The 72,089-nt window shown below is 34.1% G+C and overlaps 2 protein-coding genes across 6 annotated transcripts; both read left to right on the top strand.

The window, feature by feature from the left end:
* The first annotated feature begins 22,767 nt into the window (after window positions 1-22,767).
* LOC111045105 (glycogen-binding subunit 76A) lies at window positions 22,768-47,574 on the top strand. 5 transcript variants are annotated; one of them, XM_039428404.1, is made up of 3 exons: window positions 22,785-22,948; window positions 43,253-43,334; window positions 44,463-47,574. In XM_039428404.1, the coding sequence occupies exon 3, from the start codon at window positions 44,483-44,485 to the stop codon at window positions 46,337-46,339; it is 1,857 nt and encodes a 618-aa protein (XP_039284338.1). In that variant the 5' UTR covers window positions 22,785-22,948; window positions 43,253-43,334; window positions 44,463-44,482; the 3' UTR covers window positions 46,340-47,574. The 5 variants fall into 5 exon arrangements, with proteins under 5 accessions (XP_022186120.1, XP_022186106.1, XP_039284338.1 ...); XM_039428406.1 differs by lacking the exon at window positions 43,253-43,334 and adding an exon at window positions 42,339-42,430; XM_022330428.2 differs by lacking the exon at window positions 43,253-43,334 and having other exon boundaries at window positions 22,768-23,037.
* Window positions 47,575-55,568: 7,994 nt separating this feature from the next.
* LOC120351378 (WD repeat-containing and planar cell polarity effector protein fritz-like) lies at window positions 55,569-67,152 on the top strand. Its single transcript, XM_039428403.1, has 4 exons — window positions 55,569-55,732; window positions 55,774-55,909; window positions 65,053-65,188; window positions 66,946-67,152. Exons 2-4 carry the CDS (start codon window positions 55,827-55,829, stop codon window positions 67,135-67,137), a joined length of 411 nt encoding a protein of 136 aa, XP_039284337.1. The 5' UTR covers window positions 55,569-55,732; window positions 55,774-55,826; the 3' UTR covers window positions 67,138-67,152.
* Window positions 67,153-72,089: the final 4,937 nt, after the last annotated feature.

The raw sequence follows: 72,089 nt of genomic DNA, 5'->3' as shown, positions 1-72,089 counted from the left end.
CATGTGATGATGTCATAGTTTATTAGAGCTTCAGTTGTGAGGGGCCTGAAGCAATACCTATTATTACTTCAGGCCCCACAACCAATACCTACTTTTACTATGTAGTAGTAGGTATTGCCACAACTGATCCAATACCTACTACTACATGAAGTAATAGCTAGTAGGTATTGACTGATCTCTAATAACTGTGACGTCATCACATGTAGATCCATGATCTACTGGCGGTAAGCAAGCAAAATAAGAGCGCTGATGCTTGTTATCACATCTGATATGGTAATCAACAAAATTGGAATTACAAATTCAATTTTTACGGTCTCCATTTCAATGAATATGGTTTGTTTATCATTCTTCTAATATTCGTTTGTGAAAAGTAATAATGAATTTGGGGTTTTAAATCATGAGATACAGATTGTTGTGTACCTAATTGTCGCGGGAATTATAACAAGACTCCAAAAGTTTCGTACGGTATTTTCTTTTTTGAAAGATGAAACTTTGAAACGAAAATGGATACGAGCGAGAAGAAGGAAGAACTTTAATTCTACAAAACAACGGTTTACATGAAGTGTAGAAGAACAGTGTAAATAAAGTGTGAGTGGAAAATTTAATTGAAGTGTAAAAGAACAGTGTAAATAAAATGTGAAATAACAGTGTAATTAGAGTGTGGAAGAACAGTGTAAATAAAGTGTGTGAAAGAATTGGCTAAGCTCTAGCCGGCCTGCTCCCCCTGCTATCTCAGTTATTATTGAAGATATCGACTCAATTTTTTTTTTAAATGAAAGAGGAAGACAAAATAAAGCGCGCTAGCATATTTTTATACCATTTGATTTAATTTTAATATTAGAAATAGCTGTTTCAAAACTAACCTTATTCTATAGAATGGACGATTCTAAATTATAATGATTTGTATCAACTATTATTAAAGATATTATGGGACTAAATTTTTTTAATGAAAGAAGAAGAAAAAATACGTGTCGGTAACTGAATAACAATTCTAATCAATGAAATATAATGTTATTAATATTAACAGCAAATTTTGAATTTTGTCCAACCTATAATACTATCATGTTTTTACTAGCACCATAGAGTTGTAGAGTTATAGAGTTGCTGCTCTATTCTCTACAGGTCACAAATTTGAAGCATGCTAAATAGAGTTGTCATCGGTTTTTGAAATTGCTCGATAAGAAAGATTCCGATTTCAACTTGTTCGATTAATGATTCAAGAGTTCAATATTTATTTTATTGTTTTTTTATTGTTATTGTTTTACAAACTTCAATTTGATATATTTAAATTATAATTTGTTCTACATTTTTTCCCATTATTGGAATACTTAATACATAATCGGGGAGTCCGATCTCACTAGGCATCAAACCTGCATCCTTGTAGAAACCAATCTGAAAAAACAACCAATTCAAACTTTTTTTTGAAAAAATTGGAAACCCCAATGGGTACTAAATTTGTAAAGTCTCATTTAGGTATTAATAATTAAAGTTTATTTATTCAATCATTCAGAATTATACAACTTACAGAAGAGTACCACAGGCTAACTTATGCTTAAAACGGTTCCAGTTATAATTTTCACTACCTATCTTCAATTTTTTCAAAAAAAAAAATCCAATTTTGGGAAAAAAAAATAATTTTGAATTAGAACTCAAATGTATCAAATTTGAATAAAAATTCTAATTCCATCAAAGAGCTAACCATTACTGCTGACCACATTTTCTTCTGTATTTAATGCTATTGATGAAGTTGATAGGAAATCTGGAAAATATCAAAAATGTGCCAGTTGTTTGCCTGAAAAATGTTGAGAATATTTTTAAATGGAGCTAACCATAATTACTGCTGACCACATTTTCTCCTGTATCTAACGATATTGATGAAACCCTACCTACCAAAGTTTGATGTGACTATCAAACCTTAAGTGATGAAGACTGAGCAAGTCTGAGGGTTGCTCAGTCTTTATCTGGTAAGGCTTTGTTATATTAGGTTGGAAAATGCTTGGTTAGAGGGGAGCTCAATGGTTGGGCTGGACTGCATTTGTTAGTTCGAGTTAGGCTTTGTTGGGTTGGGGATAATAAAAACTCAGGTTACAAAGGTTTGGGTTGAAAAAGGTTAGGTTAGGGGAGGTTAGGTTGGAAAGATTTTGCATAGAAAGGATTTGGTTAGGAGGCATTAGCTTAGAAACACTTGGGTTGAGAAAATCTTAGGTTAGGAGATACTTAGGCTAGGAAACTGTTGGGTTGGGAAAAATTAGGTTAGAAAAAGCTTTGGTTTGTGAAAGCTTAGGTTATGAAAAGCTTTGGTTGGGGGAAGCTTCGATTGGGAAATGCTTAGGTTAAAAAAAGCACAAGTTAGGGAAAGCTTAGGTTGGGGAAAAATTGGTGAGGAAAAGCTAAGGTTGGAAAAATCTAAGGTTAGGGAAAGCCTATGTTAGGAAAAGATAAGGTTAGGAGAAGCTAAGGTAAGGAAAAGCTTTGGTTGGGGAAAGCTTAGGTTAAGAAAACCTTGGGTGAGGAATAAGCTTAAGTTGGGAAAAGCTCTGGTTAGGAAAGCTTAGGTTAGGAGAAGCTAAGGTTGGGAGAATCTAAGGTTGAGTGAAGCTTAGGTTAGGAAAGCTTTGGTTAGTGAAAGCTTAGGTGAGGAAAAGCTTTAAGTTAGGAGAAACTTAGGTTAGGTTGAGTTAGGTTAGGTTAGGTTAGGAAAAGCTTAGGTTAGGTTAGGTTAGGTTAGGTTGGGTTAGGTTAGGTTAGGTTGGAAAAGCTTAGGTTAGGTTAGGTTAGGTTAGGTTAGGTTAGGTTAGGTTAGGTTAGGTTAGGTTAGGTTAGGTTAGGAAAAGCTTAGGTTAGGTAAGGTTAGGTTAGGAAAAGCTTAGGTAGGTTAGGTTAGGTAGGTTAGGTTAGGTTAGGTTAGGTTAGGAAAAGCTTAGGTTAGGTTAGGTTAGGTTAGGTTAGGTAGGTTGGGTTAGGTTAGGTTAGGTAGGTTAGGAAAAGCTTAGGTAGGTTAGGTTAGGTTAGGAAAAGCTTAGGTTAGGTTAGGTTAGGTTAGGTTGGGTTAGGTTAGGTTGGGTTAGGTTAGTTAGGAAAGCTTAGGTAGGTTAGGTTAGGTTAGGTTAGGTTAGTTAGGTTGGGTTAGGTTAGGTTAGGAAAAGCTTAGGTTAGGTTAGGTTAGTTAGGTTAGGTTGGTTAGGTTAGGTTAGGTTAGGTTAGGAAAAGCTTGAGTTAGGTTAGGTTAGGTTAGGTTAGGAAAAGCTTAGGTTAGGTTAGGTTAGGTTAGGTGGGTTAGGTTAGAAAAGCTTAGGTTAGGTTAGGTTAGGTGGGTTAGGTTAGGTAGGTTAGGTTAGGTTAGGTAGGTTAGGTTGGTTAGGAAAAGCTTAGGTTAGGTAGGTTAGGTAAGGTTAGGTTAGGAAAAGCTTAGGTTAGGTTAGTTAGGTTGGGTTAGGTTAGGTTAGGTTAGGTTAGGAAAAGCTTAGGTTAGGTTGGGTTAGGTTAGGTTAGGTTAGGATAGCAACACTATTGCAAATCACTCACTGCCATTATAACGTGGACCTTTTATAGAATGTAATAGAGCTGCCTTCCCGTAGAGTGGAGCGTGCTCGACCCCCCCAACTCCCTATAGTGCAGTCCACGTTATAATGACAGTATTTGATCAACTTCGGTTTTGCTATCCTTGTCTATCATTCGACAAAGCCGGTGGTACTATCCTTTTCTAGGTCCACAACGATGACAATTATGTTTTTGACGGTGTAGAAATATAATTAATTAATGCATTGAATTGGCATCGCTATTCTTATATCTTTATCCACTGCCATTATAACGTGGACCACACTATAGTTGGGTACCTCGCCATATAGCCGTCTCAAGGCTTTATATGGCAAGCATTACGGAAATCGTCTTTATCTTCAGTTCTAATAAGAATATCGCAGCAAAATTAAATTCCATGTCTTCCTTACATAATCCCCTACAATTGTGTCATTCCTTTTTTTTTAGCTGCAACTGTTTGGTAGTTATCAATGTGCAAGCTAAAATATGGTTTGATATTCAACATTTGCATACGTTTCTAATCTCTTCAATAGGCTATTATGCAATCTTTAAACAACAAAATGTTGCTAATAAAGTTTTAGAACACAGGAATACCTTCAGATTGATATGTGATCATACGTACTTAATGATCACAGAACAACAGATTATGCGTTCAAACTAAACTAATAGTCAGTGATGGATCACTGTGACTGCTCTAAAACTACATTTGACCAATATTGCAATTATATTATAGAATATAGAACTATGAAAATATAATGTAAGCTTAGTTACATTTGATATTCCAGTTGTATTCAGTTCCTGAAATATGATGTATTCTGGCCATGTCACACTCATTAATTTGATGATTTTTCTTACAAGCTTTATCTACATATGAATTTTCACATTCATTTCACACTTAGCACATCATTCAAACTTTACAATACACATTATATAGATTCTGCATATAGTTGAGTGAATAGTCCGGCAATATTTTATTTCTCTTTAAAATGAATAAGTTTTTTTAGTTTCTGCCTGATTTTCTGTTCTTGGATCTGTTGATTTTTGTCACGTACATATTTCTTCCTCTCAAAATCGTTTGGGAAACGGTGATAAGAATTTTTTCCTCTATTGTCAGTCTTTCTACTTTGAATGATACAACCATATGCAACACAAGTAACAACCATTGGGGAAACCTCAGGTTAGGAGAAGCTTAGGTTAGGAGAATCTAAGGTTAGGTAAAGCTTAGGTTAGGAAAAGCTTTGGTTAGGGGAAGCTTTGGTTAGTGAAAGCTCAGGTTAGGAAAAGCTTAGGTTAGGAAAAGCTTAGGTTAGGAAAAGCTTTGGTTAGTGAAAGCTTAGGTTAGGAAAAGCTTTGAGTTAGGAGAAACTTAGGTTAGGAGAAGCTTGGGTTAGGAGAAACTTAGGTTATGAAACTGTTGGGTTAGGAAAGATTAGGTTAGAGGAAGCTCAGGTTAGGAAAAGCTTTAGTTAGCAAAAGCTTTGGTTTGTGAAAGCTTAGGTTGGAAAAGCTTTGGTTGGGGAAAGCTTTGGTTAGTGAAGGCTTAGTTGAGGAAATCCTTTGAGTTAGGAGAAACTTAGGTAAGGAGAAGCTAAGGTTAGGAAAAGCTTAGGTTGGGAAAAAGCTCAGGTTAGGAAAAGCTTAGGTTGGGAAAAGCTTTGGTTGGGAAAAGTTAAGGTTAGGTAAAGCTTGGGTTAGGTAAAGCTTAGGTTAGGAAAAGCTAGGGTTGGGGAAAGCTTTGGTTAGTGAAAGCTTAGGTTAGGAAAAGCTTCAGGTTAGGGAAAGCTTTGAGTTGGGAAAAACTTAGGTTAGGAGAAGCAAAGGTTAGGATAAGCTTAGGTCAGGAAAAAGTCAAGTGTTAGGGAAAGCTTAGGTTAGAAGAAGCTAAGGTTAGGAGAAGCTAAGGTTAGGTAAAGCTTATGTTAGGAAAAGCTTTGGTTAGTTAAAGCTTAGGTTAGGAAAAGCTTAGGTTGGGAAAAACTCTAGTTAGGTGAAGCTAATTTTAGGAAAATCTCAGATTAGAAAAAGTTTAGTTTAGGAGAGATCTGTTCTTGGCCCAGGCTCAGTAAGCTTTGGTCATACTTGTTCAGGTTAGTAATTATTTGACTTGATTCAAGAGTTCTGTTGTGTATTTTTGAAAGAATAAGAACTCTCAGTAGAATTATTTCAATGATCTTTATTGAACACTTTATATTATTGTTAAGTCGAATACGATACAGAATAGAAAATACTAGAACAGGTGAACAGCGCCTTATGAATGTGTCTGTCTTTGTGTTTCAAATTCAATGCCTGTCTGATCTTTTTGAATGTTGTAGTGTAGAAATGTACAATGGATAATAATTTAGATTATAATGCAAATGTTTGTAATATTCATATCATATTCATGTAAAATAAATGTTGTTGGTAATAAATTGAATCAATGTTTGCTCTCTAACTTTTGGTATTGTATCGATTTTTTATTGGATGGAATACTATCTAAATTCCAGATTAAAGACTTTTGTATTTTATTAAATAGAAATTTTATTGAAATAAAAACACTTTATTCCACAAATGAAATAATTTATCCATACTTTCAGCTTGATAGACATAGGCCTACTCGATTCAGTGATAGAGCTATTAATAAATTAATCTCAACCAAAAATACTTAATAATAGCCTATATCAGAATCGAAGGAGAGGTAAATCAAAGATAAACCAAATTAGATATAACTCTTTTTTAGGAAAGAGGCTCCCACAAACTCGATCACAATAAATCTGTGGTACAAAGAAACTCATCAGGAGAATGTTTTTTAGTTAGGTAAAACCTTTAATATTATGATGTTATGAACAGTTCCAACACTTTGCATTTATTTTTTTATTCATTAGTACAAATGTTTTTTTACACACTTTATTTACACTGTTCTTCCCTACTCCAATTACACTGTTATTTCACATTTTATTTACACTGTTCTTTCACATTTTATTTACACTGTTCTTTCACATTTTATTTACACTGTTCTTTAACACTTTGATTCAATTTTCCACTCACACTTCATTTACACTGTACTTCTACACTTCTCGTAAACCGTTGTTTTGTAGAATTGAAGTTCTTTCTTTTTATCGCTTGTATCCATTTTCGTTTCAAAGTTTCGTCTTTCGAAAAAGAAAATACCTTACGGAAACTTTTGGAGTCTTGTTATAATTCCCGCAACAATTGGGTACACAACAGTATCTCATGATTCAAAACCCCAAATTCATCTTTACTTTTCACAAACGAATATTAGAAAAATGATAAACAAACCATATTCATTGAAATGGAAGACCGTGAAAATTGAATTTATGATTCCAATTTTGTTGATTACCATATCAGATGTGATAACAATCATCAGCGCTCTTATTTCGCTTGCTTACCGCCAGTAGATCATCGATCTACATGTGATGACGTCATAGTTTATTAGAGCTTCAGTTGTGAGGCCTGAAGTAATAGTAGGTATTGTCTATACTCTAGAGTTCAGTGTTCATAACATGGTCGCCATCTTTGATTTTTCTCGACCGGTCACAGAGAAGATGTGACAACCCAAAGTTAGTAGACAGACTGTCTACTAACGTTGGTGACAACCTACTTTGTGGGCCGGGTCAGCAATCGTGACCCGACCAAATAGTACGGGCTACGAAGTTCTTGCCCGAGTTACCCGAAATAATGACAAATAGTTGACAATATTATTAGTTTAATAAAGAAAATATTATAAAACTCATTTTATTAAATAAGGAAATTTTATTTTTTGGCAAAATTAAATCCAGAGGGCTGTGTGATTTTTGAAGAAAAAATATCACATATGGAATATTTCACTTTGGGGGTACCTATAGGACCCCCTCAATTTTTTCAACTTTTCAATGGTTAATTTTATAGCAAAGTCAAGAGTATTAATCTTACTCAGCACATTTAAATGAGGCTTTTCATCATATAAATATCGGGGCACCGAGCTTCGCTCATTATTTTCATTTATTGATAAACAGAACACAATTACTCTCTAAAATGATTATGCTTATATTTTACAGCTGGCTATCCAACAGCTTATGAATTTCGGCGATGAAATATTTTGATTCTCCACAGACCGAGTGCTTCTCACTCATTTTTTTATCATCCACAGAAGATGAAAGTCTCAGCTGTTTTTCCAAGGATGATATTATCGTTTTAATGTCGTTCAGCAAGTTTTCCCAGAGATGAGACCTAGTGGAATCGAATTTTTGTATCATTAACCTACTATATGTTCCAAATTTTATGAAAATCGTTAGAGCTGTTTTTGACATCCGTTGGACATAAATAACCATAAATATAAATAATCAAATATAAAAAAAATATATAAAATCAAATATAAAAAATAAATTTAAATAACCAAATATAAAAATATATATACATAAATTGCTTGCTTAATATAATTGGGATAACTGGATGGAATGATATATGAGGGATGTAAGCGCAGTTAATTTATTTTTTACAATTCTGGCCCAGGAAATTTTTGGCCCTCACAATTTGGCAGCCAAGAATCGGATTTTAGACTCCACCTGACGTACAACTGAATTTCAACCCCTCATAAGAGGGTGACTTAGGGTTTGTAATTCGGATATTTTAAGATGTGAACACCCATTGTGTGGTACATCATTTTAAAGGCCATCTTGGAACAAGAAAGATGGCATCGACAAAAATGTTCTATGATACTTGTATCCAAAATGGTGGCTGATTGAAGTTTTAGTTTTTAAAGAAATGAGTGGTTGTAACTCAAACTTTTGAATGTAAACACCCATTGTGTGATACATAATTTTAAAGGCCTTATCAAAACTAGAATGATGACATCAACTATTTTTATGTGATACTGTTGGATACTCTTGAAGATTTACATAACTTCTGTGGCACGTGTCAGCGTTAGATACTCATTTAGAATTGAATAAGAGGTTGGATTCTTCGTTTCTTAGGAAGAAAGAGCTTTTTCGTATTACAAGTGAGTTCCTCAACATGCGTTTAACACCAAATTAATCTAGCTCTGGAAAAGTGGCCCTCGTATTGTAAGGAGTGCAGATATCCATTAATTCATTTTCATTCCCTAAATAAAGCTATCAGTGTTATTGAATGAATACGATATGAGTATCAATGATTGCTAAACTTAGCTCAGGATGAAATTTTAGGATAGAATCTTCGAGGAATTCCCGAGGATATCCCGAGAGGTTTGTGACTTAACTATGAAGATGACAAATTTTAGGAACAAAATTTATGTATCTTTCTAGTCACAACCTGACTTCAATTATTTGAAAGACTGTTACTTGAATAACACAAGTCCAAAATTGCTGAAATTCCAATGAGTAACTGTTCAAATATTACTGATGAAATTTTAGGATAGAATCTTCGAGGATATCCCGAGAGGTTTGTGACTTAACTATGAAGATGACAAATTTTAGGAACAAAATTTATGTATCTTTCTAGTCACAACCTGACTTCAATTATTTGAAAGACTGTTACTTGAATAACACAAGTCCAAAATTGCTGAAATTCCAATGAGTAACTGTTCAAATATTGGAACAACAGCTCCAAATAGAATTGTAGTCACTTTGGAAGCTCTTTTTGTACTTTTAAGTATTTAGAAATTCATGAAAAATATATACCAATAACTCAATCAACTTCCAAAATAATTGAGTTCTAATATTTACCAAAGTAATAAATTAAAACTCTATAAGCTTATCAATAGAAGTGATATGGGTTCAATAGAATTGATTTCACCCTTTTTTATCATATAAGAGTAAGGGTGAAATATCATATACTGTACATATATCATTTTCACTGTATTAATATTAATACTAATAAAAATCTATTCATCCATTGTTTCTGACATATCTTTTGAGTATTTATTCATTCAAAATTATTTAATCATTTTATCATCCATTCAATAAAAAAAGTAATATTATTAGTTCAACTTCATTCTCTTTACAAAATTTGGACAAAAGAATACCGTCGTAATTTGTTTTTTATCAAACAAATATTCAAATCTATGAAACAATTAGTTTAGAATATTGAATTTCCTTTTTCAAATTCGATTAAATATCAATCTCCTTCGCTAAACGTCAAGTCTGATCACCTACAACTACAAACAATTTATAGCCTTTCAGTTTGGCTGCTGCCAATCAGTAATATTTCTTTATTGTTAACTACTTTTTAAAAGTTCTGTCCCTTATGTACTTGAAAAAGGAAATTTATTTTCACTATCTGAGTCACTCCAAGGATATAATAGCACAGTGATAATACCGTAGTCTTCTTAGTATCATCCGTAAAAACTCACTTATCGACGTTAAGGTGGAAAAACATCAATGTTTTGTCTTTCGATACATTGATTTTTAAAAACGTAAAAACATTGATTGTACTATAATATTATTTCTTTCACAATCCTTCATCTTGTCTGTGTACTGTATATTATGTAGAATCAATAGAACATCTTGCCTAATCCCTTAGGAGGATCTCTTTTTCCAGGAAAATTATGGCTTTCACATACTTGATCAGGATATAGTTTTCTGGTTGTATCTCTCTAATTGGAAACTACAACAAAATATAAGGGTGAATATATATTAAAGCATGCATGCCGCATGGGGAATTCTCAATAATTGAGAATTATAATTGACATTATATTGAATACTTGCTCTGGTATTGTGGAACACATATTTCTCATTTATTATTTGTAAGAGGAACTCTCAGATGATACTTGTTATTTTATTGTAAAACTCTCATTCTTCATTTATTTGTGAAAGGGAAAATCAACACTTCATGATCCAATAATAATGCATATTTAATGAATAGGAATCAATCATACATTGAAAAGTAAACATATGAATAAAAATTTATACTATAAGTATCCTAAAATATATTCCTTCTAATAAACTCGATAATTCTATAAGACAAGTGATCGGTTGAATGCCTGTTTCAAAGACTACGAAAGGATGACAATCTCTTCAACCAACTCGGAGGGCATTTCTATTCTAGAAATTGAACTCTCATGCATTTAAAACAGGATAATGTGTGGTGAGTTCCAATTCTTTTCAATCTCCACATTATTTTCCTATAACCGGAGAGATAACAGTTGGGCAAATTTTGAGATATTTTTTCGAATTGCAATTTATTCAGTTTATAATGCAATTATGATATGAGTGTTATACTATCACCCCATACTCTCTTTTGTTCCATATTGGGGATTTTCTACCACATTGAGTGTGAGTGATGTATATATGATAAAAATTATGTTTCTAGATTGTGCTTTGGTCACTGAGTAGAAATAATTTTGAATCCAAAGTTCTTTATCAAGAATTCAATTGAAATTTAATTGTAGATCAATTGATTGTTTATAACAAGCAAAATCATCAAATATCATAATATACTATCATAAGGAAGAAAAGTGGTGCGCTTACCATCTTCATCCATTAATCATCCTCATTATCCTTTCAAATCACTAATGGTTGGGTATATTTAAAGATATTTTACACCAACAACCTTTATTCTCAGCAAACGCTCTTGATTTCACTTTTATCAAATTAATATTAGCTTTTCCTTCATATGTCTTCTGCATTGAGATTGGTATTAGAATCAATTTTCAAAGATAGATAGATATTATTGGTTGAGTTTGCAGAAGAATATCACAATGAACAAAGGAAACAGCTCCGTAATAAATAACGAGAAAGCTCAAGATAAAAAGTATTTAAGCCAAGCCTAATTATTATGATGATAAAACAGTGATTGAAAAAATATAGGACTATATTATCATTCAAAGTATTACTAGGAGAAATAGGCTACATTCAGTACCTTTTTTCAACTTTATAATTGTTGGATATTAAAACTTTGAATGAAAATCTCCAGTAGGAAACCTTTGAAGGCATTCATCTTTTCAAATGTTGCCAAATTAAATCTATTCATTCCTTCTACGAGTAGGCCTATCCCTTCTCGTAGTATCAAATGAGAGTTCTCTATCTCCAAACCGGTATTCCCTTACATTATAGAGCATTCTGGAAGACCTAGGAGTTCAAAAGTGATGAATTTCTAAAAACAAATGAAGATAAATGTTGTATAAATCGTAGATGTCGATGGGACTTGAAAGTTATGTACGTTTTGAGAAAAAGACTTACAAAGTTGCTCGAGAAAAATAAAGATAAATGTTGTATATGACCGTAACACACAACTATCACCTGGTTAAAGTATGTGAATATGTGTATATCATTTTTTTTCCTGAATTAAGAGTAATTAATTTCCTGCTTGTCTAATTAATAAGTGTATAGATCAGAGTGTCTTCCCGGATGAGCTCAAGGTTTCACGAACGGTCCCTGTCCACAAAAAAGGTGCTGTAGACAATGTATGTAATTATAGATTCATTTCCATTATTCCAGTATTTGCCAAAATTTATGAAACAGTATTATGTGTCCAGCTTTATGAGTATTTCGAGAACAATAATCTGCTGGTTCCTGCTCAGTTTGGTTTTAGGAAGGGAAAGTCCACTGTGTTGGCCGTTCATACTCTTATACAATTAATCCAAGATGCTTTTGAAGGTAAAAAATCATCCTCACTTCTGATGTGTGACTTGACACGTGCCTTTGACTGTGTTTCACATGATCTATTGTTGAAAAAGCTAGAGAGGTATGGTCTAGGAGTCAGTGCTATTAATTTGATGAAATCTTATCTCGGTAATAGGTCCCAGGTTGTGGACTGGAATGGAGAATTGTCAGGCTCTGCTCCTTTACACTACGGAGTCCCACAAGGGTCAGTTCTGGGGCCTTTGCTCTTTCTTATTTCAATAAATGACCTTTATTACTCAGTGAATGGTGGTGTTCTTCTGTTTGCAGATGATACGTCTCTTTTTGCTGAGCATGATAGTATCGAGTCTGCCAAGTTGGTTTGTTAGAGAGCTGTATGATAGTGCTTCCCAGTGGTTTAGTGCAAATATACTTGCCCTGAATAATGATAAGACTCAGGAGCTAGTTTTTAGTCTCAATCCCCAGAATTCCACTACAGATACTGTGAAACTGTTGGGGTTCTCCCTGGACAGTAAGTTGACGTGGGAGACTCATATAGATCAACTATGCATCAGACTCAGTAGGGTTGTGTTCTTGTTGAGGAGGCTTGTGGATTGTGTGCCTGACACTTTTGTGCGTCAAGCATACTTTGCCTTTTTTCAGAGCCATATAGCCTATGGAACAATCCTATGGGGACATGCGACCAGTGTGGATAAGGTCCTGTTGCTGCAGAAGCGAGCGGTTAGGGTTGTGGTGAGGGCTGGAAGGATTGATCATTGTAAGCCACTGTTCATCCGGTTGAAAGTGATGACAGTCTTCAATCTCTATATATATGAGTGCTTGACGTTTGTGAAGAAAAATCTAGATTCATTCACTTTAGCTAATGAGATTCATGGTCATGTAACAAGGAGAAACCAGAATATATTCCAGTTAAGAGTCAGATTGGAGCGAACAAGTAGAAGCTTTCCCTCATCTGGTATTAGGTTTTTTAATATGCTACCTAACGAAATAAGAAGCCTGCCCCTTGAGACTTTCAATAGAAGGTTGAAGTCATGGTTGATCTCCAATCCCTTCTATTCTATTGATGAATTCAGGGAGGCCAACCTAAATTCGATGATCTCATCTGTATAGTAATTACTTTTTTTATTATATTTGAAAGTTAATCACATTACATTTTTAGGCTGTATTAATTTCATCTCTAAGGATTAAAACTTATTTTGCATGTATATTATATTCCTAAAGAATAAGTTTAGTGCATTCTGTGATAATAATTTAAGTTGATAATATATTTGTTATTGTGGTGGTATGACTTGTCTGTGAATTGACCTAGCCTAGTGTACTTGATGTATTTTTTTGGCTGAAATAAATCATTGAATCATTGAATCAAGCTTTGACCTTGAGGGACCCATTTTCGTTTGGCCAACTTTTATAGTGGCAGTGGACAGTGGCGTCCTTTGGTTTCCATGACAACGTCAGCACGGCCGGGTGGATTCTATCTCTGATATCGGCAAAGGAACTTTCACTTTCAATAGGTATCTAATAAGGCGGGTGACTTGTAAACAAATCCTTTTCACATCCATAATCAGGAGCCTCCTACTCATCCGCTTTGACTGCTCTCTTGGCAAATTCCTTCTATCCTCTCTGTTCTCTCCTATTGTATTCTGAAATCTATACTCCTCACGCCTCTTATAAGAAATGAATAAGCCTATAAACACACGCCGTAGTCGCGAAAATTTGAGTCAGGAAGTTCAATCTGACCTTAGAAATATGAATGGTGACTTATTTAATGAAACTGTTATAGAGTTGGCTGTGAAAATCAGAGGAACTCTCTCAGTTATAGCTGATAATTATTCGAATGATGCCATTATTGACTTGATTCCTGATTTAGTCGGAGTCCTAAGTAAACTTGATGATTCCATATCAGTCAACAACGAATTGAGTAACAATTTAACGGATCTTTCGGAAGAAAATAAACAGTTGTCCAAACTATTGGAGGTTGAAAGGGATAGGAGGAAAGAATGTTTTAAAAATTCTCTATTCAATGAAGAGAAGGCGGACGAGGAAGTGAATTCTTTGAAATCTCATATAGAATATCTTGAGGCCACAAAGTCAAGTTTGATCAATGAGTTAAAAGATAAGAATGCGATGATAGAATTGATTCAAACAGAACAAATTAGCTCACGGGACAGAGAACAATATACTGCTGAGGATAACGGACAAAAAAAGCCTAGGAACGGACAAAAAAATATTGATGTCATTAAGACTGTTAACAGATTTTCTGTTCTAAACTCAAATAGACCGTCCAATCCGATGCCTCATAGAATACATGTAGAGGCTCAGGTACACAGATCATCATCTCAGCAAACTAATCAAAATAATCGAAAGAGCATTACTAAAAATAAAAAACCTATGCGTATTGACAGAGCTATGCACGGAATAAACAAGAAAAATAAGATTGTCATATTAGCTGACAGTCAGGGTAGAAATCTCTCCAGATATGTTCAAGGACTGAATGAGAAATTTGACTGCTTTGTCTACACGCAATCTAGCGCTAAACTGAAGCATGTAATTGAGAGTGGGAAGAGTTTTATAAGGAGTTTGACTAAGGAAGACTATGTTGTTGTTCTGGCGGGAAGCAACGACATGCATATATGCATGAACCCAATCAGCTGACTATACAGCAAGGACTCTATGCTCTATGCTCTATACCTAATCAGACAAATGTGATAATTCACACGATACCCTATCGTTTCGACAACACTGCCCTGAATAACGACATATATTTTGCTAATTACAAATAAGAAATATTGTGGAGAAAACTCAACTTAACCCTCAAAGATACAAGTCAGTACTTAAACCGTAGTTGTTTCACTCGTCATAGCCTGCATTATAACAAAACGGGTAAACAAATTATTTGCGAGAAAATAAACAGTTGTCCAAACTATTGGAGGTTGAAAGGGATAGGAGGAAAGAATGTTTTAAAAATTCTCTATTCAATGAAGAGAAGGCGGACGAGGAAGTGAATTCTTTGAAATCTCATATAGAATATCTTGAGGCCACAAAGTCAAGTTTGATCAATGAGTTAAAAGATAAGAATGCGATGATAGAATTGATTCAAACAGAACAAATTAGCTCACGGGACAGAGAACAATATACTGCTGAGGATAACGGACAAAAAAAGCCTAGGAACGGACAAAAAAATATTGATGTCATTAAGACTGTTAACAGATTTTCTGTTCTAAACTCAAATAGACCGTCCAATCCGATGCCTCATAGAATACATGTAGAGGCTCAGGTACACAGATCATCATCTCAGCAAACTCTATATCAAAATAATCGAAAGAGCATTACTAAAAATAAAAAACCTATGCGTATTGACAGAGCTATGCCGGGAATAAACAAGAAAAATAAGATTGTCATATTAGCTGACAGTCAGGGTAGAAATCTCTCCAGATATGTTCAAGGACTGAATGAAAAATTTGACTGCTTTGTCTACACACAATCTAGCGCTAAACTGAAGCATGTAATTGAGAGTGGGAAGAGTTTTATAAGGAGTTTGACTAAGGAAGACTATGTTGTTGTTCTGGCGGGAAGCAACGACATGCATATATGCATGAACCCAATCAGCTGACTATACAGCAAGGACTCTATGCTCTATGCTCTATACCTAATCAGACAAATGTGATAATTCACACGATACCCTATCGTTTCGACAACACTGCCCTGAATAACGACATATATTTTGCTAATTACAAATAAGAAATATTGTGGAGAAAACTCAACTTAACCCTCAAAGATACAAGTCAGTACTTAAACCGTAGTTGTTTCACTCGTCATAGCCTGCATTATAACAAAACGGGTAAACAAATTATTTGCGAGGAAATATACAGAACCATAGCATAGCTCGAGGATGTGACACAGGCTGCTGAAAGGAAGAGTTCAGACTGTTTGATCAAGATTGACTCTATCAATGACATTCATGCAGTGAGTTCTGAGGCAGCTATAGATGAAGATGACTCCATCATAGATTTTCGTGGATTCTCACCCAGTCACGAGCTACCCGCCGTGGACAAGCTACAAGATTCATCAGTCACTCCAAGAGCATCAACTACTGACAACGATGAACATCCTTTTGTAATACAAAGTGAGGCTGGTGACGTGCGTGACTCATTCCTCAAATCAAACATTCTTGAGGAAAGTACTCTTTTTTTAGAAAGAAGTACGGATATCGACATGTCTCTGAAGTCTCAATGGATGGCGGCAGAAATCAAAGATGTCTCGAGTACCTTTGGTATGTACCTTTGGACAATAAAGTTTCAAACTCTCAGGTGACTGCAAAATTAAATAAACGGAAAAACAACCGGCGGGTTATGGATTTAACTATTTTTCTCATAAATGCTCAATCGATAAGAAATAAATTGGGTATACTGGAGGCTAATCTACTCACCAAAGCAGCAGATATTGTATGCGTATGTGAGCACTGGACGACAAATGACGAAATAGGTTTTTATGTACCAGAGAATTTTAGTCTAGGGAGTTTCTACTGTAGAGAGCCGCCTAGGTCGCATGGTGGATCTGCAATCTTTGTGAAGAAGGGAAACAAATTTGAAACCATTGATCTCACTGCTTACGGTAGGGATTTTGTTTGTGAAGCATCAGCAGTAAAATTGACTGAACTAAGTATAGTTGTGATTAATATTTATAGAACACCCGATAGTGACGTCAGAGAATTTTTCTACAGTCTAGAAAATCTCATGAACTTTATCATTAATAAAAAATTCAAATATATCTTTCTAACAGGTGATTTCAATGTAAATATTTTGGACAATGCAAGGGCTGAAAGTCGAGATTTTTTGAACCTTCTCAGAACTTTTGATTTGTTCTGTGTAAATAATTTGCCTACAAGAGGTAAGGCGTGTTTGGACAATATTGCGGCGAATCTACAGCCTGGCTCTTATAAAGTCAGTATGTTGGAGGAGGGCGTATTGTCCGACCACGGACCACGCTGGAATATGGTTAGATTTTTCCATTACAGAAAATGAACCAAAGACTGGTAAATCAATTGAAACTAAGAGAATAATAAATGATTTTAAATTACATGAACTGGAAAAGAGTCTCAGGAATGTTGACTGGACGACTTTGTATTGTATAGAGAATGTCAATGATGCTTTCGAAAAATTCATGGATATGATAGTGAACAATTTCAATGGCTGTTGTCCGGTGGTGAGTTATACTATGAGGCCACAAAATAAACAAAAAAATGCGTGGTTCAATGAAACTATTGCTAATATGAGAGTTATGTTATTGATCTTATATAACAACTGGAAATCAAGCAGTGATGAGGATGATAGGCAGCGATACATAGCATTCAAAAAAGATTATAAAAAAACTATTGCAAAATCTAAAATTAAAGCTAATGATAATTGTATTCGAAATTCAAAAAATAAATGCAAAACAGCTTGGAATATCATAAAAACAGAATCATCTAAAAATAAAACCAAGCAAGAAATACCAGTATCAGTTGATGTTCTAAACAATTATTTTATTAATGTATCTGATAAAGTCAATAATGTTCACATTCCAGAGAAAGACCCAGTAGTGTTACTTGATAAGTTTGTCATGCCAATTGAACTTCAAAATAATTTTAAATGGAAGAAGGTGAGCTCTAAAATAGTTCTGGATAGTGTGAAAAATCCAAGTTCCTCACATGCTGGTGATGTCTATGGACTTAGTAATTCAATATTAAAAAACATTACTGGTATACTCACGCCACTTACTTTGTTCTCTCTGAAGCTACTTTTCCTAATTGTCTCAAGTTGAGTAAGATTTGTCCTGTGTATAAAATAGGCGATAAGACACAACCCGACAGTTACCGCCCTATAGCCATTGTCCCTATTATTGGTAAGATTATTGAATCTGTTATGTTTGATCAAATGTATGCATACTTTGATTGTAATAATATTCTATATTGTCATCAGTATGCTTACAGGCCTGCTCGTAATACAATAATGGCTGTTGAGACTATTATAAATGGGATCTTAGAGTCTTTTGAAGACAGATTGATTACAGGTGTAGGCTTATAAGACTTGCGAAAAGCATTTGACTGTATCTCTCATAGTATCTTGAAAACGAAATTGCAGTTTTATGGAATTGTTGGGAAGGAACTAGAACTGATTGAATCATATTTGAATAGGAAACAAGTTGTAATTGTTAATAATAGAAAATCGTAAATTTTGGATGTGAAATCAGGCGTTCCTCAAGGTTCAATCCTTGGACCCTTTCTCTTCCTAATATTTATTAATGACATTCACTGTGGTGTGATCCCATTAGGCTTGCCTATACTGTATGCAGACGATAGGCTACTACATCAATGTGCTCTCATAAGAATATGTCTGATGTTAAGACAAAGCTATTAGAATGTATACAAGTATCCAAAACCTGGCTTGAAGCGAATAAACTTGTAATTTATGATGATAAGACAGAACTCATATAACACTATAAATCAATCAGATCTTGCTATTCCTCAAATTAGATTATCAAAAACTCACAAGAGTCATCTTTATCAGAGACGACTGATGTTCAATAAACTTCCTCTATGGGTGCGGAATCTGCCGGAAAAAGCTTTTAAACATGTTTCAAATAGATGGTTAAAGAACCACCCTTTTTATAATATAAATGAATACCTAGTATCTGACACAAATACAATTCAAAAATAATAATTTCTAAAGAATTAGATTGTATTTCATTCCCACACAGCACAAGAAGATCCTGAGAATGACCAAGGGATATTGCAACGGGATATTGGGGACATCCCATGATAATCCCACAAAGACCCAAAACATTCTAAGTATATCCCTAGGAATGCCTATGTCCGCCCAAATCCTGATCGCAGGGATATCCCTCAGGGAAATCCCAGAGATATCCGAGAATATTCTTAGCATTTTCTTGGGATATCATAAGAACATCCTGCAACAACCAAAACTTATTCTTAGGATATCCTTTCAAGTGCCAAAATTCTAATCCCTGGGATATTCTGCCAGGAAAATGCCAGGAATATCCTAGAAGCATCTTCTTGGGATTTTATGTTATAGTTTTGAATAAAAATTAAGAAAGATATAATTTAAACTCATTTATTCAATCATATAATAAACTTATGGTATCTAATACACATCTATAAATTTAATGCATTCCCTTTATATTAGCTACTACTATGGAATTAAACAGAATCTTGGCAAAACTATGGCGTCTTATTTGTAGCATGTGACCGAGATAGCCAATCAAAATTGTAACATCCAATGGCCACATTATGATTATACAGTCTCTACAGTTGTAACCATACCAATGTGATGAATCAACTTTTGCCCATGACGTGTTTCAAATCAGTATTTTAAATTTGTAAAGTTGGGCAATTTAATTTACACAAGCAAATAGGCACTCCTAATCCGGTACTCTGATTATTTTTGATGCATCACAAAAAGATGTCCATGTAACTTGTTTTCATCGTTATCAGTTGTTGGTATTTCATCGTCATCACTGCTCATGTTTTTTCTGAAACAAAAACACAAATGACTCTTAGTTGATTGAACAAAAAATCATCAATTCAGTAGCTTTCCACTGTTTCACATGAGTGAGGCTCCTCGGTTTCCTAACAAAGTCTGATGCTATCCAGCCTCTCAAAGATTCAAGCTTATTTGAAATTGATTGACCTTACTACTTTGTAGCCTAAATCTTAAATCGCCACTAATCCATAACAGTAAAAGTTTTTTCATTACACCTAGACATACCAAATGCATATAGTCAAATGGAACATTAGTAACAAAACCAACATTTGGAATTTTTTCCAATAAAGTAGAGCCTAGATGATAATCTTCATCAGTTTTTGTTGGAAGTCATTGTCTGTTCGTTTGGGAGCATTAGGATCCGGAAAACACATCCTATTGTTTAGGTATTCCCCTTCAACTGTGCACTAGTACAACTAGAGTAGCCACCATGGCCTTTGACATTTAGAATGAACGATTTTGCCGGAGCATCAAAAACAAAATATTTATAGAAACATTAATAACTCTTTCTTGTACAATTATTCCACATTGAATTACTTTGAGAGTTTCAGATACAAAATCTTCTAGAAATTCGTTGTTGTTAGCAGGTTTACAGTGCCCATGGTAAGCACCTATTACAAAAACATCATTAAATTGTTGTCCAGCCAGTGAAGCCAATATGGGCCAAAGGGAACTGGTTGAGGACTTGGATAATGGTAATCCATCTATATTGATAACCAATTCAACATTTCTAATGGATTCAAGATTGTACTGACTCAAACAGCTAACTAGACTGTTCTCCAGGCCAGCATGCCAATAAAATCCTGGCTTAACTTCTCTCAAGTGTGTTCTCCTGGGTGTTCTCAAGAGAGTACGACTGTCAGAAGGCAAATCGATATGGCCATGTCTTTTCATTAATTTCAGTAAGTATGAGACAGCAGAATGGGTTATACTGTGTTGTATGGCCCAAGAAGCTAAATCACTTTTTAGTGATTCATGATTGGCAGAAGGCCTATTGAAATTATGGAAATCAAGTAGCTCATTACAAGATTCATCAGAAAAAAACTGAATTGGGGTCTGATTTTGACAACTTGACTCATCACTGGAAGTAGAGCTTTGGTTCATATTGTATCTAAACATAAAGGCGGTATGCTAGTAGAACTATTGCTAGCATGCTGGTCATTAAATGTGTTTTGACTATCTGCTGTTTCAGTTGTTGCAGGATTTTGTACAATCATAATCATTTTCAAGACATGCCAACCGCCTAATATGCCTCTGGCTAAGATTTTGGATTGGCTTTCGCCGTTTCATTGTAGCCTAGCCTATGTAAGACTGAAATTATTATTCATACCACAGTACAACTAAAAATACTAAAAATAGAACTAAAATGTAAGATTCTATGAAAACACTTACAAAATTATAAGAAACAAATAATCTAATTTTAAAGTTTTGTTGGAGAAATTCACGTTGGACTATATAGGCTAGTCTACCTAAAAATATTTAAGTATAGCCTAACTCATTCATACAATAACAAAAACCAAAAGTTGAATTAAGTTTATATTCACTACAAACACACAGTCACTCAATCAATTTAATAACTATCATAACTTGAGCTCAACTTATTAAAAATAATTTTATGTGAACTTACTGTAAATATTCAATCACAATAATTCACAACCTCCAAAAACTTGCAAACGCCAAGTCGCCAACCGCCAACACAAGTCACTCACTCAATTTATTAACAACTATTATAACTGAGATCAACTTATTAAAAATAAGTTTATGTAAACTTATTACTGTAAATATTCAATCACAATAATTCACAACTTCCAAAAACTTGCAAATGCCAAGTCGCCAACCGCCAAGACAAAAGAGAGAAGAAACCTCGTGCACGCCATCGGATACGTCATCAGTGCAGCAGCGCATGCGCGGATGCATCCATCTTGTACGCTTTGAAAAGCGGGCTTTATAAAACGAATTCAATCGATCATAAACCATTTTCTATCGTTGAAAATGTAAATTATTAAAATCCTGATTAATCCGTCAGATTTATCGATGGAAGGTGAATAGGTTTAAATGACTAGAGACATCAAATAGAGTGATTAGAATATATTTGAAATATTCTATTAATTTTCCAATTCACAAACTTCACACTGCGGTAAATTTGAAGATAACACTTGCACTTTGCTTTATGAGATCTGTTTTCAATTTTCATCTTTAATATCTCAGTCATTTGCTGAGATAAAATGACTATTTTTTAGAATAAAGTAGACTTTTGTAAGAGCTTACATATGAGTTTGTCAAATTTTTAAAATCGACAGTTATTGTTTTGTTTTTTAAGTCATTTGGAAACATCATATCCTGGGCATATCTTAGGGATATTACCAGAATTTGAGCGAGTCAAACTAAAACTTAGTAATTGTAATAATAATAAATTATTATTTTAGTTTGAAATTTTAAAATGCATTATATTATTACTTCTTCAGAAATGAGTGATAATATAATAGCATTTCAGATTTAAAAAAAAGGATATCGCTGATATCCTTCAAACTTCCCTCGCACATCCCCGAAAGTCGACCACTAAATTGTGTTAACGGGTAATTCCTCAGAATATTCTGAGAATATCCCTATATTCCATGGGATTTGTGGGACCTGCAGGGACTAGTATGGGATATCCTTGGGACGTTGTGTGCTGTTGTGGGTTATAGGTATTATTATAGTAGTATTATATTATTTATTGTATTATTAAGAATATTTAATTATATGTATACATAGTATTTTGAAAACGAACTGTATTTTGACGTAGCCTATTACAATTAAGTTTGTTTAACGGCAATAAAAATATTCTTATTCTGCTGTGCTACCAATTTCTCCTGAATAGGTTGGATAGCATTTCACACCTATTAACCTACAGGAAGTTATCGGCTCCAAAGTGGTAGATTCTTGATAAACTATGAATGTATCTATCGCCTATTAATGAGAAATCAAGTCACTCAATTTTGATAACTAAAAAAAAGAATAAGTCTTTGTCAAGAAGATCCAACTTCTCTTTAATGGCGTCTCCCCAAATCTGTACACGTCACCCGCGCTACTGAGCTAAGAGTAAAGTAATATACTGTGGCGTTAAGTTGGCAAATAAAGATTTTTCTGTTGGCAGACCTGACGTACGAAATTGGCGGTGTTCACGTCCTTGTTTCACCTTGCGCGTCGCAGTTGATGTGTTGTAATCTGGAGTTGCTTTCAACGCTTCTGTACCGTACAGTTCAATAATATATCTTCTAGTGCGTGTTTTTATCACAGTTTCAAAAACGAAATTTTAAAGGAACACACTTGAAGGAAGTGCTCTGACCTGGAAAAATTGTTAGTACTTTACTATGGAATATCTTTCAACATTCAGCAGTACCTACATATTGAAAAATTATTACATTTCAAAATTATATATTAAGAAGGTATTTTTAAATAATCACAATTATTATTAAATGCAGTCAATGTTCCTACTAAACAATCATAAATGAATATATTTTTATCACTTTCATAGCCTTATATAGGTCTACTTACAGTGACTTTTATCTTAACACAATAGTCCAGTCACTATATACATTGGTGCATGCAATTTGTAGTTCTGATTTTTAAATATATTATTTGGGTACATAAGAGAAGTCCAGAACCAATTTCTTCATGCAAAATTTCCTTGTGCTATATACAGAGTGGCCCAAATATCTCGTATTTTCGGCTCATTTTCCAGTTTTCAGCTATTTCTGCCAAATCGGACAGAAACATTTGTTCTCGCCTTTTTTTAGATTATACAACTCTGAATAAAATGAGATCATTCGGAACTCTCTATCTCCAATGAGTACTGAGTTATGATTTTTCAAAAATGAGAAATTTGAAGAAGAAAATCAATTTTGATGAATTTTAGTTTCTGATCAACGATATCTTCCGATTGTTACCATTTAGAAGTATATTTCAAAATCCCTCTAGGCGTATTTATGTGCTCTACAATCTGAGATCAGGTATCATTTACAGCAGATGAAAGATAAAATTCTATTGTACATTTCAAGATCAAGTAATGGTTTTTATAATGAGGGGTTACCGAGATACATAGCTTTGAATATAGAAATTGGCCATTTTTTGTATATTGAAATAGTACACTCAACAATAAATTTTCCATTCTTCAACCGAATTTGACCTATGATGCATGATTTTGGACCGCCTTGACGAGCCGAGAAGAATAAAGTGTAGTACGATGAAATCTGAGCATTGTATCAAAAGTTATAAGTGTTTGAAATTTTGATCCTTGGGGTGTCCTTAAGCGCGCCTCTCCACTAGGAAATACTGAAATGAAGTGCATCTAACGGTTGCTTCTCATAGAACATAATCTCATGAACTTATGTCTTTGTGCGAAATATCAATGTGAGGACAATGTAGTTGGTGATGATGGCTGAAGCTGAAAATTAGGTGTTTTTCACAATACAAGGAGCATTGTTGTCAGGTGTACCTGGGAATCTATATGAGATAGAACGCTCTACCTGATCTCAGATTGTAGAGCACATAAATACGCCTAGAGGGATTTTGAAATATACTTCTAAATGGTAAAAATCGGAAGATATTGTTGATCAAAAACTAAAATTCATCAAAATTGATTTTCTTCTTCAAATTTCTCATTTTTGAAAAATCATAACTCAGTACTCATTGGAGATGGAGAGTTCCGAATGATCTCATTTTATTAAGAATTTTATAATCTAAAAAAAGGCGAGAGCAAATTTTTCTGTCAGATTACGAGATTTGGCAGAAATAGCTAAAAACTGGAAAATGAGCCGAAAATACGAGGTTTATGGGCAACTCTGTATATAGCACAAGGAAATTTTGCATGAAGAAATTGGTTCTGGACTTCTCTTATGTACCCAAATAACATATTAAAAAATCAGAACTACAATATAAATTACAAGCACACCCCCTTTTTTATGCCTATATTGACTGGACTACAACTGTTAGTGCTATTTTATATATATATATATTATATATATATATATATATATTATATATATATATATATTATGTATATATGTTTTGAGTACGTTGTAGTTGTGATACCATACCGGTATATTATATTATGAGTTATATTATAACTGTATATTATTCTACTCCAATTTTTTTATTTTGTTTGCTTAGTATTCAAGAGAATGATCTTTACTAGAAAATATTTCCCTTGAAAAAAAGGACTACCCACCTCATTGATCAATTTCACTACAGAACAATTAATTTGTAATGAAGAATAATCTAATCACATTTACTCGCAGCGAAGCTATTCAAGTATATCTAAATATATAGAAGTAAATAATCTCCAATTTTAATACTATATTTTTCTAGTTCGATATTCATGTTTTCAAATAGAGCCAACCAAAGTAATTTTTATTACAATAAATTCATTCAAATTAAACCTAAGAGGACAATATCATATTAGAAATTCTAGCGCTCTTTAGAATAATGGTATGAAAGCTGTCAAACTGAAACACTTGCTGTCTCTCCACCTTTCAGGTGAATACGAAATCCTGGATTGTAGTATTTTGACTTCTATCGATCATTGCTGAAGTTCACTTTCCGGCATATGTGCAAATATAAACAATAGATGGGCTTATGCAACAAATTATTGTTACTAGTTGACTAACTAAAATATTCATTTATTTCTCTTTTTCCATTTGTATCCACTAAAATCCCTATTATTACAGATACAAGCCTTACAATATCTTATACCCTAAAGATATAATATACTACTGTTACATTTTATTTGGAGAAAATGTTTTTAACATTTTTCAAGTCTATAAAAATTGTATATGAACAGTTGTACATGATAGAAGTCACTGTAAGTAGGTCTATATATAGGTTATGGAAGTAATAAGATACATAAAAAATTAAAAAATTAAAAAAAAATTATTCAATTCATATTCAATTACAAGTTATAGAAAGATGTATTGTAATTGTTACAATAGGAGATAGTTTTATCTGAACTCATCTCTAGGCCTTGAACTCATGTGAAAAAAGTTAAGCAATCTGGCATTTAAGAAAGGAACACAATATCTAGCCTGTAATTTTATTGTTTTTACTTTCCTTGCCCTATTACCATAGGTAAGGAAAGTATTGCTTTCCGAAAAAAATTAAGGTATCCCAATTTCCAAATTTCTATACGTTTCAAGGTCCCCTGCGTCCAAAAAAGGTGTTATTGGGTATTGGTCTGTATGTATGTGTGTGTGTGTGTGTGTGTGTGTGTGTGTGTGTGTGTGTGTGTGTGTGTGTGTGTGTGTGTGTGTGTATGAGTGTATGTGCGTCTGTGTACACGATATCTCATCTCCCAATTAACGGAATAACTTGAAATTTGGAACTTAAGGTCCTTACAATATAAGGATCCGACACGAACGATTTCGATCTGATGCAATTCAAGATGGCGAATAAAAAGGCGAAAATGTTGTCAAAAACAGGGTTTTTCGCGATTTTCTAGAAAACGGCTCCAACGATTTTGATCAAATTTATACTTGAAATAGTCATTGATAAGCTCTATCAACTGCCACAAGTCCCATATCTGTAAAAATTTCAGGAGCTCCGCCCCATCTATGCAAAGTTTGATTTTAGATTCCCAATTATCAGGCTTTAGATACAATTTAAACAAAAAATTCCAAGAGAAAAAGATTGAGCATGAAAATCTCTTCAATTAATGTTCAGTATAATTTTCACCAAAAATCTATATATATAAAAGCGAAATGGCACTCACTCACTCACTCACTCACTCACTCGCAGTACTAAAAATCTACCGGACCAAAAACGTTCAAATTTGGTAGGTATGTTCAGTTGGCCCTTTAGAGGCGCACTAAGAAATCTTTTGGCAATATTTTAACTCTAAGGGTTGTTTTTAAGGGTTTAAAGTTCGTCTTTTAGCTATTAGTATGACCTATTCCACCCTCTAGGTTTCCTAATAATTGCGAAGTATTGCTACAACGCGGACTAGCTACAGTCGGATATGGGTCGGGGTCAGTAGCCGTACTGACAGGTGGAGATACCGGACCTACACTTCTCCCTCTATCCTGATTCTTTACCCTCTGCTTCTTTCGCGAGATTTTTACTTTCAGGGGAAGAGTGTTTGCCCGTGCCGTTGCTGGCCGATTCGGCCCTCGGCCTTGGAATACAGGGTGGGTGTTAAGGGAGATTAAGATAACCCTATACAAGGAGACGGATCTGACTATCAGATCCCTACCAATAATTCTATTTATAAAGGTAGTACGCAATCTGAACCAACTGCGAATTGACGGCGAGCAAGCTGTACCTGCAAGCCCGGGATGTAGGTTTTCAATGGGGTTTAAGGTGAGAGCTATAGAGAATAGGGTGCAGGGTATGAGGTATACGGTATAAGGTATAGGGAACAGAGAATCAATAATAAGATTATTATTCTCTACAGCAAATAAATATCTGCTCAATAATCCGCAATCTGAGAATTGCGCTCTAGCTCTCAGCAAGCTGGACCTGCTAGCTAAATACAGTATATCAATTTCAATTATGTGGTAATTAAAGTTTAGAGGATAAGGTTTCGGGTGTTGGATTTCTGAATCGCGAGCCTGCAGCTGCGAAAGGATTTTCAGCAATTCTGAAACTGCTAAACAGGATTTCCGCGCTAATCTGATGACTGCGCGCCGGTTATTAAGGGCCAATCTGTGACTGCCCTTAAGGGTATGGGGATCACTCTCAATCGTCCGAAACGCTTTTAAATTAATAGTCAGTGTGTCGACTATTATGAGAGGATAGAAAAGATTTTTCACAGACACAGTCTGTAGAATAATATCGGGAAGACAACAGTCTGTCGTTGTCAGGGTAGGAAAGGATTCTTCCAGGATTTTCCACAAGGAAAATATCGAGTCAGAGACTCCTAATTCAGGAAAAGATTTCAATAGACTTTTCCAAGTAATTGTCAGTCTAAGGACTACCACAAGATCGATCTCTAATTTGCAACTGAGATCACGGGAAAATTCGTGAATTTTCCACAGGTAAAGCCAGCAAATAATATTTGCTATTAAAGAAGACAGGTTTCTAAGAATTTTAGAAAGGATTCGCGGGTCTGAAAACCCGCGACTAGGACGATCTCGAATCTGGAACTGAGATCAGGAAGGATTTTAACACAGGAAGAATTAAGAGAAAGAAAGAGAAAGGATGCCGCAGTCTAGAAACTTCGGCGAGGAAGTCCTCAAGCTGTACCTGAGAGCTAGAAGGATTTTAGAATAGGGAAAGTGAAGAGAAAGAAAGAGAAAGGACGTCGCAGTCTACCAACTTCGACAAGGACGAACTCAAGCTGTACCTGAGTTCTCAAGGAAATGATTGGAATTTCCTACTAGGTATTACAGCAACTGCAGATGAGATAAATATCAACAATATAATAATACAATCATAATCAAATCAAATAAATCTTTATTCACATGATACACAAATGGAACATTTAAAAAAACAATTATAATAAATAAAAATAAAATTTCACAATAATTATTTTTCAATAGTACAATTATGAAATTATCACAATGATAAACCATAAGAGACGTTCTTGTGTTGATTTAGTTCAGGAAATCACTGATGGCTATTCTGATGAGATGACTGAATTCTTAGCTACTCTTTAGAGGATTCCACTTCTTGAGAAGCATTTTGTATGGATTAATATGAATGGATAATATTCAAATGAGTCGTCTCTTATGGTTTATTATTGTAATAATTTCATAATTGTAGTATTGGAAGCTAGTTATTGAGGAATTTTTATTTTATTTATTACTAGCCGTCAGGCTCGCTTCGCTTGCCATATCCGTCTAGCCAGGAGCCCCGACTGCATTTTTCATTTGAGCATGCTTCATTCCATCAGAAAGTCAAAGTACTGAGAAAACGCAGAAATCGTTGATGAAATAATCTTTGATGAAATATCAAAGTCACCTCATCACAAAATTTTTAGACCCTAGCTAATCCTATATGTACCAAATTTCAACATTCTCTGTCTATTGATTAAAGAACTGAGAAAACGCAAAAAAAACTAATTTTGGGCGTATCTTTGGAGTTATTTCAAATTCCTTCTAACACAACATTATTACACCCTAGCTTAGCTTCTGTACTAAATTTGAACAATTTCTGTTTATTTGTTCTCGATAAATCTGAGAAAAAGCAAAAAATGCTGGAAAAACCCTAATTTTGGGCGTATCTTAGACGTTATTGCAAATTCATCCTAACACATTATTACACCCTAACTGAGCTTCTGTACTAAATTTGAACAATTTCTGTTCATTTGTTCTCGATAAATCTGAGAAAAAGCAAAAGAAAAAAATGCAGATTTTGGGCGTATCTTTGGAAATTTTTCTAAATCCGTTCTTAGTGCGTCTCTAAGGGCCAACTGAACATAAATGGCCAAATTGAACGTTTTTGGTCCGGTAGATTTTTAGTTCTGCGAGTGAGTGAGTGAGTGAGTGAGTGCCATTTCGCTTTTATATATATAGATAAAGATAATGGTTTTTTTTTAATTGTTTCATTTGTGTATCATGTGAATAAAGATTTATTTGATTTGATTATGTGTTTTATATTGTTGATATTGATATGTGAGCTGACGTTCCTGTAACATTTAGCCAATGTCATTTTGAATTTTGATTTTCCTTAATGTTTGGAGTTTTAATGTTTAGTTCCTATTGAAAAGGCGAGACAATTTATATACATCCTAAAACGAAATATCACAGTGACAAAGACGCAAAACTGCTGACTGTATATGAATAATTGGGCTCAACCCAAATGGAATGGATTACCGAATAATAACAATAGAGAGGAAGCCAGAGATTCGCTGTCCTAATGTCGTTACAAAAATACAATTTGTTTAACAACATCAAACACAATTACAATTATAAATAATAAATTATAAGATCAATATAAAACATAGAAATTACTATAGGTAGTAACTGAATTAAAAACAATAAAATTTTCTGTACGCCCATAGAACTGTTATGACAGTAAACTTGAGAATTTGACAGTTTTAACAGGAAAAGCTGTGTAAACTATGCTTTTTCAAAAACTTGAACTCCAAAAATTAGTCTATAGAAATAATATTATATTGATTCAATAACAGTACACGTTCTCAAACGGTCTACTGTTACATGGATAGTGAAACTCCAATGTTACTGTACAAACTTGCCATGCTAATCGCGTTTCTCTGACCATCTTAATCCTGTCAACATCACATCAAAAAGTTCCCATCTTTTTGCGCCACTCTGTATTTCATATTTCTAGATTGTCCTTCCATATCTTGCATATGGAAGGAAACTATGGTCGATTTGAAGGAGACTCTCCAAGTCCTCAATAAAGTGAATGAAGTCTAGGAAGATCATTCCAGCAATTTTATTCAATTCAATTCAATTATTTAGAGCTTCATAATCAATTAATAAAACGCTCTTATTTGATATTATTCCGAATCATCCAATTGAATTTATGACTTGTGAAAAAAAATTCACTCTCATTTGAATAAGACGCTATAGGCGGCCCTGCAAATTTAAATCTTAGCCTAGCGAAATAAGTGTTGCATCCAAAACTCGTGTTAAGAGCTGCGTTTCTCCTCGCTTTGTAAGTTAAACTTAACACACCATTTCTCCCCGGTTTGTGCAGTGAAAGTGTACACACATTTCTCCCGGTCTGTGCAGTGAAAGTGTACACACATTTCTCCCCATTTTGTAGGTTTGATGTGTAATTTTTTTTCCAAGTTAACAGAAAAAAATGTTACTATTGTATTTAGAACATCTGAATATACCATCTGAATCAAAAATTGATTCTCTGACATGTGTGTAAATGTGTGTAAACCAGCCTCCCCGCATTGTATGTTCATTTCTCACCTCCCCGTTTGTGGCCTTGTTCCAGTATGTGTGTGTGTGTGTGTGTGTGTGTATGAGTGTATGTGCGTCTGTGTACACGATATCTCATCTCCCAATTAACGGAATAACTTGAAATTTGGAACTTAAGGTCCTTACAATATAAGGATCCGACACAAACGATTTCGATCTGATGCAATTCAAGATGGCGGATAAAAAGGCGAAAATGTTGTCAAAAACAGGGTTTTTCGCGATTTTCTAGAAAACGGCTCCAACGATTTTGATCAAATTTATACTTGAAATAGTCATTGATAAGCTCTATCAACTGCCACAAGTCCCATATCTGTAAAAATTTCAGGAGCTCCGCCCCATCTATGCAAAGTTTGATTTTAGATTCCCAATTATCAGGCTTTAGATACAATTTAAACAAAAAATTCCAAGAGAAAAAGATTGAGCATGAAAATCTCTTCAATTAATGTTCAGTATAATTTTCACCAAAAATTGAAAATAAGCTCGAAAATCGAGAAAATGTTGATTCTATTAGATCATTCACTATGAAGAGATAGCAAACTTTGTGTGTCTGCAGCCTTATTGTCCTGTCACCAGCTGGCTTGGATCTTTAAATAGTAGACTTGAGATGCGCGGGAACACTTGCGTCAGGTGATAAATTTTCATAACGGCAAGGAAAGTTGTGTGAGTGCGCCATACCAGATTGTTTATGTAGTTGCTTGGTATGTCATGACAGCAGAGTTCAATAGACTCTTCACCACCATTGTTTTCAATCATTATACAAAATAGTGTAATGAAAATTATGAAAGAACTGTTGTATTAGAATTTAGTATCTAAAGAATTTCAAGACAAAACTTATGCTAAAATAATCAGTTACCGTGTAGTGTATAGCCTCTTCCAGGACGTCCTCCTATATATATAAGTCTTGCATGGACGATCATTTTTTGAATTACAACAACCTTCTTATTGAATGAAAATTTAAGATTTCCTATTAGTGAGACAGGGGAAAAGTTGGTTCAAATCTATTTTGGTACTTGATCATCATTCTTTTTCAACTATTTTTTATTGTAGATCATATACGTACGACAAGAATTACAAATCATATTTCCAGTAGCTACGTATTTTATCAAGTTTTTAGTTATTTATTAACGTTGATAAAAGAATTAGAGTTGGCTTTTGTCCAATCTTCCATCGAATATTTCTCGTTAAATTCAATTTTTTAAGATAGCTAAAACTTTGAAACTTCTTAATATTGACTTTTTGGGAGGGGAGCATTCAATATTAATAATTATAATATTTGTCGTTGAATATCTCTGATAATATCATACGCCACGCACTACGATGTCAGCTATTGGTTCTAGGCTATGTAAATAGGAGAGGAACGACAATTTTTTTATTCTATTTTGAGTAGTTTATAAACTTGTAAAACGTATACGGTATCAGAATTTAATAGAATTTCCGCGATTATTTTAGAGATTATTCAGCAATCTCATACTGCCCAAGTAATTAAAGAATTCAATTTTCCACTTATTTATTTTTTGAAAGATAATATTATAAAGATATGAATATGATATATTTGTGTTCAATAAATTTAGAAAATTGATGGTGTCTCAGGTTTTCTCGAAATTTCAAACGATGAGTGACTCTTATTATAGTAACAGTACGGTATATAAATAATAAATAACTCGATAGGTAATATGAAGTAAGATTTTGACCCTGAGTAAAGTAGCAGTTATCGTGGCGTAAGGCTGCTTTAGACATAACATTCAAATAATTTTAGAGTGCAGTTGAGCCAAAAATACTTTCAAGATGAACCTTTCAAATCGTTTCAAATCAATGTTGGCAAAGGTGCAAGATCGCTCACCAGTTTCACTTTTTCATTCATATCACATCGGAGGAGTAACATAAGTGCTGGAGATGTTTAATAATGGCGAATAATGCATTGTGTTTGATCAACTTATCAGTAGATAAAGATGCTAGGTAATTGATTGGAAATTTCCCATTCAAGCTACCAATAATAATGAGACTATCATGATTGAGTGGGTTTACCTATATTATTATTAATTTGTGAAAAACGTTGAAGAGTTATGTGTAGAACTTTAAAGCTAGGCTTGAAGATATAAAAGTATCAAGGGATTTTAAAAAATGTCTGGCTCTCAAGAGAATGTCCTTTCAACGTGATATAGTAGATTTTCATAGGAAATGTTCTTAATTATTTGGTACAAATGAAAATTTATGTTATGGCTACAACACTACAATCTGCATTATCGTACATTCGTAGTTCATGGATATATTTTCTTAAATTCATTGAGTTTATGATGTTTCGTTATGATAATCGCATAATCCGTACAGTAACAGTTTATGATAAAACATCATTTTTAAAAATGATTTGTTCGAAGCCCTAGTATGTTTGTGTGTACCCTAGTACATTCTAAAGAGAGAAGTGGAAGAGAGGTCTGAGAGAGAAAATAGATTCTCGAGGGGTGAAAGAAAAAACACTTGGCATCATTTTCTCTAGCCTATAAAGCCAACAATAAATAAAAGTTGAGGCGAATTTTGATCTGTCGATTAGTGATGTCAACAAAAGTTATATTTTCATGTAGAGAGCACGCGTGTCGCTTGTATTAGTCACGTGATTCTTTAGAGCGGTCACAGGCCATTTACTCAATTTCCAAACGATAATTGTCACATAATTATTACACAGACTCTGATACCATTGTAATTATTATCGCAACCATATATTTTAATTCATTATCGAACATGCATTGCAAAAATAAGCCGAAATTCTAATGCATTTTAAAAAAATGAATATGCGAATATGGTACACCAAAATGGATATATATAGATCACGATATTTTAAACATGAAGGATTGAAGAGGAATCCACTTCCTCAAACTGATATAATAAATTTCTATCTCTGTTAAATTGAATTTAATTAGCATTTTTCAATAGTTTTTTTTTCAATAGATCGCGGTTCTCTTTGCTCTGTATATGGAACTACGTTCTATATTCTATTGAGCTTTACAATGGAGTTCTTGAATGATGTGATTTCTAAATGTTGAGATATGGAGAAGTCTAAGTTAAACCATGCTTTAGATTTTGAAATAATTATTAGAGTTGGCAAGCATTTTCCAGTTAAACACGTGTCCCTTCTTCAGAAACAAGAAATAACAATCTAGAGGGTAGTAATCTAGTTGATTTTGATGATATTATTAGAAAAAAAATAGTCTGTTTTGACGTTTTGAACGAAATGTTTTGAAAATAAATTGGAATAATTTAAGACAATAAAGGGACTTGTAAAACGACTATAGCGTGAAACTAAATATAAAGAGCTCATCCGTTTATTTACTATTCACTATCCAGCACGCGAAATCTATAACCCATATAAGCGTATACTATGTTGCAAAAATCTTCAGAGAACGTCTTTGATTTACTGAATAATCTGCTCAATATTATATAGGCTAAATGAATATAATGGAATGATTTTATAAGAACGGATTTATATGGATCTATGCTTGTTGTCCGTAGTAGTAGTTGAGAGTTGGAAGAATTTTCTACTCAGTAGACTCCAATATTATTTCCCATGATAGACGTAGTTCAAAATAGATCAACTAGAATAGGTTGCAACATCAATTTGTTTGTTTATAGCTACGTTTCCCAACTGCCCAACTTCTCCAACTCCCCCCTCCCCACCGTTCCCAGTAGTCAGTGGCCGACCCTCCAATTGAACTTGCACTCAATCTGGTCACATTCAATCTAGAAAATGAGACAGTGATCAGTGTTGGCCAGCTACATTAGAACCGGAGCAGGATACAGAAGAGAAATATAAGAAGCAGGTAGATTATAAGCAAAAGGTTAGAGAGGGAGATATATTTTTACAAATAATAAAGGCAGATAGAGATGAAATAATTTGGGAGAGCTGTGAAGAGAGGAAGATATTGAAGTTAGAAAGAGGCTTGGCCAGTTTGACACCAAAGACAGAGCGCGAGAGATAGAGTGAGTGAGAATGCCAATAAAGATTAGTTGTGACAACAGTAAATTCAAGAACGGTTAGTACAATATCTTCACCAGCAACAGAGACAGTGTATAAGAAGTGTCAGTGGCATGAGTGAGATAGCAAATAGCTATTTTTAAAATATTCATTCACACATGGAGTGTAGTTTGGAGAAATTATAAGTTAACGGCCGTATCAATAGAGAACATCTGAAACACCTTCAAAAGCACCTGTAAAATATGTAAGTTTCTATAAGAAAAATCTTAATTTAAACAGAGGTGTTTATTTTGGTTAACAAACATTCCTTATCAGCTTTTTGATGTTGATTTTACTGTCTCTCCTCCTTTTCAATTTTGTAATTATTACGCTGTACTGGATTTACAGTTAGGATTATTATTAGATATTAGCATAAAACTACTAGAAGATATTGAATTGTGAGGCCTCCGTTTAGTATATTTTCGCTCCACTTTACAACATAGTTCCAGTGTCGATACCTATACACCATATAAATCTATTAATGACAAATGATGAATGAGCTTGTAAATAATAATTTAGGTTACCTATTAAATTGCAAATCACGGAGAAAATTATCATAGATAAAATAATCTATTTTTGAATAGAGCCCTATTTTCTTAACTCAAACTTTATTTAATCATCTTCAGTCTTGATATTGAACAAGTACATAATAATTATTGATCGAGCGAAGTGAGGTCTAAGATTCAAGTCGACGGTTTTTCATTTCTCTTAATGTTTTAATGTTTGAATGTTTATATGTTGCGCATTTACGGCGAAACGCGGTAATAGATTTTCATGAAATTTGACAGGTATGTTCCTTTTTTAATTGCGCGGCGACGTATGTACAAGGTTTTTGGAAATTTCGCTTTTCAAGGATAATATAAAAGGAAAAAGGAGCCTCCTTCATACGCCAATATTGAAGTAAAAATCAGACTGTAGAATTATTATTTATCATAAATAATCAGCTGACAAGTGATTACACAGATTTTGATTTCCATATATATGTTTGTAAAGCTCCTTTTGATCTAATAGCCTAACAGCTATAAGGACGGATAAATGAACATTTTGTTAATAACCTTGGAGTCCTAAGAAGAATGAGTTATCACTCGATGTGAAGAAATGGTTGGTTAAAATTCTCAAATTAGGGGGCTCCCTCCTTGTTATAATTATTAATAACTAGCAGGGCACCCGTGCTTCGCTACGGGAATTGAAAGATAAAATTATTAAAGGTGATGATTTCTTGATCCATTCCGAGCTGCTTTGTATAAACACACTTTTTCTATGTATTTTAACACGACATGCAGTCGATTATTAAGTAAATATACTTACTTGCAGAAATATACATTCAAAACTTTGAAAACAAACACATCCTCAATAGTGAAATATCAAAGAAGATAGTTTTCTGGTATAGATACGTAGATGATGTCTTAATTCTCTTTAAGGGAAACCAGAGACAATGTGAAGTTCTCCGTAAACACATCAACAAGTTCAACAACAAAATACAATTCACTTCTGAATATGAACAAAACAACTCTATAAACTTCCTCGACCTATCAATCACAAAAATCCAGACCAAAAACTCAGCTTTAACATTTACAGGAAACCAACCACAACAGACACACTAATCCACAACTCCTCCAACCACCCAACACAGCACAAACATGCAGCATTCAGATCCATGCTCTATAGACTCAACAAAATACCCTTATCACCAGAAAACTACAAAAATGAGCTCAACACAATAAAATACCTAGCACAGAGTAATGGATATGACCCAAACATAATAGATAAACTAAACAAAAAAACAAAAGCAAAATCATATAAGCAAGAAACCAATCCAACAAATGAGAGAAAACACTTCATAGCACTAACATATATCAATAGTCAATCTAATAAAATTACCAGAATTTTTAAAAAAGCAGGCTACAAGGTGGCTTTCAAAACCAAAAATAAGCTGATGGCCACCCTCACCCCCAAAACCACCGACAACACCGACAAACACAACCTCCCTGGGGTATATAAGATAAAATGTAGTGATTGTGAAAAATTCTATATTGGCAGAAGTGGACGATCATTCAAACTTAGATTTAAAGAACATATCAACGCACTTAAAACCAAAACAGAATCAGCTTTTGCAACACATTTAAATGAAACCGGGCACACCTACACAAACATAGATACCAACCTTACAATATTGAAAGTAAAAAGAAATGGACATGAATTAAATACAACAGAACAGTTTGAAATTTATAAAGCCACCATCCTAGACAATAACAACATACTAAATGAACAGCTGAATTTCAAATCCAACAAACTTTTTGATCACATAATAAACACCACAAATCTTCCTAACCATCAAAACATTTCCGGTCTACACTGTTGAAAATGATTGCCAGGCAATTGAAAGTACTCCAGTCAGTAAGTAAAAGTTTTTAACATTTACTTAATAATCGACTGCATGTCGTGTTAAAATACATAGAAAAAGTGTATAAAATTATTTTTGTGAAACATTTATAATCTAAATCCTACCAAAATTGTTATAATCGTTTTTGAGATTAGTCCACAACTTTGCATGAAAATTATTGAGTCAAATCATTCAAATAATTAATTGATGTGTTGGAAGTGCTCTGTAGAAGAGTAGTCTAATTGCAGCGAATTTTTTAGAATATGGGCGGGGCTTAAGAGTCGCCCTCGACTTTATTCATTGGCAATTAATATTTCCCGTTGACAGTTATCAAATTAGTAGTGATAATGTTATTTTTGCTCTGGCAATTGAACATTAAATTCCAAATTAGGTTGATTCGGAATTTGATGACTCTGGTATCCATGGATCTCTTGCTTATTCTGGAATTTTTGGCATAGCCTGTCGCTTACTTTCAATAATAATAATAATAATAATATTTTTATTCAACACAGTACAGTACACTTTATAATATACAGATGAGTAACGTCAGGTCTTAATAAGTAAAAATAATAAGTACACAATAAAAAGCACACATATGGAAGACTAGAGTAGGCCTACCTACAAACTATGCTACCCTCTATCACTAAAATCCTTCACACTGTAGTAGGCTTGTGAAACCAGGAATTTATACACTTTACTCTTGAAAATTTGCATATCAGACAAGGACTGCAGCTCGGTAGGTAAGTCGTTAAACAACTTAGTTCCAATATAAGAGGGCATTTTCTCGTACAGCTGCAGTCGGTGTTGTCTCAAAGACAGTTTATCGTTTCACTCATCCAAATGTGTAAAAGCAGCCAATCCACTGATTCTTTCTTCCATGGAAGTCCATTCATACATAAGTGTCTATTCATAATGGTTAGTATAACATTTATTGTGGCTGATTCCACATGGCCTAAACTCTACAATCATAAATATTAAAGTGGGATCATTTTAATGTGAATTTGCATAGATCTGAATAGAGTTTATTCAATCGCTTTGATTATTGACTACCATTATATGATTTCTTTCTTTGATCTTAGCTTGAAACCAAAAGCTTAGGGATGAAAATTTGGATGTAAACTAACATGCAACTCAATTTAATTTCTATCTAAATTGACAACTTTAGAATTCACTTGTGATCTATCAATATCAATAGGTTTGTCTTGTGTCATAATAACATCATGAAAGGGAATAGAAGCAGCTGATTGAATATTATGTTTTTTTTTATTTAGTTTTTAGCTGATTTTGAAACATGGAAATATCAGGCCCAGTAGCAAAAAAGCATGTTTAATTTCAATCAGGATTAAATTTCATGAGAATTAATCAGAGCAGGGCAGCCCTGGGGCCGGGCCTGACACAGATGTGTGGAGAAGCCAGTCTATTGCTGCATTTCCATAAGGTCTATAGTTTTAATCAGGTACTTGTGGATGAGAATACTGCGTAAGGTCTACTGTTCACATAACTACTAGTGTACTATTAACTGTAATGCATTATCACCCTATTATTGTATTATATTATAATAGGGATCAGTTGAATCAGATTTCCTAATTTTGCTTTTATCACTCCTGAACAATTTATTCTACTATTCAAAAAAACTACCGTATATAACAACTTGTAAAACGATGTTATTTTTGGGTTCTTATGATGTATACTGCTGCATACTTATGATATTTTCAAATAATAATGGTTGTCTCGTCAAATAGGATTCAATTAAAAAAAACGGATAAGTCAATGATCGTTTAATTAATTAATTAATCGTTCAACTATTTATTTTTCAATAAGAAATCGTCTCTTATAGATCTTTTTTATACCATAGTAGTTTTTGTACAATATAAAGAGCAGGTACCTTTATATCACAAAGAGAAACGGTAATCATTCGATTAAGTTTTAATCCAATGTAAGGAAACATATTTATTTTCCAAAAATAATATCCATAATAATATATAACTTCAAATTTCATGGTATTATATTAATCTCATCATACATATAATAAACACATAAATTAGAATCACAAAATAAATAATTCCACAGAATAAAATCACAAAATAATAAAATAAGTCGGCTTATGTATTCAATATATCAATTACAGTTATTAAATCTGAGTGGATTAAATTACCCATAGCTACATTAAATATAATAGAATAATCAATTTCTATATTTATAGAAGATTTTATCAATTTATACTGTTTATTGATGAAATTTGAAAACCATTTGGGTAGGATGGATTGAAATTAAAAACCCAGCAAAAATAATATAATTAATTATTGTTTTGAGCTAGTGTCATTGACTCTGTATTAATTTATTGTGAAAAAAGAAGAAAATTGAATAGTATAAAATACTCAACTAGTGCGAGGAAGATAGGAGGAAGAGAATAAATAGAAGAAAGAGAGGGGAGAGAGAGTGATAATAGCAAAAGAGAAGAGTGGGAGTATTGTCGCAGCATCACGTGAAAGACTGGTGAATATTTTTTGTTGACCTTTTGAACTGATCTCTCCTTAATTTCTCTTTCTATTTTGGTCAAATATCCTATCGATATTTATTCTTAGCTACTCTCAACTCCAAATAAATTTCCATTTCAAAAGTTATATATTTTTCAAGAGTTCCTAACATTTCGAGAATGACGTTGCCTGTGTTCCAAATTTGATTTTACCATAATAATTCCTTTTGCATTTAATGAAGATAATAATTTTTATAAATAATGTACAGAAATATATATGAATAGGTATAATAAATCATTATCTGTGCAAATAATGTAGAATTTCTCAATCAGACTTCCAATTATTGTGGAAGTATCCTAATATAGAATATTACTTATTAAAATTTAAAAAGTAATTTTGAAAAATCAGCTGAAAATTTAAGTAGAAAATAAAAGTACATTATCACATGATAAACTGAGAAATAATAGGAATATTAGGTTTTTGTAAACTTCTAGCTTTCGGCAAAGACCTTAAAGATGCATAGACTCACATGCAGCGCTAGTGTCGTACTTGGAATTGAAATCCGCCATTGAGGGGGCAACCAATAAGATTATTACATACCAATGCCACCAATGCCTTTGTGATCTATAGTATTACTAATATTATATATATATATATAATATATATATATATATATATATATATATATCGTGCTAAAATACCCCAATGGCGGCCTTCAATTTCAAGTAAGAGCTATCATTGGGAAGGCATAGTGGGTCTATATCTCTTTAAGGTCTTTGGCTTTCGGTATGCCAAGTTAATAATGCAATAAGATAAAATAATGTGGATATTAAACGCATGTGGTGTTTTTCGTAGAGTAGAAAAGACCAGTATAAATGTATGGTACCAAAATGGAAACATGGATGTTCAAAACAAATATGAGCTTGATTGATTATTAAAAAAGAAAACTCAGTCCAAATTTGAGGAGAGGATTATTATCTGCTTATTATATACTTAGGTACACTTGGGAAGATTACAAAAATGACTGAGATTAACGAGCTGAAGAAAGCATATTGATTCGGTGAAGAGTTTGAAATTCTAAGAAAAGGGATTGTTTGGCAAAATGTTTTTGAGCTCTTTATAGTCCTTTATCACGTTTGCTGAAAATTTGATGATTTTTTCAAAATTATCATATGAGTTTTAGAGAAATGGAGTCAATAATAATATTATTATCTTTGAAGAATGTATTAGGAAATAGGTAGTATAATTTTACTGTAGACCTACTGACCCAATATCAGCAGTTATGATATTCCACATAAAAGATAATAATGAATTCTGTTCCTAGTATAAAGTATTGCATCTGTTTGAGAATAAATATAATGGAAGATCATTAAGTCCACTTGACTGATGTTCTAATCGAGTTCTCTGATTCGAGAATTAAACACTCATTACAAAAATGCATCAAAGCAAAAAAAAGTATATACGGTACCGGTACCAACATTTTTCAATCAAAGTCATTTAAACGAATCGACAAAGGAATCCTAAATTCCTCTCTGTTTTGGACACGGTTCAAAATTCTATTTCTAACTTACACCAGAACTTACCGATTTTGTGTATCAACATAATATTATATAACGTTCAACGATTAAATGGGCATGATGAGAGTGCGTTACTTATTCACTCAGCACTATATATTATTTGTAACTAGCAGGCAACCCGTGCTCCGTAAGGCTCTAATTAAAAACTTGACCTACTGAAATCTTGAATAATCTAAAATAGGTCTCTAACCATCCTCGGTGAATTAAGAATCTATATGCAAATTTTCAAGTTAACCAGTAGTTCAGACGTGATGATGCGTCATTCGTGTATTCCTATCCCGTATGTGTATAATCCAATTCTTTCCATTAATTTATTATAGATAACTGAAGAAGACATAATAAGCTTACTTGAAAACCTCACAGTATCATATTGATTTTTCTCAATACATCAACTTTGGTACCTATATATTAGAGCCTCCTCAATTTGAATCAGGCAGCCTTCCGTTTCCCCAATTATTCCAAACAAAATACCCACAAAATTCGTTTCACTCCAAATTTGTATCTGAAAAATCTAGAAGGAAAATTGAAATTTGGGCTTTGAGGTGCACGAGATTGATATTTTTAGAATCTATGTACAAAATTTGAAGATCTAAATCATTTCCGTTTTTCTGGTATCAATCCACAAGTTGGCATGTTTTGATGCGAACAAACACAACCCTACTCTCTCTTATCATATAGATAATGATAGAAATCACTAATATGAATGTATTTTTTTGTAGAAAATATAAAACAGAAATACATTAAATTACTCTTTAACAAACTTTTGTACATAATTTCATACCGTACAATCTTTACGGTATTTACAATTACACATGGGCCTACAATTTGTTCTACAAAACCACAAGACATTTTCGATCTATGCTGGAACATAAAATATCAAGTCACAGTTGTGGTTTTCAAGTTGAGAATAAATACATTTTTCTGATTGCTGTATTACAAACTGATAGTGTTGTACACTTTATTAATATAGAATAATAATGAATATATTCTATCAATATGGAGATATAAATGAGGAATATAATTTGGACTGTGTGTATAGTAATACAACTTTTTCACTATTGAATACAATATTTTGAAAAATAACGCCATAATAGAATGTATTATTAACCAGCGGGTAACCCATGCTCCGCAATGGTCTAATTAGAAACTCGACTTGACCCACTGAAATCTTGAAGAATTTAAAGTAGGCCTATAACCACCGTCGGTAAATTGAGAATCTGTATGCAAAATTGCACGTTAATCAGTGCAGTAGTTTGGTGATGATGCGTCATTCGTGAATTTCCTATCCCGTATGTGTAAATGACAATAACTCTTCCATTTATTATATTATAGGATATAGGATCTCTTACAAAATTCATGCAATATTAGGCGTGACATCAAAATGACTGTACTGCAATTGAATTTCCAATTTCCAGTTTGGCATTATCATTATTTGATACTTCTTTCAATGGCAGAATTAATGAAGCAGCAGTGAACCTACTTGTCATATAGAAATATAAAATTTGAGGTGAGAAGGCTATCTTTGAGGAAAAATGCTGATAGAGCTACTAGTAAAACTAAGATAATTTTTGTAAAAAAGAACAATAAAACATGTTTAAATGTCAAAAAGCCTTAATGATAGATAGCTGTCAAACAAGACACGTAAACAATTAGAACATTTAATTGCTAATCATGAATATATCCCTTATGATATTTTCAAGTACCGTAAATAGTTGCATGGGCATGCTTTCCTAGTGATAGAAAAAATCGTTACATTAGATTGATGAGATGACTCTTTTAGAACTCATTCAATTCATTTTATTTTATTAATGTCATGCATTCTCATTTTTATAATATTGACACAAGACACATAAAAATGAACCTTTTCAATATTTTCAATAAGATAGAAGAGAGATCTGTTTAAATATCTTGCAAAAAGCAGTTATTTTATATTTTAATTCGAAGAGAAAAAATAATTTTTCAATTTTTATCAATCTTGTTTCAACTTTCAATCTTATCTAATATCTATTGAATTATGATTTTTTTTAGTTTCTTTTCCTCGTTCATTTTTTGTAAGTGTGTGTCCGACATTGTTATTAAACTTCAAATCAAACTTCATTTGGGGCTTGGAAAATGTCATTTGAATAATTGCTGCAGCTGTATAGCCTACAATGATCAATCAATAGAAATTTATTGATTTTTAGCGCTTCATGAAGTATCTATCTATTGGCTATTCAATAAACAAAAAATCTATAAGGGAGTCAGATCCAATATGTAATGATATACTATTGAGATATGAATTTTTATAAGGAAGATTCATATTCATGAATACTGTGATGATGTGTTACAGATGGTGATTTCTCGATCCTTTCAGAGCTGCAATGTATTAACACACTTTTTTTGACTGCATGTCGTGTAAAACATATAAAAAAGTATGTCAATGTGTTACAATATTTTCATATTCGAGACATTGCAAACTCACGTTTTTGTGCAACTATTAAATTTATTCATTACTCGAACAAAACTCTTATATTATATAATTTAATACGATAGAATAAGAATAAATAACTTATAATAAAAAATCTATGTTTCTTCTATAATTATTAAACGAGCGTTAGCAAGTTCTCACTTTTGACTTACTGAAGGCGAAAGTCGTTTTCCGTCTGTTTGTACGTTCGACAGAAACTTTAGATCGATCGTCAGCTTCAAATTTTGAACACGTATTCTTCGAAACTTGTTACAGGTCAAGTTCGTTGGACAACAAAATCGACTCATCCCTTCATCCTTTTTCAGGATATAAAATCTACATTGAAAGTGCATAACAAAAAAAATATTGTTCTGATTTATCATTTAGACAGCTGGAATCGATCGAATGCTATTTCAGTATCTTTTCCATTCATTTCAAATAGCTGATGCTATTTGGGAGCTATCACACAGGCTGTCAGACTGACAGACTTTATGCGTTGACTCATGATTTCAGCTAAATAATACACAACATTAATTTATAAGTTCTGTAATATTAACTCGCTTCCGTTAATGTCTGCCTGACTGTCTATTGTCTGTCTACTTGTAAATGTGTAAAAGTAATTCAATTCCATTTATTTCAAAAATCAAAATAGGCCTACAATAGAATACAGTACATGACATGATAGCAGAGTACAATGTAGAAATATATTTATTATATGTATTGATATAAAAAATGTTACTAAAAAAATAATTTTGTTGGCATAAGTTAAGATTACTTATTAGTAATCCAGCTAAAGTTTGTCATGAGATGCATTAACTATTCGGCGTTATACGAAGTTCGCCGGGCCAGCTAGTCATGAAGAATATTTTAAAAATACTCTACTAAGCCTAGCCTGTTTGAAAAGATATGAAAAATTTTATTTCTTAACCTTTGTAGGTGTAGCCACAAAAAATTATAGGAGTTTTCTCTTATGTAGCCTATATTATTGTAAATCAATGAGAATGTGCAAAAAATATTACAACAGATTTCACCATCACTATTGTGGATAATGAAGATGCACTGAAGATGATTTCTAATAAAGTCTTTTTTGCAGATTGACAACACACCTTACAGATGAGTACGAATCTTGGCAGTCTCGACCAATTCATTGCAAAGAGTCAAACTGAAACCTTTGCGAGGCAGCTGCAGAGCAGACTTCGGTCATTGAGCAATGACAGCACTGGCGACACAGCCGAGGACACAAGTTGGAATGGTGACCGCCTGAGCTCTTCCTCTGAAAACGATGTCTACTATGACCTTGAGAGCTGTCCTAGCAGTCCTGCCGAGGAAGCGCTTGAATCAGATTTCTCCAGTTACATCAACTCCAACCAACATGAAACCTCCGGACCCTCGAACTTGAATGAAACCATATTCACTTTTTACGATGATCTACAAACTGCTTCAAGTCGGGAGATACAAGAATGTGGGTACTGTCATGACAACAACCTCAAATCCAATCAAAATGATTGCCCAATCACTAACGGTAAAACTGTTACTCATGGAAAAGGACCTCCAACCCCCTCCACACTATTAGCATCATCATCATCAATAATCAACTGTAACCATTCTAGTCAAATTGAAAACGCCAGCTTACAAGATCACATCTCAACGAACGACTCCACAGACTTGACTGATGAAAGTCTGAGGAGAGAAATGTCAAACCACCTTCATCTGAACAAAGTATCGAGCATTGAAAAATTCACAATAGATAATTACATGAATAATGGTTATTCTGTTAGTCGAAAATCAACTTTTAATGGAAATTGTGAATTAAATTTGTGCTGTGCAAAGAATGGGCATTCTGAACCATTCAGGGATTTAGAAAGAAAACCGGGTGAAGACTCGAATCAACTAAGCGGATCAAATTATGAAGATGAATCAATTAGTTATATAGAGAGCATCAACGTTAAATTAACATCCTCCGTCATAGAAACTTCAACAAATGGATCTCAAAGTAACGAGAGACTGGTTGTTGAGGAGGACAGTGCAAAAAAAAATAATAATAACGTTCTAGTGAATGATGCTATGACTACTGATGAGAAAAGTAAACCTTTTTACACTGAAGAAGCCTTGGCACGACTTGTGGACACTGTTTTTAATGGGTGTAGAACTTCTGAAGTTATTCCTGAGTTGAAGTCAATCCAAAAGTCTGGAAAAGATCAAGAAGGATCAAAAAGAAAGGATGTTGATGAAGAGGAGGAAGAAAGTATAGAGGTGAGGAGATTGAGGTTCAGGAGGAGTTCTTCTTTGAAAACAGGGAAGACACCTCCTGGCACACCAGGAAAGAAGAAAATCGTCAGATTTGCAGATGTTTTAGGTTTAGACTTGGCTGATGTTAGGACTTTCATGGATGAAGTTCCCAAGGTGCCAAAATCGGCGTTTGAAGACCTGAAAGGAGTGGAGCTTTCGTCATCTCCACCAGTTCGCTCCTTCTTCGACATAGGCTTGCCAACTGCAAGCAGTCTGCACAAGACAATTGTGCCCCTGTTTGAGCAGCCATCATGTCGCACTGATTTCTTGGACAGGGTGAGGGACTATTTTGTGTGTCTGGAGAATGCAATGGTTTCGGACGCTGCTCTGAGCACAATAGCCGGGGTTGTGCGTGTCAAAAACATCGATTTTCACAAAAGTGTTTATATTCGCTACTCGATTGATGCTTGGAAAAGTTTTGCTGATCTACAGGCGAGATACGTTCCAAATTCTTGTGATGGATTATCTGATAAATTTTCATTTGTATTGTATGCACACATGCTCAATGTTGGTCAAAAAATGGAGTTTGCGGTAAGATTTCAAGCAAGGGGGTGTCAGCACTGGGACAACAATAAAGGCGCAAATTATGTTTTCCAGTGTATAACAGGAGCACATTCAAAGCAAAATCTATCACTGTATGTTCCTCCCAGTCCTATAGAAACGTGGGCATCGTTTTACTGAAAAAATCAAACTGAATGTCTTTTTAGATCCATTGGATGAACATAAACATAAATCCGGTATTAAAAAGTTTTTACTGTGGGTTTTTTCAAAATATGAGCTCTCATATCTAAGCCTATTTATAATATGATATTATTCTAGTTTTTCAGTTGAGATATTTTCAAAATAGTAGGCCTACAATCTAGAATATTATCTACCTTCTGTTGTAGATTGTGAAACTGTATAGAATTTTGAAAATATTAGAGTACGGTACCGGTAGGTACCTACATTTTAGACTTCAGATTTTCAACAATATAAACTCACCTATAATCAGCCCATACAATCGTTGTAATGTTTATCTTTTTCATGCAAAAGTTATACTATTTCAAGCCAATACCACAGAAAATAAAAATACTAGAATCAGATATGGGCTATCGGGTACCGTAGTTTGATATTACTGAATAGATCTATTTTATAAAATACTGATGCAAATAATTATAATTATTGTAAATTTCAAATTGACAATATAGCACCTTTATGAGAAAAAAAATAACAATGAAGGGACATATGAAATAATATGTATATATTCATAAATGATAGATAATGTGTATTAAATTTACATATATGGTATGGAATTATATGAACTGTCAACCAAGGAAGACTGTTCATAGGTCTACTTTCCACCTGCTATGGGTATGGATTTTCATATTTGAAATCATAATAATACTCATTTTATAATCTAGTCTCAGTAGATATAGATTTTTTTAATTTTTGCAACTTGTCTGATTAATTGCAAGAGAGTTTATTATCTAGAAACATGAATTATTGGAAATAAAAATATTTTTTCAAATTGACCTATATTGGCTTACCAGCTTTCAATCAAAAATATTTTGTTGTACCGTATACATTAAATGTAGGTACTGAAGTTTCATGGCTTCTATTAAATATGTTTTTGTAACACTTTATGAAATTTACTATGATGTAAATAGTAATAATGAGCAACTACCGGTAGGCCTAATAGAAGTTCGACAGAAGTTATCCTATTAGACTTTTTAGAAGATAAAAAGCAAGTACTAAATTAAATTTGCAGCATAGTTCTCTTTTTCTATATAGTTCTATATTTTGGGGTGAGTTTTATTAATTTTGTTACCAACAACCTAGTACCTGCAGAAAATTAATTAAGGGATTGGTATGTGGATTTTTATTCCAAGTAATGTAATACAGTATATTTTTTGAATAAATTGATATTATATTTCTTATAGAGACTTGTTCCTTCCTCATCTGTTTTCCTATAACAACAAGCTATTTAACATCATAGACTAAATAAACAAATCCATAGTAATATATAATCTGAAATCCAACTTAATCTGAAAATTGCGTTTAAATTAAAAAGAATAAGCTAATACTATACAGAGTGATTCATAATTATGGTAAAATATTTTAATACGTGATAGTAGAGGTAAAAATAAGAAAAAAAGTTCATATAAACATATATCCATAAACGCTTCATTAGCGAGCTATACCCAAGTAGCAAAAATAATATTGTCTCATTATTGCCAAAACATTCAGCAACATTGTTAATATTGTCATTATAATATTGTAGCAGTATTGTCATAATATTTTTGCAATATCAAATCATATATTATGTAAACATTGTTCAGCAATATTAAATAATATCTATACAACATTGTTGCAATATTGAATAATATATCATGTGAATAATGTTTGGCAATATTGAGATAATATCAATACAATATTATTACAATATTAAATTAAAAATTACCTAAATATTGCTAAGCAATATTTAATAATATCTATACAACATTGTCACAGTATTGAATGATATACCATGTAGATATTGTTCAACATTTTCAGATAATATCAATACAACATTGGCACAATATTGGATAATTTACCAAGTAAATATTGTTTAGCAATATTTACATAATATCAATATAACTTTGTCACAATATTGAATGATAATGTAAATATCGCTCAAGTCTAATCAATATCCCATTGAATTTTTCTACTTGAATCGAAATCAGCAAACCCTTCTTGTTCAAGGATGAAATACTTGGTCGGAGTCGAGCTCGAATATGGCTTGTTGGGTATTTAGCTTTTATTGCAAGGGTCAAACAAGTCTAGACTTTGGTTTGAATTCTCCTTGTTGATCAATGCTGACAAACTGACAAAGAGAGATTATATTAGAATAAATCTAGTTCTTTACTTAGTTATGTTACAATATACACTGGCTTATACACTTATTTACATTAAAATGACAGTATTGCTAATTATTCAACAAATTTGACAAGGTATGAAAAATAAATGATTGAGCATGAAGATTTAATGCAATTTAAATAACGATAATATAATATTGTGATGTAACTACATAAATCGGCCGTGTTTCAGCAAATAGTTGTCAGAGAGAGGAAGAGAGAAAGAGTGAGAGAGAGAGAGTGAAAGAGAGAGATTGGGATTAGATTAGAGTTATTTATTTATGTATGTTACAATATTTACTGGCTTATACATAAATTGACGGTAATGCTAATAATTATTGAACAAATTTTACAAAGTATAAAATATTAATTAAAAAAATAATTAAAAGAGACAGAAAGAGAGAGAGTGAGAGTGTGTGAGAGAGAGAGTGAGTGAGTGAGTGAGTGAGTAAGCGGGTGAGAGAGCGGCTGAATAAGCAAGAGGGGAGGAGAGAGAGAGAGAAGTGATAGAGAAAGCGAGAGAAGATGTTTGTCCTGTATTTTATATAAGTACTCATCCAACTGCCCACTATCCCTAGTATGTATAACTAAAGATATTCAACTATAGCTGCAGTATTCACAAAGCAGGGACCTTCTAAACCTTTCTGGATAGAAAAAGTTGAAAAGTAGACAATGGTTCCAATTCGCATCAATAGATCAGAATTCAGAAGAGTGTGACACACCACCAACTGGATTTTTGGCTGAGAATCTTCTTGTCTTTGCTGGCAGGTAGCCTACTGAAAACTAAATTCTAAACTGTAGCCCAATACTGCTTCTTCGTTTCGAGTTTCTAGTACATCGCAGTACTGTTCCATAATTTGAAGTAGGCTATAGTACATGAACGATACATAGCCTATTTAGTATAGAGTTCACTGTCACTACGTAATCTGAGTTGTGAGTGAACTGTTCACTTATATCAACCGTTAATACCTGAATTGGATCAGTCATACCTGTATTGCATAGATTTTTCTAATCTTCTATAAGTTTCTATAATATTCCATAGTTTCTCTTATAGAAACATAATAAATGTTGAGAAATATGAACTTCTGAAGAATGAATTAACGTTTGAAGTATTATAAATGCATAATATAGAAGTTTGATTGTAGGAAACGTGTCGCAAATATAATATAAAGGCAATAACATTTTACAGAACACACTACAGTTTTGTAACACTTTTTGTAGGTGAAAGAGGTTGTCACACTAGTTTTTGGAAGATTTGCTTTGGAAGAACAGCATTTACTTTGCACCCAACCACAGCCCTACCACCAGTGACTGGTGGGTTTTTTTATACTCTTTGCATTTTGGTTCTGTTAACTGTAGAAGATCGATATCCAAAGGTTCTGATTGAGACTATGATTCGAAAATTGGTTTTCATGGTTGAGTATTGGAATAGATTAGAGATATCAAATTGAATTCTATAAAAGAAACTCAGGAGCCAATTCAAGGAAAGTTGTGAGAACAGCCAACGATACTCCCCTGTACAGGAGTCAATTCAATCATTGCAATTACTAGCCTACATTTTCGAGAATCATAGTGATTCAAGATTAATCTGTGGTTTTTCAAGGCTTGGAATGAGCTTGTAAAATATAATTATCACACAAGAGACAATACAACATGATTTTTCATTACACAACATGAAGGAGAAAGAGAAAATAGCTCACGCCTCACTCACTTCATTCAGGTGCTTAGTTTTTAGCTTAAACAAGCGAAATTATATTGCAAAGATCATTTCGTAGCCGGAGTTGAGAATCCTTTTAAATGACAAACCACTCTCTGTCTCAGACAGCACCGTATCGCGCATGCGTTAGCAACGGGTTTTCCCCGTTCCATTCAGTCAAATCTTTGAATGTAACGTTCTTTGTGATGATGGTTACCGAGCACTGTAACTGGAGCCAATCGTCATTCTATTTGATGAAGATATTATTATCCAATGATTATTTATCATTAACTTCAATATAATAATCAATATATTATCATTTTATTTAATAAAAGGTAGAGTACTTTTGAAAAATATACCAACTAATAGAATATAACAGTTGTTATTTAACTGATGTTAAAAAACACTATACCCTAACTAAGTCAGCATAAATATTGTCATTTCAAAACAAAAACCGAACCATCAACCTCCACTTTTACATTTTAAACATCAATAAACATAACAATTTGAAAAACCTCTAATCCCTTCCAAGGCGATGTAAGTGATGACGTAAGCCGTTGCTACGCCGCCATTTTGGTTTCTAAACAAACCGTTGCTATGGAGAGAGAGCATGTTATTCAAATGGGACTAAAACATCACCTTACATTTACGAGTATATCAATGAAATAATAGATTTCTAACAGTTGAGAATATTTTTTTCAAGTTCTACACACTCAAATCATCAACTCTCAGTATTTATTCAGATCAAATAATTTTTTTGGGACAGCCAAAGCAGAAAGTCTCACGAAGTAGAGCTTATAGTACCATGTCTGTAGTCTGCTATGGAAAACCTACCTGTAGAGAAAGTTGAAGTGCACTTTGAATTATTACCTAGAATTTCATTAGATCGTTATAAAGTTGTAATTTGAAAATTCATATGAATATATTCTGTTTTCCTATTGTTTAGTGTAACTGTTAGAGTAGACTAAAGCTTAAATATATAGGTTAAGTGTTTTGGTTTAGCTCAGGTACTTACTTATAAGTTTGGTGTTGAGGTTTTCTGAAGTATATAATTGTTTTCAATTTATGTGAAATAGTAAGATATTGAATGAACTCAACACAGTAAAAAGATGGAGATGCTGTGACCACTAATCATGTTGTATACTTCCTACATTCTAACTAAACGGTGATGATGTTTACAAGAATTTAAAAGGGGTAAGTGAACATGTAAAGTAAAGCAAATAATTATGTATTTTATGTGCTACATTCACTGTAAACATAATTGTATTTGAATTATTGTATTAATAATTCCACTAATGTAGTTATTCTAGATAAATTTGATTTTTATCAACAATAACATAAAATGTAGTACAGAACTTATAGAGGCGAGCTAGACCTTGGGATTTTCAGGAAATCTAAAAAAAATTGTATGTAGCCTGCCTTTTCACTGTAATGTTCACAGTCAGGAACAATGAAAATGTTTGTTTGCTTCAAACCATTTTCATTTGTCATCGAAATCAGACTGTATATACCGTATTTTCAAGTAAACATTTCTAATGTGAAACAGCAGACTAAAACTTCCAGCATATGCTGTGAAAGTAAACTTATATTGAAAAAAAAATAATAATTAAAAATTTCATGTAAGAATTCATGTGGCACTTCAACTTTCTCTTCAACAAGGCTTACCATAGCAGCCTACATACATAGTAGGCCTAATATGCACTACTTCCTGAGACTTTCTGCTTTGGCTGTCCCAAAAAAATTTATTCGATCCGAATAAATACTGGAAATTGATTATTTGAGTGTGTAGAACTTGAAAAAAATATTCTCAACTCTTAGAAATCTATTATTTCATTGATATACTCGTAAATGTAAGGTGATGTTTTAGTCCCATTTGAATAACATGCTCTCTCTCCTTAGCAACAGTTTGTTTAGAGACTAAGATGGCATCGTAGCAACGGCTTACGTCACACTTACATCGCCCTATGGGTGATGAAGACATATTTGCAGTTGAAAAGAGAACATACAGCGTAGGGATTACGGATTAGATTAGATTGGATTAGAGTTCTTTATTCATGCAGGCCTATTTTACGTTACAATATAATACACTGCTGGCTTATACACTACCTAATTTAGATTGAATGGCAATATTTCTTATTATTGAACGAATTTTAAAAGATATGAAGAATTAATTAATGAGAATAGAGATTGAATGCAATTTTTGAATAACGAAATTGACCGAACGCAGTGAGCTCTATGTTATAGCTCGGATTTTCTTTCGTCTGTCTGTATGTAATGCATTTACGGCCAAACAAACGCGTTGATAGAATTCTATGAGATTTGGCAAGAATATTCCTTTCTTACTGCGCATCGATGTATACACCAACTTACACCTTTGTCTCGATATGGTGTAACTAAAAACTAGTTGCACTCAACTTCAAGCCACGAAATAAAATTATAATTAAGAAAGAAATGTTATTGTTGTGATCATGCTCTGATCTGATCGAATAATAAACACCGATTCTGGTAGAAGTAAGTAAGTATTCCTGAGAAATAAGCGATTCTACTACTGAAAAACTTTCTGTACCGGTATTCTAATATCAAGCCTCCATACCTACAATCTGATAATTTCATATTATAATAAGAAAACTATTTTCTTGAGCTTCGTGAAGCCAGTGATAGTTAAGCCAGTTACACACATAGATTTTTGGACGTTTGATTTTTTGCCGTCCTTATGAAATCTACCAGATTAAACGAGACTTGAAACTCTTGAATACATTATCTGTTTGCCAAGTTATGCAACTGTCGGAAGAGTATAATATTATAAAATAATATCCTCCCCATTAATACGCGACTGGAATAAGATTGATACGATATCAGAGAAAGTGCAAAATGCTAAAACTAAAGAAGACTTGTAAAATGCTGTGAGACCTCAAAATTAATCTATATGGTTCAAATTAGAAAAGAGATAAAGAAACTAAATTGCCATTCATCCCCATTTAAAAGCAGCTTCTCTTTGTCTCAGAAACAGAGTAACGGCTAGCAACAGTCACAGTTATAACATAGTTATTCAAAAGTATTTTTTGAGTATCTATAGTGAGGTCCACGTTATAATGGTAGTGTACGATTTGCAATGGTGTTGCTATCCTTGTCTATCGTTCAACAAATGTGAAAGAGTTAGGGGTTAGGTTTTATTAAGGTTATATTCAATGATGTTTTATTAGGATAGGTTAGGTTTTTGCTTTAAAATTGCAGTATGCTAGAAAGGGTCTAGGTAGAGTTATGATTTTTGATGTTTAAAAGGTAAAAAGATAGGTTAGGGGTTAGGATTTTGCTTTGAACCACATGTTTGTGAACATGTTCATGGAATGTACCACATCATGTCTGTGAACATGTTCATGAAATGAACCACATGTTTATGTTTTGTTCTAAAGACGATGAATAAATCTAAAGTATTAAATGTGAAAGGGTTAGAGGTTAGGTTTTATTTAGGTTATATTTTATAATGTGTTACTAGGATAGGTTAGGTTTTTGCTTTGAAATTGCAATATGCTAGAAGGGGCTAGGGTGCAGTTAGAGTTATGTTTTTTGATTTTTCAAATGTGAAAGGATAGGTTAGAGGGTTAGGATTTTGCTTTGAAATCTAAATTATTAAATGTGAATGGGTAAGGGTATAGTGGTTAGGTTTTTTTGGAATTATTTTTGATAGACTAATGTTCTATAAGGTTAGGTTAGGTTTTTGCTTTAAAATTGCAATATGCTAGAAAGGGCTAGGGTCCAGGTAGAATTATGCTTTTTGATATTTTAAAGGTGGAAAGATAGGTTAGGATTTTGCTTTGAAATTGCAGTAAGCTGGAAGGGATTAGAGGTTTTTCATCATTGGATAATAATATCTTCATCAAATAGAATGACGATTGGCTCCAGTTACAGTGCTCGGTAACCATCATCACAAAGAACGTTACATTCAAAGAACTGACTGAACGGAACGGGAAAAACCCGTTGCTAACGCAAGCGCGATACGGTGCTGTCTGAGACAGAGAGTGGTTTGTCCAAATTTGAATTAAATTGGTTATGTTCAAGATGGCACTGCTACTGAATCCGTATCACGAATATTCACGATTCATTCCGAGGTTTACCGAATGCTTCACTTGCCTCGGCTAGGTTCGGCTACTCTCGGATGAACTCGTGCAAAATTGGTTCAGACCTTCAGACAGGATTGTGAAGCAAATCCGTGCTAGCAAACCGATTCCCCTCCTCCGTTCCACTACCTCACCCAGCCCTGTTTTTGGGTTCACATCGGGGAATGAACACTGCTTTCCACCTCCACGCGTCTCGTCATCCCATTCGGTGCTGTATCAAGCAAGCCACTCTGGGATCTCAGGCACCGGCAGCAAAACATCAACGTTAAGTTTACGTAGATGAAAAATGTTGTGATGTAATTTAATGAGAATAAAATAAAAATATAATTATTTGAGTTGCAAATTCATCATTGTATAGGAAGTTGATTCAATTCAGGGGGTTCAATGAACCATTGAACACATAGGACGAGCCGCCACTGTTCCTTACATCATATTGAAGAGGTCAACTGGTCAAGGTTTACATCAATAAACAATACACTTTCAATTTCAATCTTTTATCTTTCTTTTACAAACTTACATTACATTATTCACCAGAGGTGTAATTTTCATAGTGTAACATTGTGTGTAACATTAGTAACATAGTGTAACATTCTCTATTTATACCTTATATACCTCCTTCTTCATCCATTACCCACATCTGTGGGATCGATGGCGTCATTACACAATAAAAACAACACTTTCATACTCAAGTCAAGATCAAGATGGCAGAAAGTGACTAAGTAGTTAAAATTTGAGTCAGATCATCACTCATGTATTCACGCACTTCATAGTAGGCTCTGACTCTCATAAATCCGGTCACCACTCTCTCAAAATCACGCAAATCCAACTGCTTCACTCCTGCAGGCAGTCTATTGAAGTAGCGTAATGCTGCACTCCCATAACACACCTGCGACCTCTGAAGACGTACCCTCGGGATGTCAAGCAGCTCTCGATGCCTACCTAGTGTTGTGATGGTGCACATCATTCCGAGTCAACAAACACAATTTCAAACACAATACAGTCCACTCAATTTTCCGGTTGGATTTACGACCCAACTGAGTCAGAATTCACAGCAGAGAACAGGCAACGCTGCTCTTCTATCTTTATCCATTGCCATTATAACGTGGACCTCACTATACCAAACGCATTCCACTTTCCTTGGTTGAGGTCGTACATGCCACAAAGTAGAAGGAATTTCTTCTCTGTGTACATGCTCATGCACATGCACCGCAACCTCCCATGAACGCAATCAATGAGCGTTTTGTCAACATGATAACTTGTTCAATCTAATCCAAGTGACGTCCACTTTTTAGTGATATAATAAATTATTCTTTATTTTATTTCAAAATTTTTCTTTTCCATTTATAAATAATCTTGAACTATCTATATAGTTTTCATGCTTTAAATCTAGAAAGTGTGTTCTAATACAATGTATTGGAACATGATTTATTTTAAAATGCTTAACTAGAACACTTACAGGTTAGGTGACAAGTTGGTTCAAAATGCTAACTTTATTAGGCGAAATTCATTTTTGGACTCTCAAAGATAGTAACTGTATTAGAGACACAGATTTTGGTGCTTTTAGGTAAGTTAAGCAAAACTTTCTTGTGACCTTGGGTAAAATTTAGTTTTGTCATAATCAACTGCCGAATGTAAGCCAACTTCAATAAATTGTAGATTTTTTCTTTTTTAATGAGTTTGAAAATTAGATCATAACTATAGTGAGGTCCACGTTATAATGCCAGTATTTGATCAACTTTGGTTGGCTGCACTTTAGTATATGGGCCGCGGAATCTAGCATTGGGACCTACATATTTTTTTATAGGTAGATTGATAGAGGATGTCAAGACTAGATTAACCATGTATAACATTGTTGTCGATTTCCAAGGATTGGGTGAAAAAACATGGTGGAAAGTACAACATTACTATATCAATTTTTATTTTTTATAATTTTTTTATGGCTACAATAGGTTTTAAAATGGTGCAATATCATGTAAAATTTGACGAGAGATCCACTGAAAACGTTTTCAGGTTTATAACTTCCGTAGTTTTTGAGATATTGCAGATATAAGAGCAAAAAAGTGCAAATTTTGGCTTCAAAAGAGGTTAACCTGTTTTCATGAAGATTGATAGGTATTTAAAACATTGGATTTAGTAGAATAATTTATTCTAAAGAAAAAATGTTTTGTCACTTGATAGCCTAAACTCAAAATTGTTTGAGATATCCTAGATTCCTAGATATCCTAGAATCCTAGATTAAGGAAAGCTTAGGTTAGGAGAAGCTTGGATCAGGAAAAGCGTAGGTTATGAAAAGCTTGGATTGGGAAAAGCTTAGGTTAGGAATAGCTTAGATTGGGTAAGGCTTAGGTTAGAAGAAACTAGTGTCAGGAAAAGCTCAGGCTAGGAAAAGCTTAGATTAGGAAGAATCTCAGGTTAGGAAAAGCTTAGATTAGGGGAAAAGCTCAAATTAGGGAAAAGCTCAGATTAGGAAAAAGCTTAGGTTAGTGAAAGCTTAGATTAGGAGAAGCTTGGATCAGGAAAAGCTCAGGTTAGGAAAAAGCTTAGATTAGGAAAAGCTTAGGTTAGTGAAAGCTTAAATTGATAGAAGCTTGAATCAGGACAAGCTTATGTTAGGAAAAGCTTAGGTTAGGGGCGGCTCAGGTTAGGTAAAGCTTAGATTGGGAGAAGCTTGGATCAGGAAAAGCTCACGTTAGGAAAAAAGCTTAGATTAGGAAAAGCTCAGGTTGTGAAAGCTTAGATTGGGAGAAGCTTGAATCAGGACAAGCTTAGGTTAGGAAAAGCTTAGGTTGGGAAAAGCTTAGGCTTAGATTAGAAAAAAGCTCAGTTTAGGAAATCTTGGTTTAATTTAATTATTTTTACAATCTTTTAAAGCTTCTGATTTGCATTGGATGCTGAATAGAACGTGATCTTTGATATCGGTCTGCACTATGCCTATGCATCATATTGAACTCTTCTAAAGCTGAAATAGTACATTTTCATTCCTTTTTTCCAAATATCTTGATAATATTTATAAAAGTTTCCAACCTCAAATCTATTTCAATGGATTCCCTGCAAAAATCTTAATGAGATTTAGCCAATTCAATAGTCACTAAAATTAGTAAAAAAATGATTACCGTAAATATGAATATAAAAGTATTGAATGTGCAATCTTTTTTTATTTTTCCAAATATCTCGAACAATTCTGAGTTTAGGCTATCAAGTGACTGAACATTTTTTCTTCAGAATTCATAATTTTACTAAATCCAATAGTTTAGAATACCTATTAATCACCATGAAAACAAGTTAACCTCTTTCAAAGCAAAAACTTTGCACATTTTTTGCAATATCTCAAAAACTACAGGAGTTACGAACCTGAAACCGGTTTCATTGGATTCCTCGTAAATTTTTACATAAGACTGCATTATTTTAAACCCTATTGTAGCCATAAAAAAAATTATGAAAATTGATATAAAAATGTTGAACTTACCACCATGTTTTCCACATGGAAATCGACAACAATGTTATACATGGTTGATCTCGTCTTGACCTCCTCTATCGATCTATGTAGGTCTCAATGCTAGATTCCGCGGCCCATATACTAAAGTGCCCCCTGCCATTATAAGGTGGACCACACTATAGTGACTTGCACTCGAGTATGTAGGCTACTTTAAGTATAAACTTTAAACAATGTTTAACCATCAACTCAACATTGAGTAGCCTACTTTAATCTTATTTAATTTATGTGGGTAGAGTAAAGATTGAAGTAACTGTTGACGAAGTTAGAGAGTTCATTATAAAATCATTTCCGGGATCTGATCCAATAGTTGAAAAATTGGCTATCAAGGGTGTAAATGCAAGTTTTAAATTCGGAATTGACTTTGACAAAAGAGCAGATATTGTGACTAGTTCTGTTTGGCCTAAAAACCTAGTCTTAAAGCGTTTTTTATTCAGGAGAGATTTCAAAAAGACTGTCAGTTAACTAAACCATGTACAGTAAAAAATGGACTATGCATGAATTCCGTGCAGATTGTAAATAAAATAGTAAAGTTTGTATAAATGTAAATGTTCAGTGTCAAAGAACCAAATTTAATTTGGTTTCTTCATTTGTTGACAATGTGTGTCCTGATGTATTGTGTATCAGTGAGCATCATCTGGTGAATTCTGAGACTTCTGAGACTGAATACTACTTTTCTGTTTCTTCCTTGAACTTGGCTGCCGTTTATGCTCGGACAAATCATAAAAATGGTGGTGCTGCTATTTATGTTAGAGAGAACTTGGATTGCAAACCAATTGACGTTATGCAGTATTGTGCTCCGGAGGTAAAAGCTCCCCAATCGGATTTCCGGGGGGAGCAGTGGCGAACCAGAACATGAAAGCAAGGCTGAAGAGTGTGAAGATCAGAACGTGGAATGCAAGAAGCCTCTTTGCATCGGGAAAGTTGGAAAATGTGGTGAAGGAAATGTCAAAACTCAGCATAAACATTCTGGGAATAAGCGATGTCAGATGGCCAGGCAGTGGTAAGTGTAGAATGAATAATGGAGTTTTCTATTACTCAGGAATAGATGACCCAAATCATCGGTATGGAGTGAGAGTAATTATAGATATGGCTACCAATGCATCAGTTCAGAGTTTTACACCATATTCAGAAAGAGTCATGATGTTACAAATAAAAACATGCACAGGACACCTGAACATCATACAAATATATGCACCAACTGCAGACTCGGAGGAAGTAGAAGTCGAGGAGTTCTATGCGAAACTGGAAACAATAATTGCAAGCACTAAGAAAAGTGATGTAACTATAGTAATGGGGGATTTTAATGCTAAAGTAGGAAAAGATAAGGTAGAAGCACATACAGGGGGTATGGACTGGGTGAGAGAAATGAGAGAGGTGAACGCTTAATACAATTTTGTCAGGATAAAGATCTAATGGTAGCAAACACCTACTTCAAGCTTCCATATCATAGATTGTACACCTGGGAATCTCCTGCTGATAATCCAAAAAATATTGTCAGAAATCAAATTGACTATATCCTCATCAATAATAGATATAGGAATGCAGTCACATCAACAAAAACCTATCCTGGGGCTGATATCAATTCAGATCACAACCCTGTAGTAGCCAAGTTGCATATTAAAATGAAAAAGATTACAAAACGACCAAGAAATTACATAGCCGCAAGACTTCTCAAAAACCCAAAAATCCGTGAAACTGTGAAGTGTGAGGTGAACAAAGCCATGAGAGAGTTTAATGTATCACAGGTAGACAATGTAGAAGGAAAGTGGGATAAGGTACAAGTGACCTTAAGAGAAGTAGCAATGAGTCACCTGGTAGATAAGGAACCCCAAAAGAAGAAGAAAGCATGGATGACATCTGAAATTCTGGATCTTATGGAAGAAAAGAAGGAAGAGCAAGGGAAAGGAGAAAGAATATAGAGAGCTACAGAAGAGAATTCAAAAGAGGATAAGAGAGGCTAAGGAAGAGTATCTGACATTGCAATGTGAAGAAATAGAAGTATTGGAGAAGAATTTTGACAGCTTCCATGTGCATAAGAAGGTTAAAGAGCTGGCTGGATGTCGCAAAAGCAGAGCGAGTACAAATATAATAAAGAATAAGGACAGGAGTATTATAACTGATGTGAAGGAAAAACTAAAGAGATGGAAAGCATATCTCTCAGAGCTCTTCCAAGACGAAAGACCGGTAAGACCAGTTGTAGAGAGAGGGGAAGTACATTTGAAGATATTGAGATCGGAAGTGGAATATGCTCTAAAAGTGATGAAAGCAGATAAAGTTGCAGGTCCAGATCAGATCCCCATAGAGATCATCAAGCTCTTTGATGAAGATGTAATTGATATTCTTGTGAACCTCTTTAATTATATTTATGAGAAGGGAGAAATCCCCTCACAATGGTTGATCTCCACTTTTGTACTCATTACTAAGAAACCTAACCCAAGGGAGTGCACTGATTATAGATCTATTGCGCTTATGAGCCATACCCTAAAGTTGTTTCTAAAAATTATACACAAAAGGATATATAGAAAACTTGAGGAAGGGATAAGCAATACCCAATTTGGGTTTCGAGAAGGGCTTGGAACAAGATAGGCTCTCTTTGGGGTTAATGTGCTTTTCCAGAGATGCCTAGACATGAATCAAGACGTTTATGCCTGTTTCATAGATTTTGAAAAGGCATTTGACAAGGTAAGGCATGGAGTGATGTACAGGTTGCTTGACAACAAGGGCATTGATGAGGGTGATATAAAAATAATCAGCAATCTTTATTGGGGTCAGAAGGCGGCTGCAAGAATAGAGAATCAATTGACCAAGGAAATTGAGATCCACCGAGGGGTAAGACAGGGCTGTATTTTGTCTCCACTCCTTTTTAATGTCTACAGCTAAGCTATCTTCAATGAAGTCTTGGAGGAGGAGTTGGCGGGCATAATAATAAATGGAGAAGCCATAAATAATATAAGGTATGCTGATGACACTGTCTTGTTGACAAGCAATATGGAGGATATGCAAAGATTGATCCAAAAATTGCATGACAGGTGTGGTGAATTTGGTTTGAAATTGAATCTGAAGAAAACAAAATTAATGGTGGTCAGGAAAGCCTTAAATAGACAAATTCAGACAAACCTAATGGTGGACGGTACAGTCATAGAGAGGGTCCATAAGTATAGATATCTGGGGACGTGGGTAGAGGAAAGTGGGGATTCGACAGGAGAGATAAGAAAAAGGATTGAGATGGCCAGATCGACATTTGTGAAAATGAAAAAATTGTTCACGAGCCAGGACATAAATATAGAATTGAAAATGAGGATGTTACACTGTTACATGTTTTCCACCCTCTTGTATGGGATGGAATCATGGACCCTCAAAAAGAGTCATATGGATAAGTTGGAAGCCTTTGAGATGTGGTGCTACCGCAGGATGTGGCGGATACTGTGGATGGATAGAGTCACCAACATGGAAGTCCTAGGGAAAATGAAGAAACAATGTGAAATTGTTTACACCATAGAAAAGAGAAAACTCCTGTATCTTGGACATCTAGTGAGAAGCCACAAATATATAACCCTGCAGAATATAGTTCAAGGAAAAATCAGCAGAAAAAGGAGTGTTGGAAGGTGACGTGTTTCCTGGCTTAAAAATTTGAGGGATTGGTTTGACTGCAGCAGCAAAGACTTGTTTCGAGCGGCAGTGAATAAGATCTGGATTGCTGTGCTGATAGCGAACCTCTGATAGGAGATGCACTAATAGAAGAAGAAGAGTATTGTGCTGAATTTGAAATTGAACTTGCCTGTGTGGAGATCAGTGCCTTGTCCACCATTGTAGTTTCTGTTTACCATGCACCGTGTGGAAACCTCAAGTACTTCTTGGAGATGATGGATGGATGTTTACAGTTTCTGTCTAAGCTGGGTAAAAATCTCATACTGGGAGGAGACATGAACATACATCTGGAAGTGGAGGGTAATAACTACTCTGCCTTGAAATTTCTTCTACAAAGTCATGGTCTTTTCATTTCTAACCGTGAACCTACACGTGGCAGCTTCTGTTTGGATACAATTGCTACATCCCTGAATACTTGGGAGTATAAAGTTACCATAATTGATCCCGTTATTGCTGATCATGATGCAGTGGTGATGGACCTGCACCTGGAAATGTTGAGTGATTCTGCAACTAGTCCGCCTGACTTTGGACTTACCTCATATTGATCCATCAGGGAAGATCAACTGCCTCTCTTCAAGGCTGCACTTGTAGGTGTTGACTGGAGCAGTTTTCTTACTTGCTATCAGCCTGAAACTACATTTTGCACTTTCTTCGACACTTTCATGGATGGTCATTTTCCTACAAAAATCAGAAATTCCTGAGGACCCACAAGGAAACATAGGCGGTCTGACAGGACTCGTGATGATAAATCATGGTACACGCCGAGACTGTCTCAGATCAGAAATTTGATTGTAGTATTGCATGCTAGGGTTCGGCTCAGCAATGATGAAGAGGATAGACTCCATCTATGCAGTCAGTGCTTGAGAGCTAAGAAAATATATCGAGCTGAGATTGATGCTGCAAGAAAAACAGCCAACATGATCAGAATTGAATCTGCAGCTAATCCCTGTAAAGCTACCTGGAACCTTGTGAATCATTTATCCAAAGTCTGCTCAAGGCACAAATGTAAAGCAACACCAAATGAGTTTAATGGCTTTTTCATTGGAGAGCCTTCATTGGATGATGTGCCTTATAATGCTCTGCGCTGCAGCAGCAACAATCCACGACTTGAAAGGTGGAAGAAAATTAGGCCCTCAGATGTTGTTCAAGCTATAAACAGCTTCAAAAACTCTCCTAGCCCTGACATATATGGAGTCACAGTTGGTGTGATGAGGTTTGTTGCAGACGAGATTGCTGTGCCCTTGTCTCATGTGCTTGACGTTTATTTGAGTCATGGCTGTTTCCCTGATGCACTGAAGTTGTCACGCATAATACCAGTCTACAAGAAGGGAGACCCTGAGTCTATGAAGAACTATCGACCTATATCAATCATTCCTGTAATGGGTAAGGTGTTTGAGACCCTAATGAAGGAGCAACTGGTGTCCCACTTTGAAGAAACCACCTGTTCTCAGATGCTCTGCATGGCTTTAGACATGGAAGGTCAACGGTTATGGCTGTCTCAGGAATGATTGACTGCATTGTTGAGGCCTTTGAGAGGAGGGATTATGTGCATCTGGTCCTAGCAGATCTAAGCAAGGCTTTTGATTGTGTACCTCATGGGATCCTTCTGAAGAAGCTTGAGAGTTTTGGACTGTGTGGTAATGTCTTGGTGACACTCATCTCCTACTTAGCTGGAAGGAAACAAATTGTGTCCATTGGTGGTGCTTTCTCCCAGCCCATAAGGTTGGATCATGGCGTGCCACAGGGATCAGTGATGGGCCCTCTACTCTTCCTGGTCGCAATCAATGACCTTGGACTCATTGGACCTGTCCTTATGTTCGCAGATGACACCACAATCTACTTAAGGGGGCAGACGGTAGAAGAGGCAGAATTACACACACAGAGAGTTTTTAGTAGTTCCAAACAGTGGTTTGCTGAAAATAGATTCTGCTTAAATGAGGGAAAGACCCAACAACTGGTCTGTGGACTCCGTTGCCTTGCTGACTCTGCCCACCAGGCTAATGTGAAGCTCCTGGGTTTCATCATTGACTTGAGGTTATCATGGGCGGGTCACATCAAGGGAGTTTGTTCCAGGCTGGAACAGGTGGTCTATCTTTTGTGCAGACTGAGGACCCTTCTCAGCTGGAAGGACTTGATCATGGTCTATCATGCTCTCTTCCATTCCCATCTTCTTTATGGACTTTTACTGTGGGGACATGCAGCGGGCTGCAAGAGTGTGCTGATGCTCCAGAAGAAGGCACTTTGAGTAATCACATCAGTGGGGTATTGTGAGCACTGTCGACCCATCTTTATGCAACTGGGCATCCTCATGATCTACAACCAGTACATACTCTTCAGTTTGCTGCATGTCAAGTACACCGAGAGCAGTCAAGTCCTTAGATCGGATCTTCACGGTTATAATACAAGGAGGAGGTTTGCAATGGATATTCCACCCTGCAGAACTAGTAAGAAGAAAGACTGTTTCCCCCATTTTTGCCCTTCACTTGTTCAATGACCTACCTGTCAATGTGAGGAATCTGCAAGGAAGTGACTTCAAATTTAAAATAGTGACATGACTGAAGAATAACCCATTCTACACCATGAGTGAATATTTCGATGCACACAATGACAACATAGCCTGACCTGTCATCTTAGAAGTAAATTCATGATGCCATCTATCCAGTTCACTGGTCTTTGATGAAGAAAAAGGAATAAGGAATTATTAACTTGGGCAGGTTTTGTTTTTCAGGAATTTTATGATATTTCAGTGACTGCTGAAGATCAAGTCAATCTATACTTCTATTAGCTTATATATTTTTTTTTGAACTGATCCTTGAGTTTAAGTAAAACGTTGCATTCACTGAGAGCAACTGATTAAGTATGTCCTAGGTACCCAACAATATATCAGGTCATTGATATGCTTCCAAATATAATATGAGTAGGCCAATAATCAATTATTTGTGTCTAGTTCATCTGCATGAAGCATTATTCCTGAAATTAATTTAGATTCTTTATAAATACCTTTAATTTTGTAGTTTGCACCATAGTTTTAACGTCTATAATAATTTATAGCTTCTTTCTATTTCTGCACATTTGCTTAACCTCAAGAAGGAATACTCAAGTATGCTTTTGCCAGCATTATTTTTAGGGAATGCTATGAGTGAGTACCTAAGTATTAGACAAAAGCATTTCAAGAACAATTATTTGGCTTATTATTGTTACATCTGTCTTCTATCTACCTATGATAAACAATTTACACGATATAGAATAATAAATATTATCAATGTAAGAATTGTAGGAGTTAAACCACAGTCCCTCTAAGCCCACACTTGACTCAATCCTGAATCTGCCATTTATAATAACCGGAGATAATATGCTCTTCATTTTTTATGTTTCACATGGACAATGATTGTGGATGGACTTTGAGATCTTACAATGATCTATTATATAGAATATATTAGAATAGAAACTTTATTAAATAAAAGCTTAAATGGGATATTTTTATTATATAGGGTAGCATATTACAATAAATTGTATTTTATTATAGGTCTATCAATTGAAGAAAAACTTTGGTGTGTTTTCAGGTATCACGATAAAAAGAGTAGTACCGACAATATACTGTTTGCTGGTAAAAAAAGTTATACAGAAAACAGAAATGCTCTTTGGAGTCCAGGAAACAAACGGCCAGTACGTCTTAAAGACTCATTAAAGGAATTTGAGGTAAATATACAAAGTTTTAAGATATAAATTATTTTGCAATTGCATAGTTACAGTAGAAGAAAGTTGAAACGTTTACTAAAAAAAATTGCTGTTTTGGAGTGTTTTTCTGAGGGTTTCGAGGAATTAAGGAGTAGAGAGCCTATTAAAATTTTGCTTTATAGAATTTGAAAATATTATACTGTGCTCACTTATCTTGTCTTATTGAAATCTTCTAATGTTGTATGACTTGCTTTATAATGAGTATTATTCTTTGTTCACAATCTGCGATCAGGGGGGGGGGTAAGTTTTGGATTGTACTTGTTGGTCCTACTCCAATTATTTTAATGTGTGCATAATTTTAATATTGCATAATATTAATTGCATTTTTCAATCTGATTCACTCATAATATTCTTTTTAATGATGTAATTCTTTTAAAACACACCAGTTAATAAATCTGTCAAGTTCTTTCGCGTATAATAAACCACTATTATTATAGATAACATGGTGCCTTTTTGGTCATGTTCCATTCACTTTATTTTACCTAAAGAAATCTTGACTTGATTTGCTTAATCGATTACTAGAAGCTCGATTTACTATAAATACTTTATTGCATAAGTTCATTGGGTGATAGTCTTGATTGAAGATTCAGTTCTAAATTTGAGTTTCCACTATACTGATTACAGGTTTTCTAATCAGTCTATAATTTTTATTATATCACTTTCTTTAAATTAATGTTATTCTAATCATGATTGAGGTATTTAATCAAGTTAATTAGGTAAATTGTGTCACCTGGTCATATGGGACATAATGAATCATATATTTATCTCATATTGATCAGGATTTTAAAGCTTTTAAATTAAAAGTTCAATGAACAGTATCTTGTCTTTGAAAAATCTTTGTCATCGACAGAAAGATTGTTTATTTTATTTGTTGTCAATATTAACGTTAGCTTCTCTCTGTTTCTAATAACAAATGTGCTGCATGTGTGACAGATGAAAATATGTACTTGAAATGTCTTTCATGTTTGGCATTGACTGAGTTTATATTAATACCCAAAATTTAGCTTTTGAGGGAAAAGTCCGGCTGTTCTGGTGAAAGGGATAGATTTTGCTCTTGTTTTATAATACAGTTTTTCTGTTGCAGTTCGGGCAGTATAAGAGAATTGTATTATAGAATAAGACGGTATCTGAACCCATTTCATTAGATCAGTTATTTTGATTTTTTTAAATTAATAATTAATGTTGTGTTTTCAACCAGTGAATGCCAAAGGGGGAAGCCATCTTCAAAAGGTAGGTTTTATCCTTTTTGTGTTTTCTTTTTATATTTTCCATAACCACAAAGATTGTATCTTCAGCAGCAAGCGAGTAGCTTCCTCATTAACTTCATTTTAATATTGTGTTTATATATATATATTATATATATATATATATGATGTATGTATATGTATATATGATGTATGTATATGTATATATGATGTATGTATGAAAATATATGATATATATATATGTGTTTATATATATAGGTTTTATTTTATTAACCTATATATATATATATATATTTCTATATATATATAGGCTATATTTATATTTTACCTTTTTGGAATAGAGAAAAATTAATATTTATCATATTCAATCATGTAAAACCGAAAGATACCAATTAATTAAAGCTCTAGTTATTCTGTTCTCTTTTGTTATCATAGTTCTTTTTCTTCCTTACAATTGAATCACTTATTTGTTTCTAAAACATCAAATTTCATACAATATTCTTTTGGTAACAGGAATATCTGGATACTTTAAGAGTTGTGTATAAGGAATGGCGCGACTGTTCAACATTGCAACTTATGTTCAATACTGGTCTCCTTGCCAACATAATTTTGAACCCTCTCAGCGGCGATGTAAGAGAAATTACATTCGACAAGTACATGGTCGGCAAACTTCAGTCAGAATATGTGGCTGACGGTAAGAACTAATCTTATTGATGCTTTCTGATGAGATAATTTCATCTGTAACACTACATCACTGTTACAGCTCCATTATTATTACTTCATTAGCACTAAGAAAACTAGGTGAGAACCAATAGAATAAACTCAAATGTTTTATTACATTTATCTGCTGTACAGTAGATAAAAGTAGTATAGTAAGAATGTTTTAGCAACGTTTTAGAAATCTTAGCTAAACGTTTTTTGGGTGCAAATTTCAAACAGAAATTCTAATTTGAATTGTTTTTATGTGATAAATAAAAATGAAATTGGTTTAGAGCTCCATTAAAAGCTCCAATGGTAGGTAGTTAATAGAGGATAAAAAACATTTACTAGAGGATGCTGTAGTAGTCTTCAATCATTTCATGGATTGATTGATATCATAAAAGTTTATACACATTTCGCCTGCCTAAAAGCAGTAGTTAAATCAGATCAGAAATTCTGAAATTGATCAGGTGTGACCATGAGAACTCTGATACTAGACCACCGCCAGCTAGGTCATTCAATATTTATTGCATTGATAACATATTCACCTAGGTATTTGAATTATTGTACTAGCAATAATTTATCAATTATTATTAAATAAGTACATCCCATTTGTATTTAATAGAGCTATTTAATTGCAATATTTTGCTATGAGCATCAACTTGAAATTCTTCCCATTACTAGATAGTCTGTCTCATGATCATTAAGGCTCTACTCACACTACCGCGACTCAAATCGTACGGCTCCAGTCGCAAGTACCTTTATTTTGGACCTTTCAACTTGACTTATTCAAAATATAGGCTTGACTTGAATTATAGGCTTATCCTTATCAATTTTTTAAATGGTATAAAATAGGAAATTCTACCACTTTTCCAACAAATTTTAGCGTGCTCTCGTTTATATTCACGCTATTTCACTTCAAAACTTAGTCTCAATTTTTAACATCTAGGATACTCAAGTCTCACGTCGCTTGGCGACCTGCATGTCGAGTCGCCAAGTATCCTATATGTACGAGAAGTGAGGTTAGGATTTTAAGTGTAGTAGCGTGAATATGAACGTGAAAACGTTTAAAATTGTTGAAAAAGGTGTAAAATTTTTTATTTTATGTCATTATAAAATTGCGTACGAGAAGTGAGATTAGGATTTTAAGTGTAGTAGCGTGAATATGAACGTGAAAACGTTTAAATTTGTTGAAAAAGGTGTAAAATTTTTTATTTTATGTCATTATAAAATTGCTTGAAAAAAAGCCTATAATTGAACAATATTGAATCAGTAAAGGTCTGAAAAACTGTTACTCGTGACTGGAATCGTACGATTTGAGTCGCGGTAGTGTGAGTAGTGTCTTAGTCTTACTATATACGAGTGCTATAATATGGCTTAAAATTCTACTCCATATCACCATATCTCGTTATATAATATTGTTCATTAATTCGTTACATTTAAATCATTTCCTAATCCATTACTACAATATATTGAATAAAGCAACATGTTCTACTTATTCAATATACTTACAATATTGACAGAATCCAAGGGCAGGGCAGTGGACTGTGGATGATAGTTGGTATAAATACCTACAAATAAATCTTTGAATTCTGTACATAAAAATACTGATAGCTTGAAGTGTGGTAAGTACGCCAATAAAAGACTAAATGAATCAACAATATAAGATTTATAATAATAATATGATAATAGTAGGCAGATGGCCATACAAAAACAATTGTGTCAAGTATCTTGGGATCAATAAATAATGATAGGCAGGTGGCCACATACAAACATTGAATCAAATATCTTGAGATCAATAAAATAATAATAGGCAGATGGCCACATACAAAAACAATTGTAAGTAGGTTAAGTCTTTGAATCTTTGAATAATAATAGGCAGATGGCCACATACAAAAACAATGAGTCAAATCTTGGAAAAATTACAACATGTGAAATAATGTAGAGAACTACAAAATTTAAAAGAAATTAGGTCAATGACATTAATGACCATTGAAGTCTGACAATAAATGCAAAGGTAGTAATAATGATGCCTGAAATGAATATAAATCGAGTGCTATAATGAAAGTTATTACTAAGGTACAATAATAATGATTAAAAATGACAATAAGCTGTAAAAATGCTCAGCAAGTAACGTATACAAATATATGCGGCATAGGCCTTCAGTGATTTGAATGTCAAAATAGACTTCGACCAAACAATTAATAGGCGTTACTGGCCTTAAAATATCACTTAAGAGCTAAGGGTAGCTAATAAATACAATGAGGACAGTCCAGGTTGAATATAGGCGACATGGGCCTTCAATGAATTGAATGTCAAGACAGACATCAATTAGAACGAGTAATAGGCGACAGTGGCCTTCAATGAATTGAATGTCAAGACAGACATCAATTAGAACGAGTAATAGGCGACAGTGGCCTTCAATGAATCACTTGTAAAGCCAAGGGTAGCTGTCAAATCCAAAGAATAATTGCTACAATTGAATACAATTATATAGGCGTCAGTGGCCTCAGAAAATCACTTGTGAAGTCAAGGGTAACTGTTAAATACAATGAATTAATAGGCGTCGGTGGCCTTAGTGAATTGCATGTCAAGATAGACATTAATCAAATAATAAGTAGGCGTCAGTGGCCTCAGTGAATTGAATGTCAAGATAGACATTAATAAAACAATAAGTAGGCGTCAGTGGCCTCAGTGAATTGAATGTCAAGATAGACATTAATAGATCAATTAATAGGCGTCGGTGGCCTCAGTGAGTTGAATGTCAAGATAGACATTAATAAAACAATAAATAGGCGTCAATGGCCTCAATGAATCACTTGTAAAGCCAAGGGTAGCTATCAAATCCAATGAATTAATAGGCGTCGGTGGCCTTAGTGAATTGAATGTCAAGATAGACATTAATAAAACAATAATGATGCATACGTAAATGAAAATTGAAAAGAACGATTTACATAACCTGAATAAAATTTTGAAGAGGAGATGCGGCAGGCAGACAGGCAATGACTCCGCAATACCAACAGGAACAGGACATCAGCAAGCGATGAAGTGATCTGGCCATGCGATGACAAGCATGGAAACGTCCACTACAGCAGGCGAATCCCCCAATGGAAAAGTAGGCTGGAGCGAGTAGAATTCCAAACAAATAATCCGATCTTCAAATTGTGGAATTTTTGGCTTGATTTCCAAACGGTAGAGATGATGCACTTGAAAGCTGAGATTCACGAGGTGAAGCCAATTGTAGAAAAATGGCAACTGAAGCTTACACGAGGTTGTAATTTTTGACAAAGTTTATCCAATTTTAACAGAGTAACTGAGTGAAGAACTCGATGAATAATTGAATCACACTGAAGAATGGAACAAACGAATTAATTTGAAGAATAATTCACACTTTAAAAACGTTTTGTAAGTCCGATGAATTCAGATGAAAGGTTTAGACCGAGCGCAGGAAGCACACTCGACTATCCACCATTGAAAAGACACGGAGACGATGCCAGCTACAATGAAAAAGGCAAGCTGCCGGATGTGTTAGAAACGTAGGCAAAGCGCTCGCAACCGAATGGTGAAAAAGTAACAAATAACTAAAAAGGTAAGATGCCTAAAGACAAGATTAAATTGTAAAAAATCGAATAGTACAAATATTAAAATTGCAACAGCAAATAATCCGACGAAAAAGTATGAATAAAAGTATAGAAAACCAACTTGACTAAAGCAGTACCGCAAACCGACTGTGACGTCACTGGTCAGCGCAGACAGACAAAATGACGACATGATGTCTATGTAGTAGCGGAACGAGTAACAAGTGGAACCGTTCCAATAAATGCTTTGTCAGATTTTACATAAACTGGGCCCCTTGTGCCATATGGGGGTATGGCACAATAAGAAAAAATAAGAAATATGTAAAATCTGGCAAGGCAATTGGAAATTGATACCTGGGCCCCATGTGAGAACCAGGGGGAAGAAACAATGAAACCTGAAAATACAACATGAACCATAAGAGCAAGGGGATTAACTAGAATCCTCATCAATGGGAAGAGGTGCTAAACTCGAAATAGCTCTCTTAAAAGTGCCAGAGGGAGTGAGAACAGTGACAACACGAACCTTGTCGTCCTTACCGGGATGAACTTCAGTAATGCGCGCCAGCTTCCAAGTGGACTGCGCGGAACCAGGATCCTTCAAGATGACAACCGTACCGACCTTCAAATTTTCATAATTGTTTAACCATTTGCCTTTTTTCTGAAGAGTGGTTGAGGAGTGGGTCTTTTTTCTGAAGAGTGGTGGAGAAAAAGTATGAGATTTGGGGCCGCCTACACAGATGGAAATAGGACCGGCGTAATCCAAACCACAATTATGAAAGTGAGCATTAGCCTGAATGCGGGCCGCTGGTAAACTACCCATGATTTGCTCAGAACGAAGAGCCGAAAAGCAAAAACACAATATGCAATGCCGCAATACACTTTTGATGGTGCGACGGGTGGAGGGAACCAAAATCGTTGTCTTACACTGGCCATGGTGGCCTGCACACCAGCATGACTTAGACGACGATGGTGAGCAACAATCAATGCACGAGTGAATTTGTGATTGCTGGGCAACAATATTTGATGTTTGTAATCAAGGAAGCATTTGCATTTTGCAAACGTCCACCAACTCTGAGCAGAGAATCTGAATGAACGAATGGTGACAAGGCTTTAATAGAACTATTAGGCAATAGCTCCTGATTTTGACGCAATGCTTTAAGTTCGGCAGAGAAAGCTTCTTCTTGAATAGATTTGAAGATACAATTTTCAGCTTCTGAAATTTCAGAGATAGTTAATTGACCAAAACGCGGAGTGACGGAATTTTGTTTTTTACAATTATGAATGAACCATAGAACATATGCTGTTGTATGAACGATTTTGTGATAGGTGGAGCAACTATTGATTATATCTGAAATAACATCATTACGAGACGAGGTAGTA

Source organism: Nilaparvata lugens, chromosome 5, assembly GCF_014356525.2.
Source record: "Nilaparvata lugens isolate BPH chromosome 5, ASM1435652v1, whole genome shotgun sequence".
Classification (NCBI taxonomy): Eukaryota; Metazoa; Arthropoda; class Insecta; order Hemiptera; family Delphacidae; genus Nilaparvata; species Nilaparvata lugens.
Note: the sequence above shows the minus strand (reverse complement) of the source record. Positions and strands in the feature narration are given on the sequence as shown.

Bases quoted from the DNA above. Each gene is read 5' to 3' on its own strand.
- LOC111045105 (XM_022330428.2), top strand. From the start codon at position 44,483: ATGAGTACGAATCTTGGCAGTCTCGACCAATTCATTGCAAAGAGTCAA.
- LOC120351378 (XM_039428403.1), top strand. From the start codon at position 55,827: ATGCTAACTTTATTAGGCGAAATTCATTTTTGGACTCTCAAAGATAGT. The intron at 55,910-65,052 runs GTAAGTTAAGCA...GTGTGTTTTCAG, and splicing joins ACAGATTTTGGTGCTTTTAG to GTATCACGATAAAAAGAGTA. The intron at 65,189-66,945 runs GTAAATATACAA...TTTTGGTAACAG, and splicing joins ACTCATTAAAGGAATTTGAG to GAATATCTGGATACTTTAAG.